The sequence below is a fragment of the Hydra vulgaris genome, chromosome 08 (genome assembly GCF_038396675.1).
Source record: "Hydra vulgaris chromosome 08, alternate assembly HydraT2T_AEP".
NCBI classification, from domain to species: domain Eukaryota; kingdom Metazoa; phylum Cnidaria; class Hydrozoa; order Anthoathecata; family Hydridae; genus Hydra; species Hydra vulgaris.
This window is the reverse complement of record NC_088927.1, coordinates 24,981,237-25,053,325: the sequence shown is the minus strand read 5'-3', so window position 1 is coordinate 25,053,325 and position 72,089 is coordinate 24,981,237. Positions and strand designations below refer to the sequence as shown.

The 72,089-nt window shown below is 27.2% G+C and overlaps 1 protein-coding gene and 2 long non-coding RNA genes across 3 annotated transcripts; 1 reads left to right on the top strand and 2 right to left on the bottom strand.

The window, feature by feature from the left end:
• Positions 1-34,172: 34,172 nt before the first annotated feature.
• Positions 34,173-35,141, top strand: LOC136083156 (jerky protein homolog-like). The gene has a single exon (XM_065802562.1). It carries the CDS (start codon positions 34,173-34,175, stop codon positions 35,139-35,141), a length of 969 nt encoding a protein of 322 aa, XP_065658634.1.
• A 3,854-nt stretch (positions 35,142-38,995) lies between these two features.
• LOC136084247 (uncharacterized) lies at positions 38,996-41,866 on the bottom strand. The gene is made up of 4 exons (XR_010640423.1): positions 41,768-41,866; positions 41,291-41,367; positions 40,370-41,084; positions 38,996-40,278 (listed from the first exon to the last, which is right to left on the bottom strand). It is a non-coding gene; the product is annotated as an uncharacterized LOC136084247 (long non-coding RNA).
• A 685-nt stretch (positions 41,867-42,551) lies between these two features.
• Positions 42,552-43,778, bottom strand: LOC136084246 (uncharacterized). The gene is made up of 4 exons (XR_010640422.1): positions 43,655-43,778; positions 43,186-43,579; positions 42,925-43,005; positions 42,552-42,731 (listed from the first exon to the last, which is right to left on the bottom strand). It is a non-coding gene; the product is annotated as an uncharacterized LOC136084246 (long non-coding RNA).
• Between the last annotated feature and the right edge of the window lie 28,311 nt (positions 43,779-72,089).

Sequence of the window (72,089 nt, the reverse complement as noted above, 5' to 3'; positions counted from 1 at the left end):
AGAACTATTTTTGTACACCTAGTTGATGCTAAGTACACCTAGTTGACTCTAAGTAAGTTTAGTTGACGCTAAGTACATCTAGTTGATACTAAGTACACCTAGTTAATGCTAAGTACACCTAGTTGACTCTAAGTACGTTTAGTTGACGCTAAATACATCTAGTTGATACTAAGTACACCTAGTTAATGCTAGATTTACATTCCATTCTTTTACGAGAAAAAATTTTACTTTATGATTTAACTGAAAGAGACTTAAATGCTAATGTAACTGCAAAAATTGATTTGAATCAACTTCTAAAGATATCAATAGAATGGGCATCTAATATACAATTTCGCCTCACTAAAGTTATATGCCCATTATATGATATGTGAGGAAAATTTAATATTTAAAATTAATGTTACATATAATAAAAGACAATAAGTATTTTTAAAAAATAGTTATAAAAACACACAAACATATATCAAATAGAAATTCTATCATTTAAAAACCAAGGATCCTTTATTTTATTCTTAAACATATATAAACAGGGGTACATTAAAAATAAGTTACATTTACATACATTTTTTAAGTGATTTTGGTTTGGAAAGGAAGCGTAAAACACAAAATCAAACAAATTTTTATAACGGCAAAGCTAACTAATTTCTGTATTAAAAATAGATTCTCGCGTGAAAAGAATTGGCTGCAAGTTATTAAAAACATTAAACGCATGTAAAATTTAATAAATACATGTAAATAAATAAAATTAATTGATAAATAAAAATTAAATTCCATCCAGAATTGCTAAATTATTAATAACGCTACACAGTTTATAGTGGGTTCTTAAGACTGATTTGCAATGGTTACCCGAAAATATATTACCATACTAGCTTACCGCTCAACCTTCATATCATCAAAGACAATCTCAGGAGATGCCATTTTTTTGAAGCACAACCATCTATCTGCAATCGATTTTTTTAAATGTCTAAAACTCCACGTTGCGCACGTTTAAAAGCAACTTTTTAAAAATATAAAGATCAAAAGCTTCTACAATATAGGTTTCATCTTTACAAATCTGAAATGTTTTCTTTTGTACATGAGATGGTGATAGTGAGAATCGTTTTATATGTGAGATAGTTGGTAGCGAAAAGATATTATCTTTTCTCACTGTCGTGCTAAACGCTCGTATCAGTTAGGCTCAGTACTTTCCGATCGTATATACTTAGGAACAACCCAAGAAATACTTAACAAAATACTTTTAAATTTTTTAATTATGAAATTGATTGCATCATTTTAAGTTTTTATTCAGTATATACAGGTTTCAGAGGGCGCTTAATAAGTAATTGAATTTTTTTGAGAGTAGTTGCTAATTATGGCCTGAATCTTCTTTCTAGTGATCTTTTTCGATGCTGCTATCCATTTTTGCTTAAGCTGTTTGTCATCTTTCTCTAACTTGTTGCTTTTCAACAAGATTATGCAATTGCCCAGTAACTCTTGATAACGCGCTTTGGAGGGTTTGCATCTTTTAGGGCAATTTCAATGCCATTTTGGATGTATCACTCCACTGTAGAGTCATGGGTCGTTGCCAAATCCAGCCAAAAAATAAACTACTATATTTTTTAATTAGTTCTGAAGACATTCAGTGATGTACAATCTCAGTGATGTACAAATCAATGTACAATCGATGTACAAATCAATGTACAAATCGATGTACAATCGGAAGTCAAAGTTTTTCGAATGACAAATAGAGTCAAATTTTGAATTTCGTCTAGATGCACTCTTAAGGCTACATGAGCAAATTGCTTTCCACACAAGAATCTTTGGAGCAAACTTTTCAGTCTGAATATACCTAAATTTGTTGCTGACATAAACACCTTTTGAATGATAACCATATTGATGGCCGAATAACTGTGATAAATCCTTTTAGCAGTACGTTTTGTCGTCCTCAATAATGCATAAATTTTCTTAATTAAAAAGTTTGACAAGATTCCTTGCACGGCGAATTGCTTTTAATTCTCCATCAGTTGATTGTTTCGGAGTTTTTTCTTAGTGTAAGCCTTCAAACCCTTGCTCTTAAGTGGTTTTTTGACTAGGAAAGAACGACAGCGTTCAAACTTTTTGGCGAGATTTTTTTGGGATTGGCATAGATTTCTTGTTATTGGCAAGATGATCGAATTCACTTTGTTTTTGTCAGCAAAACCATTTCTCTTTCCACCGCCTGTTTTTCTTTCAATAGTTTTTTGATAGTTACAGATATAGAAATTGGAAGATTTATTGAAGCTACTGACCAAGAAGAGTCTCGCAGAAACATTGGAAAGCGTTTTAAACAACAAAACTCAACTATTAGCAGCTTGTTGAAGAAATATTAACACACTTGAAAACTGTAGATTTGCTGGATCAAGAAAAAAGGATGAAAATTTAAAAAAAAGAAGACGACTACATTCCTAACGCTGTCAAAAAAGATCATACAATCACATGTTCAGAGATAAAACTAGATTTGAACCGTACAAGTATCTCAAAGTAGACAATATCTCGTCGAATAAAAGCATCTGATGAATTTTTTTCTGGAAAGCAAATTATATTTAATGTTTTTTTTTCATTTGCTGTTCATATAAATAAGAAACTATAATTACAAAGAAATGTTTGCATAAAAAATGGGGCTTTATAAAAATCAGACAGGAGCTCAAAGAAGATTAGGATGACTAAAGTTGCCACAATCTTTTCATAGAGCCCCTATGTGGGCTTTACAAGTATAAAAGAATATAAGATTGTTAAAAAAACTATTCCAATATAGTAAGAAAAATAAAAGCTCTCATAGATATCTTCATTAAATCAAGAAAGTAAATTTCAATATTATTCTAGCGGTATTCATTTAAATATACTGACAAATTCTTTTAAACATAAAAAAAAGAGACAATAAAACAAATAAAAATAAAAAAATGTTCATTTTGAGAAAAAAAATTAAACAATTATTTATCTAAATTAAAATTTTTATTATTAGAAATCTAAAGGAGTTAAAGAATTCAACGATTTTACCTTATTTAAACTGTTTCCTTTTTAATTATTGTTCTATCGTTTTGGTCCACGGTATGCTATTCCGTATTCAGAATACTGGCTACTTATACTTGGCAATTTAAAAGTATTCCATTGGTTTATTAAAATGAAATAGTTTTTATTCACATTTTTTGTAAATTTATCATTAAAGTTTTTTAGAATCAAGCTGTTATTATATTTATACATAAAAATTAAGTGTAAATATTGATTTTATATATTCATCATTTGCATGTCTTTCATTAATAGTTTTGCATGTTCATGTTTTTTTTTTTGTTATATTTTAGTCTGCATGCATGTTTTCGTAGAGAAAAATTTTTTTTTTAATGTTTGTGAAATCTGATGTTGCACAAATAGATTACAGTGGTGCATTGAGCACAAAGATTAGACATGTGAACGAGTGGTCAAAATTATTTCGAGCGAAAAGTCTTTTTTTTGTTTTATAATGGTTCATCTCACTGTTGGAAGTTAATAGGGGAAAAATTCAACCCCCAAACACGAAAGGCAACCCTTGAAAGTAACAAAAAGATTTTGGTTTGGGATTGTTTTAGTGCACATAAAGTTAAAAGACTTTATTGAATAAAAAATGGCACGTGGAACAGCACTTCATAGTTAACTTAAACAAAGTACAACAATTTTTTTTTTTTAATGAAGATTGCATTTTTCAACATAATAACAATATTAAAAATACAGCAAGGTTAAATAAAAGATATCTAGATTCTAAATTGGTACAAGTCATGTCTTGGCCAGCATAGTCTCTTTATTTAAACCTGATAGAAAACTTTCGGTGTATATTGGATAAATAATTGCACGATCGAAGGGTAACAAATGAAGATGATCTATTTCAAATTTTTCTTGTTTGCTTGGAATGTTTTGCCAAATGACTTGTTAAAAAGACTTAAGTTTCATAGTATAATCTCTCAGCGTTTAAAAATTATGGCCATATAAAATTTGTAACCCCCTCAAATTGAGGAGGTTCAAACTTTATATGGTCATAATTTTTGACCGCTAAAATATTATACTATGAAATTTAAAATTTATCGATGATGATAAATCTAGTTGAGAAAAGAACAAAATATGTTTTATCAACTTGTTGCTTTTACATTTCGGGCAAGAGGGGGCAAAATTTTTAGGGTTTTTTTGTTTCTTCTCTTTTGTTTTCTTTTGCATCCTTGTTTGACACAAGTATAAACATATAAATGTTTGGAATTTGCTCCATGTCTGAAAGTTAGCTGTCTCAAAGACCAAAAAATGCTCAATCCCCCCCCCCCTGCTCTCCCCCTTATCCCAAGCAAAAAAAAACTTCTATATATAAAAAAAACATCTTTACTAAAGCTAATATAAGAGTTAAAGTGATAATAAAATTGCATGCATCCTCAATTAGATATTAACTTATTTGCGACAACAAAATATTGACTTTTCTCAAGATTGACGACAACGTAGAAAAATTATTTTCCAAATCTATAGATTTGGAATCTTGTCAAACTTTTTAACCAAGAAGGTTTAACCAAGAAAATAAGAGAGCATCCTGTATGATTAGTCAAACAAATTGATGTTTTTTCAATCTTTTTATGCAAAGTGGAATATTTCTGACATTGTTCTAATGCTTTACCAACAAATGTGTGATAGCCGGGAGATTATGATAAATGTTTCTGAGGAAAAATTCAAGTTAAATAATCTTTTATGTTTGTGTCTAATAATTTACAATGAAGTGAAATCATAATTAAATAAAACAAATGTTATGGAGCTGAAAAATCATATTGAAATCATTGAAATCAAAAGTTTAAAATCATACTAAAAATCATATTGAAAATCATATTTAAGTAAATCATATGTTTTGAAAATCATATGTTTGGGGCTTTTCTTTTGCCTAATCTTATTTGTTTTATACTTTGCATTTCAAAAAAGTAAATTAAAATGGTTTCTTTGTTTTTAATCCTTTAAATAAGTGTTTTTACATTTCTTCAAGCCTTTTGAAACTTGATTTTTTATTTGGCATATGTGTATTATCTTTATTTTTCTCAAGTGTTTGGGACTACCCGACTTTCTGTGCTGACGCCACGCGCCAGGGAAATGTTCCTTAAATAGATTTTATTACTTGCACTGTCTTTTTTAATTCTTTTAAATAGTAACATAAAACAAACGTAGTGTTACAAATGTCATGTTAATATTATTTTAAACGTAGTGTTGCAAAGGTTGGTTGGTTATTTAGTAGTTTGGTTTCTTAAATGAAATTTAGTCATTCTAAAAAGGATTTCTAGAACAACTAAAAATGGTTAGGCTTTATAACTTTATTCAAGTTTTATTACGAGCAGTTTTTAATCAATAAATAATGTAACATTAGTTTTAAGTTTTAAAGTAAGATTAGAATTAAAATATTATTCTTACCATTCTTCATAACTATTAATGATTGAAAAATTACAATGAACCTTAGGCAACTACATGTTTTTTTACATAAGCTATATAATTTTATATAAAATTAAAATATCAAAATTTGAGATTATTGCATTAAAATATATTTTTAAAAATTTTAAGGATACTAGTGTTGCTATTGTACTATTCAAAATCGTAAAACGTCCAGAAGCCATCAAATTTAATGTTGGATTTGCCTCATAGTGGTTTAGGCAGTTTTGCAAACGAATTTATATAGCTTTATAAAAACGAGTAGTAATGCATCAAATTTTTATTATAGAGCTGTAGTATATGTGTATACAGTAGCGTGGCAAGAATAGGATGCGGCAAGCGGCCTCAAATTAAATCTCAAATATACACTAGAGGACCTGATGGAACTTAACATGGATATCTGTATCTAGATACCATCCTCGAGCTGTGTAAAAATTACCCAAACATCAGCTTCACAATGTTAGTACCAATAATATAATCATGTAAATTTTTTGTCACATATTCTCAATTGGCAAATTTGGAATTAACTACACTTTCAGAACGACGAACGAAAGACGATTTGATTCAGTATATTAAAATCTATAAGAACTTTAATGAAATCAAGTTCCTAAATCCAAATATAGCACCCACATTTTTTTCAAATTGTCCTGGAACTTGAAAAAAAAGTGGATGTTATATTTGGATAAAAAACAATTTCCACAACCCAGCCATATTAAGAGAAATTCAAATAACTCGCAAAGTCATAACTTCCTACCTAATAGGATTGCATCCCAATAGAATACCTTGACTTCTTCAGTTATTCCTCACATTCAGTGAACGAATTTAAAAACAAATGTGATTTTTTTTGTCGCTTCACTAGAATAAAGTCTTCTAAAGCAAGGTCTCGTTTGATGTTCAGCTCATAGAAGCTAACTAATTTTATTGTAGATTATTTATAATAAAAAATAAGAAGAAGAAAATCTAACAATCCTTAATAAATTTTTTTCTGGACAAGTTCTTTAAACTTTGAGAGGTTGTCATTTCTTAACCCGACATGATAATGACCGCTAGCCTTGACTTTTAACTATGACCTCTAATTTTTTTAATTTAAATAGTACTTCATTCTAGTTTTGAAAAATCATAAAAAGTTTTTACATTTTACAACTGTGTGCTGAAGGTGCAAAAAAAATTAGTGTTGAAAGAAGCTTCTTTAAAGAACAACCATTTTGTTATTTTTTACTTTGGAACCAGAATAGACGTCAGTTGGTTGATCAAGTGATGTTACAAGTTATTTTTACATACTGTTTAGTAACAGATAATTGGTCCTTTAGTTTTCTTATGAAATTACATTTAATTCATCTAATGCGTTTTAAAAATCTAAAAGCTAATTAAAAGCTTATAAAAAAGATGATTTGCGAGTTTTAAATAATTTAATTCGTTTGTAGATTCATAACAGTTAATTAGTTATGTAACTTAATGGACATACTAACAGGAACCATTTTACTCATTATTTCAATTATTACCATTGACTCATGTATTTCAAATTTTCAAGGGGTCTTGAAATATGTTTGAATCACAAAAGTTTTCGAATTATATGAGTTCAATCCTAAAAGTTAAATCCTGAAATTCGAACTACTGTATGCGTATATATATATATATATATATATATATATATATATATATATATATATATATATATGCATATATATATATATATATATATATATATATATATATATATATATATATATATATATATATATATATATACATATATATATATATATATATATATATATGTATATATATATATATATATATATATATATATATGTATATTAACGAATAGATAGCTAGATCAGTGGCGGATTTCGACTTTTTGGGACCTGGGGTTATTTTAAACCAGAAGACCCTTTTTCATAACATTGATCAAAGATTTTTTTTTTAGAGTTTCTTTAAAAAAAAATTTTTTATTTGAATTAGGGTTCCCAAAATTGCGGGGCCCCGGGCTATAGTCCCTTAGCCCACCCCTCCTTTAATTCAGCACTGAGATTGATAGATTTGGAATAACAACAACTTTTGTTTTTTAACCGTTTTTTTAAAAACATGAGATGATTTAGTAAACTGTCAAATGGGGTATTTTCTTCTTTCCCTCCATATAAATGGCTTTAACAAAAATACCGGACGTGGAGTTGTGTAGAATAATCCAAGAAGTCAATTCAAGAACACAAATCTTTCTAAAATATATGTAATCTAAACAAGCAGTTTGCAGGCAATGAATACTCTAAACAGCAATAATAATCTTTTTAATACTTTCTCAAACAATTTTTATTGACATCATTTGTGTTAATTGTGACACCATTAGTATTACTCAATATGTTAAAAATTATGTTTAATAGAAAAAATATTTTGACAATTAAATAGATAATTACATAGATATTTTTTGATTAGATAAGGATATCTTACAAACAGTAAATAATTAAATAAATTATCGATAGATCTAATCTTTCGTAAATATTTATAAACCTGATGTCTATTTTTATAAACCTGTATAATAAAGAATTAAGAATGTGCAAAAATGGAATCTTTTGTCATAAGCTGAAAATTATAAAACCAATTATCTGTTATGAAACAATTCGTATGTAACCATATGTGTACACAATTAGGTCAAATTTGTAAAAGAAAGTTCAATGCACTAGTTTCAAATTATATCTTATAGCATAAGTATAGTATATACTTACAAGAAATTATAAAATAAATAACACCGTAAACGTACAATAGTCGTAGCATATACGTACAATAAGTTAAAAAAAATTAAAAATGATTGTTAAACCATCCATCTTGGTTTTGTGTTCAGGTATAATTATTTTAAAAAACTAAATGGTATAATTGAAAGTGAGGAAAGTTTTATATTATAAATCTGTTTTTTATATTTATTTTTGTAAAGTTTACTTACATATTGTTATTATCAAATTTTTATTTATATCTTTGAACCAATCAATTTTTAAGTTTTAGGATTAAATTCTTTACCTACAACACAAAATCCTGTTGATTTAACTGAAGCAAGTTTGGACACTGCAGCAAATGATCTAGCAGACAATTTAAACTCAATTCCATCAAAACAGGGGCCTACACCTGTTGCACCGCCATGTATTTATTTTAACTTTGTATTTAATTTTTAATTTTTATCAATTTAACTTTTAATTTTTATCAATCATTTGTTGTGTTAAGAATTACTTTGTTTACAAATATGAAAGATGTAATTTTTTATACATTGAAAAGGTCCACAGAGTCTTTGCAGTAGAATGAATAATGGCAAATACGAAATAGTAGGGTATCCTCACGATTTTGTTCAATGTTCTAACGGGGTAGCTTTTTGTCAATCATGTTGGCCTCAGAGTTTGTTTTTTAGCCAAGCTTGTAACCAGTGCTTATACAAAAAAGAAGGTATCATTTTTTACTTAAAAAAACCTATGAAAATGAATGTTTATTCCACTAAATATTATTGCATATAACTTTAACAACAATATGTTACAAATATTTAAAATAAACAACATAATTAACCTAATTCAAAATTTTAAATCAAAAAAACTACATAACTTAAATTAAGATAAACTTCATCTTATTGTAGACTCTTGTTACACAAAAAAAGCGTGGAAACCTCAGTCTACTTACCCATGTCCAGATGCCTGCCCAAGTAAAGGACCTAACTTTTCAGGAAATATTGCCGACATCGTTTCAAACGGTGGTGCTGGAAATCCGTATCAATACATTGGTTGCTGGAAAGGCGTTACTCAAGGGTGTGTTGTTTGTCCAGCGGGTTTAAAGTTTAACGAACAATCGAACGCTTGTTTGTTTGATGGAATCTATCAAACTAAACCTAAATAAAGTTCTATTGTATTTTATAACATCATTTAAACTGTAGGTACCATATTGTATTTTGTAGCATCATTTAAACTGTAGGTATCATATGACCAATTAGACTTTGTAAATGTATAAAATGTTTTTTAAATTTCAATTAAATTTTTTCTGAATATTGTTGACTTTTTTTCTATGCACCCTACGAGCATTTGTTTTTAAAAGTTACAATTTATATGTCTTTTGAAGGTTTTTTAAATGTCTTTTAAACGTTCTTTACGTAAGAATATTTAGAAGACGTTTAAAAGGCATTTAAAATACATTTAGAACGTAAAATTTCAATATAAATACCCGATGGGCAAGCTCATACGAGATAAATTTTTATACTTTTTCAACAAGTTCAAAACTGATGAAAAAATAGCTTTTAAACTAAATTTTTATGCTTTTAAAAATAAATTAAAGGCCCTGTTATCTCCCCAATAATAGATAATAAATTATTTTCCGAGTTCTTGTTTTTTTTCCAAAGATTTTTGCAATTTTTAATTTGTGTAAAATTTCATAAGAAATCATGAAAATTTTATTTGCTACAATTAGTTGCAAAAATGTTATTTGGTGCAATTAGGTGCAAAAATTTAGTAAAGTTTAATATCAAGTAGTCACTTTCAAAAGCTTGAAACAAAATGTTAATTATTTTAGCAATCGAGACAATTGACAACGATCGAGATAATTGACACTATAAAAAAAACATGATTTTTTTATCAAGTGACTCATTTTTATCTTATCAAAATATGTTAGTAATTATGACAATTGACAAAAAGTATAACTTTTTTGAAGCCAAAATTCTTAATACTACGCCACCCCAGCGGACATTTGTATTTAAAAGTTACGGTCTAAATGTACTTCAAATGTCTTTTGAACGTCTAAACATTGTTACGGAAAGAACGTTTAAAAAACGTTTAGAAGACATTTATAACGTAACTTTTAAAAACAAATGCCCGTAGGGACCGCTGCTCTAAAATCATTATCTATCATTATCATTATTAACTTTAAAGTATTAGTAAATATTCGCTCATCAATTTAATACTTGGTATGGTGTATGAGTTTGCAAACAATTAGCTTAACGTGTCGGCATAGAAAAAATAATCTTTCTCAAATAATCTGGAGCCATAAGTTGAATCTTTTTCTGCTTGTTTTCTCGTAGATCATAAGAAGATTAAGTTGTAAGTTTAGATTGAGGTTAGGTGATTTACAAGACCAAGGCTCAATGACCTTAATCCCATTCTCTTGACAACTACTTACAATCTTGGTCTTCTGACAGGGTACTCCATCATACTGAAATTTATGGACATAAGTGATATTTATGAATATTTTGAGTTTTTCTTGAAGTAGGGTAGAGCGTAGCTAGTTGAGCATAGAGGCAAATTTGTTTATTTACAAAATTTAGCAATAAAAATATCTCAAAAACTAAACATTGTATGACAAAATATCTAATAGATGAAAGCTAGAGTATCAAATACTAACACAATGCGCAACAAAAGGATGCTGAACAATTGTCGAGTAAGATATACGAGCACACTTTTTATTTTGGACCTAAAAAGTGAAAAAAGAAATTAGTGCTATAAATTTTACCACTGCCATTACTTAAGTGTTGTTTTTTTTTACTCAAGTTATTTTTACTTATTTATCGGACTTACTATAATTGTTTGTTGTCTTTTTAAGTTCTTTTCTTCTTAAAATCTAACTAATGAGTCATCTAGTTGGGGTAAACTAAGCAGCTTCGAAAAAATCAAATAATTTAACAGTCGGATATCGGACATTATCCGACAAAAACCTCAGATTGTCCGATCAATTTACGAAATTATCGAACATTTTGACTGACGGTATTATGAATTCTACAAAATAAAAACTTTATTTGTTGATTTAAAGTTGAATAAATTTAAATTTAATGTAAACTATTAGACAAATTTATAAAAATTGTTGATAACGGAAGCATTTTATCCTAATTAAAGCGATGTCAATTAGTTGTGTTAGTTGGTGTTCATTAACAGCTTCTATTATTAATACTAAATTAAAAAATTATAGCTTAATCAATCAAGCGTAAAATGCACAAATAAAGAATGTCAATGAGCAAATTTACTTTGAAAAAGCGAAGTAAAAACTTTCTAAAAAAGATCTAAAAAATGTCGCATAAAAACATTCAAATGACACTTTAATTATGTATATGTTTTTTCAAGAATCGAGTAGCAGGGATATGGTTCTGTCTATTACTAATGATATTTATTTTTTATTAATTTATGTAAACTTTTGTTGTGTCATTTTTTTTCAAAAAATGAAGATTTTAAAAATGATTGAAAGAAGTATTATTATTGAAAAATGAAGCAAGTTGGTGCCGCTAACTTTTTTACATAATATATATTCTACTATAAAAAATAAAAAAATGTAAAAATAAATTACTTTTCGTAATAACTGTGGCAATAACAGTAAAATTTGTAAAAAGTAATGATAACTTAAAGTATTTTTATTCAACAATATCGGTGAATAAAAGTAATAATTAATTTGTAATATTGTTTATTTGAGCCTTTTACAAATTTTGGGCTAAAAAATTTGATTTTCGGTTCATTTATTTCATGTATTTATAGTTTTATCATAAACTATAAAAACAGTTTTTGATATAATTATCTATATAAAAAAAATACAGTCTAAAATTTTTTTAAATTTATTATTTCATATATACTAAAACTAAATATAAATCAGATTGTTAAAAAAAATTTAAGAAATAATCTATTAATGTAATAATAATTAAATTGATAACTAAAAATCTAACAACTCTTTATGAAACTGTTAGTTATTATTATTTAGATTTCAATGTTATTTCGAGATAAACTAAAATACGGCGCACGCATTTAACAACTACCAATAAAGATATCTACGAAAAGTTAACCATAAAACTAAATATTTTTATGCGATACTAATATAAGGTGATTTTAATTTTAGTTTACATGTTCGTTTGATCTGTGTTAATTTATGAAAAGGCGCACCTCTGAATGTAATTCAGTTGTCTTTTAAACGTTCCACGCTTACCAAAAAAAAAATATTTTGGTTCCAAAAAGGTCTAGAACGTAAACTGAACGTACATTGTACGTTTTTTGTTTATACAGTGTTTGCTGGGTAGGCGTAAGAAGTTTAAAAAACTCTTCAGCTACTGCCCAGCGAACATTATTAATACAGTATATAAAATGTATACATACATGTACAATATAAATAGAATTTATACAAATATCTAAGAGCTTTGACTTTTTACTTTTTTACAAGAATGTTTATTTTATAAATATAGTTGATTTCAATAAAAAAGACAGGGTATAACTATTTGTAAATATACTTTGACAAAATAATATTATTGTATCAAAATATATTTAAATAGTATAGTAGTATTAAAACAACTACAATAAAATAATGGCTAGCGGTAATTGCCGGTGTCACGAAATAAATATTCCCCATTACAGAATTTCCCTCGGCCGAAATATTCTTTCCGGGGGGAAAATTTATTTCGAAATAATATTTCCCCTCTCGTAATATCTGTTCCCCTACCTGCGAAATAAAGTTTCCTCCGTGATATTAGTTCCCCCTTAATACTTAATAATATACAAATTGACATAACTTGCGCAATTAAATGCGCATATAGATAGATCTAAATGCTAAATGCTACTTTTGGTTCAAATGCTAAATTAACAAAATCTACATAAAAAAACAAGGTTTCGCTTGAATCGAACGCATCTTTCATAATTTTTTTTGTTATATAAAGTTTTTTCAGGCAAATCTCTAATAAGTTGCTAACAAATTATACGTTTTATTGTTAAAAAAATAACTTCCTGCAAGTTTAGAACGTTTTTAAATGTTTTGAAAAGGTTGTTTGGAATTTTTGTTTGTATATTTATGATTATGTTATTCAAATCTATATAAGTTTTTTTGTTATGTTTAGTAAAATAATACTATAAATTGCAAATAATTTTTATGATATAACTTTCATTTCATATTTATTATAGTTATTTGCTTTCTGTAACGAACACGAATACTTGCTAACGTTTATAATTCAACTAGTTAAATAAAATTACAAATTACTTGCAAAAATAAGTTGTTTTTATTCGATATAATGATTTAGTTATTTTAAACAAGAATATGAAGAAAGTAAAGCTCGCAAATGTATCTCGGGAAAAATGAATATCCTTCTAATTATACGAAAGACGATAAAAGAAAACTTCGAAAGAAAGCAGAATCCTTCCGGTTGGTACATGGAGATTTATTTCATATCGGAAATGAAAAAAAACTACAACGTGTGGTAACTGGAGAAAATGAACGAAACCGTATAATACAAACTCTCCACAGCAACATAGTTGGAGGATGTCACTTTGGGCAAAACGCCACTATCAAAAAAGCAACTGATAGATATTGGTGGAAGTCGATTTCAAAAGACATACGAAAATTTGTAGCATCCTGCCCTGAATGTCAACGTGCGAATCCTAACAACAAACCATCACATGCGACGCTTCATCCAATCCCAGTACATGACATTTTTCACCGTTGGGGAATAGATCTAATTGGTCCGTTGAAAGAAACTAAGAGCGGAAAGAAATATATTGTAGTAGCAACAGAATACCTTACTAGATGGGCTGAAGTTGATTCCATAGCAGCAAAAGACGCGGAATCTGTTCATCGTTTCATTCTCCGTCTGGTATTCAGATTTGGAGCTTGCTACATTCTACTTCATGACCAAGGACGCGAGTTTTGTAACAAGCTCGTGGAAGACCTTTTATTGATATTAAATATGGAATCCGCCAAAACATCAGCATATCATCCTCAGACTAATGGACTGACAGAAAGGTGATAAATGGTTATACTTTTTTTTATCTTTGTACAGTTTTAATAGTAACTTTAAAATTAGTTTTTTGTTTAAAAAAGGAGCATTAATTATTTGCTTTAAATACAACAGTTAATAACTATAATTTATTTATTTAATCTGCACAATAGGTTTAACCAAACATTGATTACCCATTTAATGAAGCTCGTAAACAACGAAGCAAACGACTGGGATGAACTACTGGACCCGGTGGCTTTTGCATATTGAATAAATAAACAAGCTTCTACGAAATATTCTCCCTTTGAGATTATGTATGGAGTTAAAGCTCAGATTCCAATTGATTTAGAAAACCAGACAAGAGAAGTTTTTCAATGGGATACCAAAATCGATGAAGCCAAACAAGGATTACGAATGAAAGATTTCGCTGAAAAAATTGGTGCGAAAAGAAACGCAGCTAAAGAGAACATCGCAATGGCACAAAGTATTCAGAAGAAACGTTACGATATTAAACATTCAAGTCAAAAATTTGCAGTTGGTGACAAAGTTTTGAAATGCAACAGACGTAAAGACACACGAATGGGCGATAAGTTGGCCCAGAGATTTCACGGCCCTTACACGATAATAGAGGTTTTGGACAAAGGAGTTTATCGGTTGCAAGATAAAAAAAGAATATTGAAACAAACTGTTAACGGTATCAACTTAAAAAGATGGAGTGAACAACGGGATACAGCTATGTCAAATCAGTCTGATGCCTCCGATCAGAATAATGATGAAGTTATAGCAACAGAAACAATCGATAATCAACAAATGGTTACAAAATCTGAATACTGGATTTCAAAGTACAATCTGACCATTGGAGATAAACAGATCCTGTTTTCAAACGCATGGTTGAACGACAGAATTATTGATGCAGTCAATAAAATGGTTTCAACACATCTTGGTAACAAAAACATTCATTCAACTCTTCTAGTTCAGACACGATCTGGGTTCAAAGCAGTTACCTGTGAGTCCATCATCATTCTTCACGACGTCAACCATTGGGTGACAACTGCATGTATTGACAGAGAGGTTTTGTATTTAGATAGCCTTCATGGTTCTGTTTCAAACTATGTTAAAACTCAAATGAGACAACTGTATTTTAATTTTGTTAATACCGAGGGTTTTCTTCCAGTAACTGTGGTACCATGCGCACTACAACAGAATGCATCAGACTGTGGTGTTTATGCAGCTGTCTTTACATTTCAGTTGGTCATTTATGGAAAAGATGGTACGACGCAGACGTTTAAAACAAAATGATGCGTTCACATCTCATTAGCTGTTTGGAAACATCAATCATCAAACCTTTTCCGATAACCGTCTTACGTAAACGTGGAAAAAATAAAGCGATGCAAACTATTCACATTTAGAACAATTACTGAACAATATTTATAAGTTATTACTGTAAAATGCCGTAAAATACAGATAATACTGCTAAATGACGGTTTTATTTTATTTGGTTCTTTTTTTTTTAAATGAAATATGGAAGGCATGTGAAAATTTCGCCTTAAGCACCGCCATGCATATCGACGTTCTTGGTATAGGTTCTCGTATTTAACGTTATGGCATGTTACTTTATAATTAAAATAGCGTAACAATAATTATAATAATATAAATAAAAAAACAAACAAACCCTTTATCAAAAAAACCAAAGTTTTGCAACATTTTTAGCGGGGGAACATTTATTACGGGCGGGGATAAAACATTTTATCCTCCCGGAATGTTTATTCTAGAATAAACTTTCCGGGGGGAAGGTTTGTCCCGGTACAAACTTTCCGGGGGGAAAAAAATATGGGGGGAAAATTTGTTTCGCAATACCGGCATTGCCGGCAAATAATTCTGAGAATATTTGCCGGCAGCGCGAGTAAAGAAACAATTTAAATGTTATAAATACAGTGGTTCGATTTGTTTGATAGTTTTGGTGTTAGAAAAACAATTTAAATTATGTAAAGTAATATTTTTTTATTTCATTTACTTTTATAACTTTTTTTACGCCAGTGTTAAAAAAAAGGACTTTTTTTTTTAATTATAGACCGCCTGCCCAAACCAAAACCCTCAGTCAATCTATGAACACTCTATACAGGTCCAACCCTATCAAAGTCAGTCGGCGGTATATACTCTTCACTTTTCCAATCCCTATTCAAGTCAGTCTTTGTATTTAAACTTTGCTGCGCTTATTCTAGCCTCATACTCTGCGTCGCCTGCGGCTATATCAGTTGATGTATGTACACTTTGAGGCACATATTAAACTTAAATCTAATAAATGGTAAATAATAATAGATAAAAATGAATTATCACTAGCAATGGGTAATACTTAAAAAATAATTAATACTTAAAAAATTTAGTACTGTTTGAAATAAAACATAAATTTTGACGAAAAAAAATAAATAATCAGGCAGATTCGAACTCTGAACACCTTACGCAATATCAACTATCGTATCCATTGAGCTACGCAAATAATTACTTGCTATAAGTTTTTAAATTTATATTTTTAATTATCTTGCCGGCAATTAATCTCAAAATTATTTGCCGGCACTGCCGGCAATTGCCTTTCGTGTAAAATAATAATAATATCAAGTATTGTTTTATTGTAGTTGTTTTATTTAATAATGAATTTTTGGTCAAAACAACGCAAGAAAATAGCTCATGTGGATCATCTTACAAATAAATTAGTCAATGTTTTCATCACAGAATTAATATACTGACATTGTGCATGTCTTACCCCAATGTAAATAGTAATGGTTTCAAACAGGCCTTAATTCTTCAATTTGGTATATTGGCCGGTTTTAATTTTTAACACATATCTGATCTTTTTACTTTAAAGATACATGTTTTTTGTGTGCTGAGTAGTTAACAACTATTCTTTGCAACTGTTTTCTGTCGATCGGTCGATTCATTTTTATCTTTACGAGCTTGATATTTGTTTGAGTTGTGATTTTGGTCCATCCAATTCATATAACCTGATGTTTGTATTTAGGTTTGATTCTTAGGAGCTTTTTAATGAAATTCTGCAGTACTAATAGGTGAAGAAAGTACAACAACAGCAAAAAGAAAAACAGGAAACTGCTGTCTACATTAAGTGTATTTTAAATCAAGAAATTGTATTCAGTTTAAAAGATCTTCTTTACAATAAACATTGAAATATCTAATTTTTTATAGCATAATAATTATTTTTTTTAGTTTTAAAAAATACAGACAAAGAATTTATTCAAAGAAAATCTTCTTTTTTTCTGCAACTTTCGTATAAATGTTTATTTAGTTTAACAAATATTAGGTTATTGATCAGAAGGTTGATGAGTGAGGTGTTTCAGTGTTTTGAAGCTTTGTTGTTGAGTTCGTTGTTGTTGTTGTATCAAGCAGGAAATCTAAAGAAATTTTGTCTTTTTTCTTTTATAAACTATTTTCGTAAACCTTTTCATGAAAACTCAGTTAGTAAAACTCAGGAAGTAGGCTTATGGTTTAATAATATGCTTCTGATTACTATTATCTTTTTTCAGGTTTGGATTTTTTCTAATTCTGATGTGCACATAATATTTACGCTTATGCTCAAGGGTTACGCCACCTCAAGGGTTACGCCACCCCAAGGGTTACGTTCACCAGATCAAAAATGACAATGATTGTTTATCAAACATGTCATTTTTGAAAAAATAACATGTTTGATATTACAGTTAGTTAAAGATGACGGTCTGGTGTTTTACTTTAAATAAATGCAGGTGTCAGGTAATATGCATATTAATTTACTTTCATATTGTTTTTTTAAAGGTATTTCCACAGCTTTTTAAATAACTATGCTTTTTTATTTTTTTAAACTAGGAATAAATCTTAATATTATATTGGTTTTATTTACATTTTGTTGAATAAAGATACACTAAGGCCGCGGAGTTACTTGCTATCAACTTGCTATTTGATATAAGCCCTTCAAAAGGTGTCTTTAAAGACCGAAAAGGTTAGTTTATTATGTTTATTCTAGTATCTCTTAATTGGTTGAATTCTATATTAAATGTTTCTTTTTATAGTGAAAATAATTTTTAAAATAAAGTCTCTCTCTAAAGGCAATTTAAACATTAATTTATAGAGATTATACATAATGTTTTAGATAATAGTTTTATTATGACTGTAATATGTAAATTTTACTTGTAAATCTCAATCTTGAATTAATTTCTATTATTATTTTAGATTGTTCTTTATTCATATTTGTTAACCGGGTATTACGTTAAAACGCCAAGGCGTAGGCTAATTGATTTACCATAAGTATCTGAGCTAGTAATGTTATTTAATAAATTCGAAAAAATTTAAAATTTGTCATCTATGCATTGTTTTGGATGAGGTCATGTAATAAAAATAATAAATAATTTCGCTAAAGATAAGTGTCTATATTCAAAGGAAAGTAAAAAAAATAATATTAAGAAGGTTCATGCCTCAAAATTAAAGCACGAATTACAGAAGGTCCTATATCGAAACGCTGTCGCTCCAAAATTGGCTTGCCGCCAACTGACCGCTGTTGAAAATTTAGCGTTTTACCACCATCGATCCGCTGTTGAACCGCCTCACAGTGGGCCAGTAGGTGGACAAAATGGGAAAAATTTTAGTTGTCTAATCTTGAAAGCCTATTTAATTTTAGTATCTACATATATTAGGAGAAATCTATTGATAATTTATTTATATTAAATCCCTTAGTTACCAGGACTCTAAGCATTTGAATATTGAGATAAAATTAAAAAAAAAAAAAATTATAAATAAGTAATTAACGGTGACATCAACGTTGTGTTATGTTTCAATTACATCTACGTTTTTGAAACAAAAAATAAGTACATGTTATTCTAGAGTATTTAGAGATAAGAAAAACCAATGTGTGAAATAAATTTGTTGTAGCATGTTATCTCAGTTATACTTTGAAAATCACAGATTAAAAAAAAAAATTTCTTAAGAAACTTATTTTTTACCGCACAATAACTAATAATTACCACAATTTGCCATGTGTTGTCTTATATTTATTTGAGCTATATGATGCTTTAATCGAGTTTTAATTGATTGCTCGTCCCCTTAAATCCCCGTTCAGATTTTATGTATGTTTTAACTTGGTTGCTATGGTACTAAATTTTGCATAGCAACAACTCATTTTTACATTAACGTTGTTTTAACAGTATTTTACTTGCGCTAAATACACAATATTGGGGTATGTATTAAAATGAGATTCAGAATTCTTATGAGGTTAACTTTTTTTGGTTACTATGGATACCTTACTTTGCATAACATAGCAACAACATATTTTTGGTAGTTGTTAGTAATTTAATTACTAACACTGACAGTAATTTAATTACTTTTAATTTTAATTACTAACACTTGTAGTAACTTAATTACTAACAAGTATTAGTAGTCCAGGCGGCATATATATTATAACATTTTACTTTTAAATACAAAATACTTGTTACAATAATTATTTAGATATGAATTTGTTAAACTTAGACATTCATAATTTTCTCCAAAAAAACAATCTTAGTATTTCAAAACAAAATATTACTGAAGATATATCAAAATTTATTCAGCCAAAATTTGCTGATTTTAAAGACGTTGATTTTAGCATGCTGTTCAACGATTTGTTTACTTGTATAAAAAAAAGTGGAAATCTGCAAACTATACTGTGAAAAATTTTGAAAAGAAGTTTGTGAACTGGCTTAATGAATATTTAATTGTCAGAAAAAAAGACAATGAACCAACTGCAAGTAGACGTGGTCGAAAACCAGTTGCATTTGATAATAGTTCTAATAAAACTAAAAAACGGCGTGTATCTTGTTTAATTGAATCTCATTCATCCGATGAATTATTTTTTGCTGCTAATAAAAAATTTAGAGATGAATCTGTTGTTATTGCTGCCAAGAATGTTTTAAATATATCAAATACAGATAAAGCAACTAAATATTCAGCAGACGAAGCACTGGCTTTAATAATTGATGCAAGTCTGACAAAAGCTTCCTATCAATTGATTAGAAGCGGAGCCTTGGAGAAAGAATATAACATCTACCCCGCTTACAATGATGTCAGAGATGCAAAATTGAAATGTTATCCTGCAAACATAACAGTGGAGGACTATTCAGCTTCAGTTCCTTTAAAAGATTTAATGACTCATACTTTGCAAAGAATCTGTGCAGTTCAGGAACCTGTGCTAAGGCACTTGATATTGAACGACAAAGCAATAAAAACAATGACACTAACGTGTAAGGCTGGTTTTGATGGTGCTACTGGCCAAAGCATTTATAAACAAGTTTTATCAGAACCCGAAATTAACAGAGATTTAAAGCGTGAAGAATCATTATTTATTACTTGTCTTGTCCCATTGGATTTGACTGGATTTAACAACAGCAACGAAAAGGTGTCTATTTGGAGAAATCAAAAGTCGTCCTCCACAGCCTATTGTAGACCCATAAGATTTGCATACAAAATGGAATCCAAGGAATCTGTGATTGAAGAAGATCAGTACATTAAAAGTGAGATAGAAAGCTTGGGTATGATTTTATTAGAGGTTTGCGGATCTTCTATTGAAGTGAATTGTATTATTGAACTTACAATGATTGATGGGAAGGTTCAAACAATATTATATGAAAAAAATAACTCATACCAATGTTGTTCAGTGTGTGGTGTCTCTCCAAAAAATATGAATAGTCTTGATATCCTTAATATAGATTATACTAACAGAGAGTTCAAATATGGTCTTTCCAGTCTTCATGCATGGATTCGATTTTTTGAGATGTTATTGCACATTGCATATAAAAAAGAAACAAGAAAGTGGCAAGCAAGATCTAAAGAACACAAAGAAAAGGCATCTGTGGCTAAACAAAAGATTCAGACTGATTTTATGAACAAAATGGGACTTGTTGTTGATTTCCCTAAAAGTGGTGGTTCTGGAACAAGTAATGATGGCAATACCTCAAGGCGTGTTTTTGCAGCATATGAACAAACAGCTGAAATTCTGGGTATTGACCAAAACCTTATATTCAGATTTTACATTATCTTGGTAACGCTCTCTTCAGGATATGAAATAGACTGCTTAAAGTTCAAGGATTATTGTTTTGACACTTTTAGACTATATGTGTCCCTTTATCCATGGTATTACATGGCTCAATCAGTTCACAAAGTATTGATACATGGACATGACATAATTAAAAGCCTTACATTACCCATCGGACTTATGTCAGAGGAAGCTCAAGAGGCTAGAAATAAAGACTTTAAATCTTATCGCGAAAATTTCAGCCGAAAAACATCCAGAAAAGCAACAAATACTGATCTTATCAATAGACTCCTAGTTTCCAGTGATCCTGTTATTTCATCATTGCGTAAATCAACATCACACCAAACAAATCATAAAGCATTTCCTTCAGATGTTTTACAATTACTTAAACAATCTTCAAACGATATTATTGTTTTATAATTTTTTGATGTAATTTAAAATTGATAACGTTTTCTTGCACTATTTTTTTCTTTTATTATTCCTAAAACATTATTTACCTAAATACTCAATTTTTATTCAATATAGGTGGGTCAAAAATCCGATAAGATATTCAAATATCAATTTACCACTTTGTAACTAAGGAAAGTATCCGGTAACTAAGCAATTTAAGTATCCATAACAACTAAATTTAAAAAATTATCACTTTTGTAAGAAGTGTGATCTTATATTGGTACTCATGCCAAATTTAGTGAATATAGCACTTATAAAATATCTGCAGATAACAAAAGTAGGTTGTTGCTAAGCAAAATAAAGGTATCCATAGCAACGAAATAAAAAAATATTACCTTCATAAAAAGCGCAGACATCATATTAGTACTCATACTAGTTTTAGTGAATATAGCTCTAATATTAAATTAGTTATGAATTTTGTCCAGTTAAAGTGCATTCTGGCCCAATGTGCGCCTGAAGCTTGCTGCTAACGGTCCGATGTAAATATTTTCGAAGTTGAAAATAGTTAAAACTGACTTTAGATGCTCCTTGTCTTCTCAAAGATTAGAACATTTATTAAGAATAAGTGAATCTGTTCTACCTGGAGAAAAGTATAACGTAACGGCAGGAATTGAAAAATGGGACTTACACAAACGTTTTCGTCCAACACAACAATGTCGCAAACAGTTTAAAAGAAATATAGAAAAGAAAGTAAGATAAACTCGTTATGCGGTGTTATATATATATATATATATATATATATATATATATATATATATATATATATATATATATATATATATATATATATATATATATATATATATATATATATATATATATATATATATATATATATATATATATATATATATATATATATATATATATATATATATATATATATATATATATATATATATATATATATATATATATATATATATATATATATATATTTAACAATATATATAACAATTAAAATGGGGTAGTGGTGTAGTGATAAAGCGCTCACTTCATAAGCGAGAGGTTCCGAGTTCGCTATATATATATATATATCGAGGTTGGCGCTATATATATATATATATATATATATATATATATATATATATATATATATATATTATATATATATATATATATATATATAGCGCCAAAAAGGTATGTATTCGGCTTCACGCAATTGTGCATTTTTTTTAGATTGTCACAGAATCTAAAAAAATACAATATTGAATTTGAATTATTTTATTAAAAATAAAAAATAAAAATCTTCCATGAAATATTCTAAATAATAAGGAAAGATAGTCAGATACCCCGTAGCTTCAACTTCATTAGACTAACATTAAATAAGCTGAATAACATGACACAGATTTCGATTGCACAATTCGCTTCCGTAAAACCCAGACTTGCCCGTAGCTAGTTTAGTAAACCCATCTACAAAACTTTTCTACTTTTAACATTTAAAGACCTGTCCTTATCCTGTGTTCCTTTTAACTAAACAAATATGAATGTATGGCAATACTTTAAAAAAATAGTTCGTTTATAAAAAGTTTGATTGGACACTGTCCGACCCAAACAAGTTTTGATCGGACATTTTGTCCGGGACTTTATGAAAATTTAAATTGAGCCTTGAGAACGGTCAGAAAAATCTGATATGCATTGTTATCATTCATTGGAAAAACTGATTCATATTTGCTTTTACGAATTGCTTTCAAATATTCTGGTGCTGATATATTTGACTGAGCTTCTCATTTGCCATGAACTTGTAAAAGTGGACAATCATTGTGAAACATCATAAATCTAAATCTGACGGACGAATACTACACAAGAGTTTGGTAGTAACAATAATGACATGAACGGTCTTGGTCGGAAAACTAGTTTGAAAACCAAACTTTTGCTCTCTGACTCGTAAGCCTTTTTTTCGAGCACATATATGTTTGACTTGCCTATGATAATGAAAAAGTGTTTTACTCGAAATTCGTCACAACTATTTAAAACCACTTCACTCTCTCTCTATTCACACCACAACCTAGTAAGATAAAAATGCGTTTCTAATTTCTCATATTTTAATGCTTGTACTACTTATAAATAATGCCAAGAATGCTTAATTATGCTTCAGCTATGCTCTTACTTTTTAAATTTAAGTTATGTTGATAACATAAGTTATGCTGATAACATAAGTTATGTTGATAACATAAGTTATGCTCTTTCAGCCTTTTTTAAGTTGCGTTTAAAAGTAAAATGTAAAACCACTAATTTAAATGTAAAAATATACATATGACAAAAAAACAAACTGGAAGCCCTAAAAGCAATAAAACCCCCGGTCAAACTACAAAAATCAGTTTTTGAAGTTTTTAATTGTTTTGATTAACATACTTTTAATCCGCTCAGTTATATTATTTTATATATTGAAAAGCTGGACATTTTAAACATTTTTATGCCTTTGCAATAGTGATATAGAGTTTCTAACAAACCCAAAACTGCAGTAGAATATATGTTTAAAATGCTGGAGACCCCTGCAGGGATATCATTTTTTAGGGGCCAGGCGAAATTGTACTCATTCGCCCGGGTTTATCTGGCATTGGTGTTAGTAGACATAAACCATAAACCAATACTTTGATTGACTGTAATGACACTCCATATAATAATTTTAGCGCAATGCCTTATACTTAAGAAATTGTCTTCAACAATTAAAGTTATTATTATTATTATTTTATTTTATTTTGCCGTTTAACAAATTTGACAGTTTCCATAAATTTACAATTAAGTTAATGGCCGGAGCAAGAAGAAGGCATAATTTGCCTTATCGCCAAGCATCGTGTTACAATTTATAATTTTTACAAAGTTGCTTCAAGAGTATATAACATAAAAGAAAAATTAAATGAATGTTTACAAAAGATATATAATAAATAAAGTAAAATATCGTTTAATACATAATATCATAAATAGATTGAGTAAAAGTAAGAGTTAATATATAAAACTTTATATATATTTTAAAGTAAAATATCATAACTAGATTAGGTAAAAGTAAAAGTGAATATATAATAACTTTATATATATAAATACGCACAAAAAATAAAATAAAAAGCGAGAAAATGTGATTTTTGATAATGATTATTGTCAAAAAATTTTAACCTTTTTTTTTTTTCTTTCGAATAATTACGAAAATATGAATAATTATTGTTTTTCAGTTTTTAAATTATATATCTGATCTATTTTTAAAAGAAAGACTTATAATAATATAAATCAAAATCTGCGTTAAAAAAAAACTGTTTTGAATCAGTTTTAAACTGATGAAGAGATTTTTTTTTTCCGGAAACAATGTTTGGAAATCTTTTCCACAAAAGTGGTCCGCGATTTTGAATTGAATAAGAAACTTGTTTAGAATAAGATTTTGGTACAACAAAGTTGTTAGCGGAAAATCTTGTAGCATATTTATGGTGTATTACTTTAAAATAAGTTTCAAATATTTTGGAGGACAGTCCATATTTTGTTTTATACATGAACAGTAGAACAAGATGGATATTAAGTTTGAAAATATTCAGGGCACCAATTACACGTAAAAGAGGTTCACAAGGAACCGCTCTACCAGATCCAAATATGATTCTAACAGCATGTTTTTGCTTGCTATAAAGTTTTTTTAGCTTAGTGTAATTAGTACTTGCCCACATGATGTTGCTGTAAGTTAAGTAACTATGTATAAAGGAAAAATATAAACTTTTTAAGGACTTAAAATTTAAAAGTGGCTTAACTCTATAGATCATGCCAATGCTTTTTGAAATTTTTTTTTCTATAGAATTTATATGCACTTTCCAAGATAGCTTTTCATCAAAGTTCACACCTAAAAAATTTACAGATATTTGCCTTTTGATGTTAGTTTTATTCATCAAAAGATTGGGAAGAATAAATGGTATTTCTTTTTAAATAAATATGTAAATACATATGTATTTAAAAATATGTAAATATGTAAAAAAAAAAAGAAATAATGGTATATTAGTTATATACTACTATACACATGAAGACCTTAATAAAGTTTTCAATTAAATTATAGAAATTCATTTTTACAATCATTGTAAATCATTGAACATTAGCTTTACGACTAATGGTTTTAAAAAAGTTTTACGGTTAAGATATATAAAGATAAATTAAGCATGTAGAGCGTAGAGATGCAAACGATTGGCTACCAGCATGTACACAGTAAAAAAATACGCGTTGTATTTTTAAAAAACATAGGGTTAGATTTCGTGTTTTTTAACGGGTAATTACCGTTACAAAACATGAAATCTAGCGTTATGTTACTGTTATTAAACGTTATGTTTGAAAACCTTAGATAACGGGTAATTACTCCTTTTGTTTAATAACTTTAATAACTTTTAATGTTAAAAAAGAAAATTTTATTAACTATAGAATATATTTTTGTTATCCATTACATAAACGCATTAAATACAGTGCCGGCTGGTGGCGTGTGCGAAGTGTGCAATGCGCACAGGCGGCAAATTTCTAGGGGCAGCATATTTTAACATAATTGTAAATTAATAGTCACAAAAAAATATATATCGTTTTAACAGTATTTGATCAATATTTTCATATGTTTAAAACTACATCAGTATTTTTATATTTAATTTTTGGAAACATTTTTTTATAAAAGTGTTTATAAAGAAAATTCCAGATTTCTTGTTTGCTTTCTCAGCATACTTTATTCAGTGACGGATACAGGAATTTTTGGTGTTGGGGGAGGGGGAATGTTTAAATATTTTTGTATTTTGTATCACATTTGCGTCTCCTAAAAATAAAAAGTCCTCCATTCCTAAGATATTTTAGGACCTTTAGAATCTGGTGGTGGTGGTAGAGGGGGTATGATGACATACCCCCTCCCAATGGATCCGTCACTGATATGTATTAATAGAATTTGCTTGTTCTTTGTAATTGGAGGGTTTTCATTGTTATGATCATAATAACTTTATTATAGTTATTATAGTATTATAATTATGTTTTCGCCATTTTTTTAAATCTTTATTTAAGTAAGTTTTACAATAATTAGGAAAGTATATAAAGTTGTCTAATGTGATTTTAATTACAAATATTACTTAGCGCAAATAAATTTTATATAATTTTTGTTATCAGCTATGAGTAAAGATATATTGAGAGATAATTCTAATTTATTGGAAGAAATTTTAACCGACAATGATGAAAAGAATATTTCTGGTGAAGATTTGATGACTGAACTTTGTTTGTTGTCACGATAAACTGGCGCAAAAAATCCACTTGATTTTCTAGCATTCAAATTCACACATGATCTTGAAAAAAGTAATGCGATAAAAATATTCCCCAATATTTTTATCGCATTGAGAATTTAGCTAACAGTTCGACTTGACAGCCACTGTCAAGGTGAAAGATCTTTTTCCAAAATAAAGTTGAAAGATCTTTTTCCAAACTAAATTTTTGATGATATAAGAAATTCAAATTTCATTATAAAAAAACTGTAAATAAATTATATTTAAGGCAATTTTCAACAAAATCAGAGGTATTTTGGGGCAAGAGGTATAAAGGGCAAATTTGAAAAAATCTAAAAACAATATTTCTTGATAAATTTCGGATTAAACTCAAAAACTTTTTGGTTAAAGCTTCATTACATTATTTTCATTCATTTCTACTAAAAGAATGAAAAAATAATTAAAATATCAAAAACGGGACACAATACTTAGAAAAATTCACAAATTTATACATAATAAAAAACAGGTGTTAGGTTATAAAAACTGATAAAACTATTCTTAGTTGATCATTTTAGTACACCTAAAATCTTAATGATTAAGGAACATAGACTAAAAATTTCAGCCAAAAAGTTTTTCTTAATCTCGAGATATCATGTTTTGAATTCCAAAAAAGAGTAAAATTAAAAGTTATGAAAACAATGACCAAAGTTTTCCGATAAATAGAAATTATTAGCAAAAAAATGAAACTGACCAATAAAAAGTTTAAGTATGGTAATATTAATTAGTATTTTATGTAAAATGTACATATTTTCGGATAGAATTATAAATTTTGATTCAAATGGTATATTAAAAGAAAATTAGAACTTTTTTTTAAAATTGAGTATTTTTTCTAAATGAGCCACCTAAGCGTTGATATTTTATCAATTTATCGAATTTTCGATTAAAATTAGCCGTTTTTTCTTAAGTCTCACTGTTATCTTTAAAACCTTGCTAATATGTCACCTTGTCTAGTTGGGGTAAGTTAAGCACCTTTGAAAAAAATAAATAAAACTAAATTTTTGAACACAAAGAAACAACTTTGATAAGAAATAATTTAGCGATACATTATTTATATCTACAGTCCCTGGCCACAATATTATGATCACCTCAGTTTTTCCACATATTTTGTTTTCAAAGTTATTTTAAAGTAATTGTAAGGGGAGTATATTATTATTACTAACTTATTATACAATACTGACATCTATCAAATAAAATAGAAAAGAAAATTTCTTTATAATCATGACCAATGTTCACATTGGTTAGGTGTGTTTTAAGTCAGCAATGTGAATTTTTGTCAATTTTTAAAAAACGTGGTTTGTCACATACATTTTTTTAATATTTTAACAGTTTTTTTTGAGTGAAAAGTGTTTTATCATTTTTAATACATTTTATAAAGTTACTATAAATAGCAAGAACTAATTTATAGTACCATTTTATTAACATTTTTAGTGTAATTAGTTGTAATTGAAAACTTTAATAAAAAATAAACATGGGTAAAGGTAAGAACATAAGTCCAACAAAATTTCAGAAGTATAAGTACATTTACAACATTCAGAGCGTTTACAACGGGAAATTGCTAAAATGTGTAAAGTTTCGCAACCTTTTACAAGTTTCGGAGCGCACAATGTGGAGACGCCTGGCTGAAGTTGGTTTAAAATCACACAAACCGGCTAAAAAACCAAGGCTAACTCCAGCAATGATACAAAAGAGATTGTAATGGGCAAAAAATCATATGTATATGATTTGGAGATTGGGAACGTGCAATCTATTGGAGATTGGGAACGTGTAAATTTTTCAATTTTGATTGAAATGTTGTTAAAAAAGTGTTTAAATGTTGACATTACTTAATTACAACCACACATTGTTAATTTTTTCAGGTGTGTTTTTCAGACGAATCAACTTTTGAGATCTTGTTGGAACAAGCCACCTTTGTCCGGAGAAGACCAAAGGAAAAATATCATTTAGATTGCATTTTACAAACTATTAAACATCCAACTAAAGTTATGGTGTGGTCAGTTATCAGTGGTAAAGTCACAGGAAGGCTATATATTGTCAATGGGATGATGAACCACATACAGTATCAAGATGTATGTGGTTCATCATCCCAGGTTATGGAGAGGCAACTTATCCCCTAAATACAGGAATGGTTTCCAAATAACAATACTTTTACGTTTATGCATGATAGTGGTCCATGCCATAAAGCTAAAAGGATCACAAACTTTCTTAAAACAAAAAATATCCCTGTTTTAGATTGGCCAGAGAACTCTCCTGACCTGAATCCGATTGAGAATTAGTGGAGCATTCTCAAGAAGGAAATATCTTCCGAGGTTTCAACAAATAAAAGGGATTTGATTGAAAAATTACTCTATCATTGGCACCACAATGAAAAAATAAGACAGCATTTAACAGTATTTAAAGTATGCCAGAACGAATAGCTTAAGTCATTTCATTGAAAGGAGGAATGACAAAATATTAATACTTTTTTATGACTTGCAATCAAAAAGATTGTTTGTTAAAATGTGTGTATATTGATTTCGAAATATTATTTTATTATTAAGGAAACATGTTTTATCAATAAAATATAACTAATATTGCAATTGTACTTTTTTTATGGTTTTTACAAACCCTTGAAGTTAAAAATACACAAAAATTGTAGGTGATCATAATATTATGGCCAGGGACTATATTTTAAAAATTAATAATTTTTAAATTGGGCTTCAAAGTTCAAAACAGTTGTTTTTGTGACACTTACTATTAGATTTTTTCTCTTCTCTTGCTTACGTCATTAAAATGTATAAAATAAAAAGTTTATAAATTATACAGGAAAATTACGCTTACAGACGCTATTCAAATGGAATTTTTACATTTGCGTAATTTTAAATGACATATTTTTTTTGCATATATATTTATATATTTGTATATAAATTTTCTATACTTCCTTATAAAGATGTTCTGAGAGACTTTTTGTCGCCATTACCTCGGCTTTAACGACTGCCAAAAGTTCTGTGTCAAACACGCTCAAGTAGCCAAAAATTTTTTTTGCTTTGTTTTGTTTTCAAGGAACTCCAAGAAGACTTATCAGTCTTATGACTGAGCACCACGGAGGAGCATTTAAATAGGGTGTTCGCTCCTCCTTTCTTACCAATGTTGCTTATTGGGCTAGGGCCTTAGTCGAACCACAAACCTCTTCTAAGCCAGAACTCGCCATGGCTGCTAAAGATAATAAAATTAAATTATTTAGATGTCGGCTTGAATTAAGTTTTTTCAAAACTTTTACAAAATATAAACCTTTTTTAAACGATATGCAACAGAATTGAACATGAAAAACGCGCTTTAGTTTCAAGCCAAATTATATACTATGGATATTTTTTTTTTATTTATTTAAATTCTAGTGATATATTTTTACTAAAAATAAAATTTTACTTCCCCTTATTAAGTTCAACAATAATATATAAAATGTAGTTGATATAAAATCCATATAATCACACTATAAACATAGTCATATTATTAACTACCAAATAAGATTACTTTAAAAGCCTACTTTTACCTAATTGGAGTATAGTATTAAGGTGTCTGAGTATGCTTTTTTTTTCAATGAAATTTGGCAGGTAGTAAGAAAAAAGGTTATTAAAGGTGAGAAAATATATTAGAAAAATGAACCACCATTCCTTTGATATATACTTGATGTCCAAAAAACAAACAAATTTTCAACAATAATCAAATTCATAATAAATAAAATTTTACATCAAAAAATATATGCAAAATTAAAGTTCCATAACTCAAGTATTCAAAAAATATCTATGTTGATACATATTTCTAAAAAATAACAGAGCAAAACAAGTTCATACCATGCAACTTTTCAACAAACTTGAAAAAGCATATCACAGAATTTGGCCGAAAAAGCGGTCCCGTAAAATCCGGATTTACGCGTACCTATACATACATATATATATATATATATATATATATATATATATATATATATATATATATATATATATATATATATATATATATATATATATATATATATATATATATATATATATATATATATATATATATATATATATATATATATATATATATATATATATATATATATATATATATGTATATATATATATATATATATATATAGATATATATATATATATATATATATATATATATATATATATATATATATATATATATATATATATATATATATATATATATATATATATAGATATATATATATTTTATTATATATATATATATATATATATATATATATATATATATATATATATATATATATATATATATATATATATATATATATATATATATATATATATATATATATATATATGTTATAATATAACAATTTATATGTAAGCATTTTGTGTTTGAGAGTGACTCAATCTATAAATGTAGGTATAGCTTATATGGTATTATTTTTAGCACTTCCCTAAACTACTTCTATGCTCTTATTGTTATTGACAATAATCTATCGATACATTAATTTTCGAATCATATATGATGTTTTTCTTTGTCTTTACTTACTTGTTTTTTCATTTCAGATTTATCATATGATGGATTTATGCGATAAAGAAGAACAGAGTATTGTAAATTTTTATGAATTTTTTAAAAACATCTGTTAATAATTAGTCCAGTCAACGGCCTAACTTCAATGTTGTAAATGTCATTTTTAAATATTTTGAGATGAAAATTTTTTCTTAGTCTCTGAGGAGAAGTGATGTTGTTCTTTGTTTAACGATATTATAACGATATTATACGATAATTTTAAACGATATACGATATAAACTTATTAAACGATAATATAAGTATATTATTCTTAATAAATAAATATTTGTTTGTTCTTGGTTTTTTACATATTTGTTTTCAGATTCTTAAGTACTAGGCAACTTAACTAAGCAAGTTTTGTTTTATTTTTTGATGCAATTGGAAAGAACTGAAGTGTTTTTTAGTCACTTCGCACGTTATAACTGGTACTGATTTGAGTAAGTTTCCTATTTTTTTATTTATTTTATATTAGATTTATTTTATATTAGATATATATTTTATGTATTTAATATGGAAAACTGAGTGTAATTTGTTGACACGAAAGTGATCAACAAATTACAGTCAGTAATTTGTTGATCACTTACTTAAATAATTTTGCGCATTGTAGTATAGATTCTTTGTTAATTTTATAAATAATTGATGTAAATAAATATTGTTTAATATTTTTGATAAACGACACATGTATATAAACATAAAAAGATATGGATTTCAATAAATCTTAAGTTTAAATATAGGCTTTGATTAGAAAAGATCACAATTTGTAAGGTTCTTTTACATTTTTTTATTATTCAGTTGTTACAATAGTTATATTACTATTAATATGTTTAATGACAATAGTGAAATTAAAGTAGATAATATTAGGCTCAAAGAAGTTATGACTGTAAATGCTAATAGGCAACTTGAAAATAGTTGTTGTCAGGTGAAAGAGATAGATCTAGGCAAGATGAAGTTAATCGTTGTTGAAATGTAAGAAATGCTGCTCAGCGAGCGGAAAACTTACATGCCAAAATTCAGTGTCAAGCAGTGTTAATGTCTGTTAATTTGATTTTACTTTAGACATTATGAAGACATTATGTTAATGTCTGTTAATTTGATTTTACTTTAGACATTATGAAGACATTGTGTTAATGTCTGTTAATTTGATTTTACTTTAGACATTATGAAGACATTATGTTAATGTCTGTTAATTTGATTTTACTTTAGACAATTTTTTTAGACAATTTAGAACAAAGCAAAGTATGGATTTTTACTATTTATAGTGACAATTAAAACAATTAATATAAATTATTAATTATCAAATTTTAATGATTTTAAACTTTTTCATATTTTCAAACATAATTTTGTTCTTCTTTTTTTTTTAGTTGCCTTTGTCATCACTTGATCAGTTTGCTTACTGTTGAAACATGGTTTTAATTTTGTAAATTTGATATGATGTGAAATTTACTCTATTAAGCATTAGTCAACAGTTAGAGAGAAGCTGGAGCTTAATTAAGAAATTCTGGAAATTAAATCAAGGTAAAAATAATTTTGTTTACAGGTAACGTAATAAAACCAGTTACTACTATTTATTGCGTGTTTTTTTACTTTTTTTAACATGCTGCTTTGGAAACACTTTCTTTCTCTCCCTCTCTCTCTTAGATGAGAGGGAGAATTAATAAAACTTATGTAATTACTGAGCTTTTATGTATTTCTTAATACTACAATTGATAATGACCATTTATAAGAAATATTTTACGAGTTGCTTGCTATTTTATGGCATAATTGTTCAAATTGTTTAACTATAATTGTCCCTCAATTGTTTAAATATTGTAATAAATAAAATCTTTTTAGTCCAAGTATTTTACTTGATAAAATATTTTGTTAAATCGTGGCGTTATTTGCCAGTGTAATTACATTGTGTTGTCTAGCCTTTTTATAATCTTTTCTTTTTTAATTACTCTGAAGACAGTAATGTGTGCTTACAAATATTTAATGCTATGCGCTATTGTTACTGTGTTTTGTGTGATAGACCTAGGCTATTATAGCTATTTTTTTATTCTATATATTTTCTGCTATATTATTATCCTAATTCTACTAACAATAAAATCCAAGTAATACTTTTTAAATTAAAAATTGTAGTTTTTTTTTTCATTAATTTTTTAGGTATTTGCGGGTTTTACTTGAATTTCTGTTTCTGGTATGTGTGTTGTGATTTTAAAAATATATATATATTATATTAATATATTATATTATATATATATATATATATATATATATATATATATATATATATATATATATATATATATATATATATATATATATATATATACATATATATATATAACATCTATATTTTATTGAAAAAAAATATATATAAACAGAGGATCTATGAAAAGACTGCGGTGACGTTTTGTCATCTTCATCTTCCTTAAGGCCCTGTCTGTTTAATTCTTTATATTTTATAAAGATCATTGTAAAAATGAAAAGTTTATATCTTATAATGTATGTATAAAAAAAATACAAAAAAAAACAAACGATAAGAATCGTTTGTTTTTTTTTGTAGGCAATGGCTCACAAACTTTCGTCGTCGTTGAGGCTTTAAATCGATGCATTTCTTTGGAGAAGGAGCTGAAGTTGACAAAGATGATCCTGTTCTTCTTTAGCAACTTGAAGTCCTTTACTCAGTTATTAAAATGTACAGACCCAAAAATGTATATAATATGGACGAAAACTGGACTTTTTTTTTCGTTTGCTGCCTAGATATTCTCTGTTAATGCCTACTGAAAGCTTAGTAACTACAAGAGGTAAAAAAAAATCTAAAGAAAGAGTGACTTTAGCTGTTTGCTCCAACACAACAGGATCTCACAAAATACCCTGTTCTATGATTGGAAAAGCTGCACGACCTGCTTGTATAGTCGATAGAACATGGCCTATACCGTATTTTTGTCAGAAAAATGCATGGATGGATGTCTCTATATGTTGGAAATGGTTCAATAAAGTCTTTTATCCTGAAGTTAAACACAAAACTGGCTTGTCTGTTCTTTTATTATTAGACAATGCACATGGACATTTTGAGGCGTTAGAGCGAAATCTTGTAAAAGTTGTTTTCTTCCCTCCAAATTGCACAAGTTGGAAGCAACCATGTGATATGGGGATTATTGCGGCTCTCAAGAAGCGATATAAGTATCTATATCTCTCTGACATATTGTCATATTACAGCCTCGATGTAAATACAAAGGAATGCCTAAAAGAAAGCAGTCTTTTGTGCAAAAGAGGTGCAGCAGGAGTTGAATACGGGAAGCCTGCACATCTTGAAGCTGCTAAGTATGTCGATTTGGCTTGGAAATCAATTCAACCTTCATCTCTCAAAAATTGCTTCGACAAGGCAGAATTATTTCAGATTTCCAGTCCCATTAACACTGAACTATGCTCTGAGGAGGCTGACTTCGCATCTTTTAATATGCTCTTGATGCTGAACGAATTTGAAGGAATAGGGAATATAATCAGTTCGGAAGATATCAGCAATTTTGAATCAATTGAGTGTGAAGATTCTCCAACGTATATTGAAGCAATCAAGGAAGATGTTGAAGATTGTTTGTCTCTCGAAGAAAATAATGATAATGCAATTGCTATGGATAACTATTCTGATGAAGAAGAAGCTAATAATGATGAGATAGACGATGGTACACACTTCTTAGGTATTAAATTTATACATTTATCTCTGATCGATATTGGCATGTAATTAACATGTCAAAAAGCTAAAGCAATTTTAAAAGACGACAACGATAAATTAATGAATAGCTACGAACAACTATCATCAAACATACGGTCAGTAATTATGAAAATGAAACGAGAAAAGCTGCAGAATGCATATCAGCCTACAACTCATGACTTTTTCCGTCATGTATAATATATTTCTTAATAAAGATTTTTTTATATAGTTAATAATTTAGTTTGCTAAATTTTTTCTTATCTTTTTCTTATCTGCGCACTCCTAGTTAATTGCGTACCGCAGTGCCTGTTTCAATTTGCGCAATTAAGCGAGAGACTACTGTAAATGATTTTGCACAAATGGGTTTGTAAGCTATAAATTTTTTTAAGTTCTGATGGTTGAAAATATATGGGTAAGTAACCATAATATATTTAAATGTGTTAAATGTGTTGGTACATGATTTTTACTTTTATAGGAGTTTGACCAAAATAATTGTCTGCTGCTCACAACAGTTCTTTAATTTTGTTTTAAAAATAATAAATAATATTTTTTTTATAAATACTTTCTTTTATAAACCATAAGTAAACAGCTTTTTTTTCGCTGGCCACCTTTTAAAACAAAAATATTAAGATAAAGGTTTAAAAAAGTATAAAGTATCGATAAATAAATAATTTTGAAATAAAAACCACACAGAGACAAGACTGGAAAAAATTTGAAGTATCCAAATACTGAACGTTTATGAAAAAAAGAACCTTATTACCTTCCTTTACCCTTTATATAAGTACGTTGAATTCCGCGTTTTACGAAACCGATGTTTGTGCTAAAATTCTGTGCGATGCCATTTTGTTATTGCCAGAGAGGAAGGAACATATTTTTTTATTATTGGTTTGTTGGTATAGTTTGATTGGTATAGTTGGTTGTTACTCTCAGAAAAAGTATTCCACGTTTTAAATATAACCTGATCTTCTTTTTGAATAGTTGAAAGATCTATCCATTTATGATCTTCTGCAAACTTTTCTGCATTTTTTTTTCCAAGTTTTTCCGTTTGCAAAGTATATTTGATTTCAAATCTGTTAACTGAAGTTCAAGTTGTGTTACAATGTTTTTTTGAAACGGTTTAAAATTTGTTTCTTTGCTATTTACAATAAATGAATGTGTCAAATTTTACAGAGCAAAATTTTTGCTTTCTGAACTCTGTAACAGTTGCTATTGTTAAAGTCCGGGTATTCGAAAGCTTTTGATGATAAAAACTGTTTTAATTGATACAGAGACCAAACCGTTTAAAACACCCCCCTGTGTAAACAACAGACATTTTTATACAACAACAGATAAGAAAATCTTTAATTAACTTCATTAAATAATTAACAAAATTCGCAAAGATTTAATGCTTTTAATTATTTTTACTACCAAGTCCTTTTTGTCGTCTTCCTTTTACAACTGGAATCTTGAAGAGAAATGTTTGGCAAAATTAAAGTGTTGTTCAAAAAATTAGCCAGGTCACGGTTTAACGTAGTTAGATTAATTTCCATTTGTAATCTGCTACTGTCTAATCTAATACTGTTTTCACACAGATTCTATTTTATGTTTTAAGCATTACATTCAAAATTAACAGTTTTTAAATAGAGTGTTGACATTTTTGCGTGCAAGTTTTTAATCAAACACTTTTACAGTACTACGCCTGTGTTTGAGCAATTTAAATCATTACGTACTTTACTTTATTACGTACTTTATTTTTACTCTATGCAACTTCAAATCATGATTTTATCGCATAAAAAAAAAAATTTCAATATAATGAATTAAACTTTTCAAACTGTTAAATAAACAGTTTCAATAAAGTATATTATTTTTAATATATATAATTCAGACATTAAAAAAGCCACACGATTCGGATGAAAGAGCCGCAGATTGCTGACCCGTGGTATATATGAATAATACAAAGTTGTAAAGTAGTGATATACGGTTTTTATATTTTCCATTAAATCTAATCATTTTAATAAAGATAAAAATATTTACACTAATGAGCCATTTTTGATAATCGGCAGTGTTAAACCATCGCGCCAACATCCACCCCTAAACCAAAAAAACACCTCTCATATTTGGCAGCAATCTGAAAGCAAATTATAAGAGTTTCTTGTATATAAAAATTACAAATTTTATCAAAACGAGCTTTTTAAAACTTGAAAGATATAACAATTTACATCAAGAAAAACTAAAATTTGACCGCAGTTATCAACAAATCTATGTTTCAAAAATTTGTTACTTAAAACTTCATAACTTTATGTAGAATTGTTAGATTTTCATAACTTATTCACCTTTAAAATACTGTATTAGAACTCTTTTCCAATAATATTTAACAATCTAGTAATTATTCAAATTAAAAACTTTATGTAGCATGCTTTATAATTAAATTATAACGAAAACTTGAGCATTTTTTTTTTTTTCAACAAATTTTTTTAAGAAAGGAATAAACGAAAAAAAAAGAATTTTCTTTTAGGAGACTTTATTATGAACTGTTTTCTCTATAACACCTGCTTCAAATTTCTGACTTTTTCAAGCAAGAGCTGTACTCTTGATCAATCGCCCTACTAAAGTGACCTAGCGACTCTGCTAGATAGAATAGAGCTCGATCGAATTGCTAAGAAAATTGGAAAATAATCAGATATATTTGTTTTTAGAATTCCTTTTTGAGTATAATCGTTTAAGATATATGTTGTGATGATGTCCTTAAAACAAACAACCCTGACTGAAAAAATATACAAAGACTACAAATATTTGTTTGAAAAAGTTCAGAAAAAGTTTTAAAAAAATTACTTTTTAAAATCCTTGATAAAGTTAAAAACAAACTCCCAAAGCACTTGGGAAATAATATAAGAAATCACTGGAAAACAAAAGTGTTCAAACTCTTTACTCCAGTTGATAACAAAAGCATATATGACCCTAATATTATAGATCAAGAATTTAGCAAATTCTTTATCAAAATTGGTCCGAAACTTGCTAAAAAGATTTACCAAACACCACACGGTGCATAGGAACATACTCTAAGACCTTGCAACACATCCCCAGAAATTTTTTTTTGATATTATTAGAAAATATTTCCTAATTCAAAAAATGTACACGACAACTTTTTTTAGTGGGGGCCTGGGGAGAAATCACATATTTTAGGCAAGTGCCCAGGAATTTTGTTGTTCACGATAGGTAACTAAGAGGCATGGGGCATACTCAAATTTCTAGTATGTTGATACTGGTGTCGAATGAGGATGATTTGCAAAAAATTAGGGTAATTGGAGCTAATTTAATCTTAATAATTTTAATCTAGTAGTTTTAATCTAGTTTAATATAAAACAAGCCAAAAATTGAAAAGTGTTTTAAGGAACCATACCCTGGGGTGGGCTATTAGAGGTCGAAAAGGGTTTGCCACAATTATTTATTACGGTAAAAAAAAAGTTCTGGTCTTTATGGTTAGATTATGATTAATATTTTACATTTCAAAGTCATACTAAACGTTTGTTTATAGGAGATTTAATATTTTATTTTTTACAAACTACATTCCTGCAAATAGAAAGCTACTTTAAAAAGGCTTGTAGTTGTAAGCAACAACCGCGTTTTTTAGCGCCTCTATATAGTTTGGGCTGTGCTCTCCAACTTTTCTTATTTGCCAAAACTGATTGAAATCCTGATGAATAGATTCGAGAACTTGTTCGGTCCAGTAACCTAAGCCTATAAAATAGTAGAAGTACAAAAGAAATGCAGGTTTATTTAATAAATATCTGTCGTAAATTATGCAAATTTTACAATTCAACATTTGAAATAGAGTATTTAATTACTAAGATTATAAATTACTTTTTATCAAATTTAAAAGTTATTTATTATACCGAAGACTCCACCTTTCATGTCGATAAATTCGATAACATGTTGCTCAACTATGTGTACCTTCAAAGGAATTGTAGCCCTTAGATTTCTATAGCTCGTAGAGAACTCCTCTAAATCTTTAACATATGTGGAGCTTAATGACTTTCAAAAACAACCATTTTTTCAAAATCTCTAAGTACCTATAAATCTCTAAGTATATTTGGCAGCGGAAACTCCAAGACTAGACTCTTGAAAAAACAGTTTAAAGCTGTCTATGTTTTTGAGCAATTTATTACAAGTATTGCTTTCCAAACGATGCTGCCCTTGGTAGGACACTCGCAGATGTTTATCTTTGACAGATATTGGTTAACAAACTGTAACCCACACTCCTTGTTTTCAAATAAATTTTTTTCAATCCCTTTTAAAATTTTGTCTACAACACCTAGCAGTATATGTAGATTAGGTATATTTACAAGTTCTTGTATTTTTTTGTTTTTGTCGACAGTTAATAAAGGGGGATTAACAACATTTGTGTACTTTTTTGCTTTTTTTAAATTTGCACCATCAGCCATTCATTGGTCGTACAATCTACACAAAGACTCTAGAGTATAATGATCAGCTTTTTGAAAGTCAGGAGATGACGTCATGCAATACGGACAAGGGTGCTTTGATGTTACAGTTTGTTTTCCAACCATTTGAAGCAAAACCTTTAGATCTTCAGATACTGTGTAATCTAAGGATCAAATGTTTAACTTATCCAAAATTAAACGCATTTTATGGTATTTTTTGTTCAATGAAGACAAAATGGTCAATATAATAGTTTTGTTGACGCTTGAATCTTTAAAAACTTTGCACGCATATCCGTCACACTTGCTCAGTTTCTCTGGAATTCTATTATTTTTTAACTCTGGTTTTAGGGTTATTGACAGTGTAACTTTAAGGAATCCCTGCGCTCCATTTACACCTAATTTGATATCAACATCATTTGACTTCTGTGATGGAGTACCATTGTGACAAGCTCTTCGACGTCATTGCAATACACAATAGAAGTATCTTTTTCTACCAACTATACATTCATTAAAAATCAAAATGAATGATGCAAATTGCAATCTAACTATAAAAAATTTTTTCTTTTGGTAATAGTTTACTTACCTCTTCGCTTTCATTTAATTCTGATAGCAATGGGAGTTTATCACAATTAAATAATTTTCCAATCATTTCGTTGTTCTCAATTAGTTTAGTATTGAAACCAGATTCCACACTTTTCCGTCCTGCCTCACTTCTCAGAAATCGTGCAACTTCAATCATGTTGCGATTACTTAGAAATCATAATGAAGTTATTATAGATATTGGCTTTAAACTCATAACAAATTTATTTTTAAAAGTATTTTTAAGCAACAAAAACTTACCAGGAATGTAGTTTTAATCGAAGTCTGTTCAATTTATCTAAAGAAAAGAAAGGTTTCTTAACCTCAGTCTTTCCGAAAGAGATAGTAAGTTGCTTCGGACCAAAAGTTTTCAAAGCTAAGGTGTTCCCTGAGTTATTTGTGCTGAAATCTTTGATAGTGCTGCACAGAACTTATTCTTGCGTTGTTGCCCTGTGTTAAAGCCGATGTCGGGCCGAGCTCGGCTGCCGACATCGTTTTTGTCCGTACGGATCGATGTCGGTCCGACATCGGCTAGCCCCCCAAACTATCGCGATGCATAGGCTGACCGATATTAAGCCGACGCGATACCGCTTATATCATCGGCTGGCCGATCTCGCCCCGACGCGATTCAGTAAGGAAACGAAGGATGGCGGTCTAATGTCAGCAGCTGATCTAGGCCCGAGGATTAAAAAAAGCCACAAATGCTCGACCAGACGATGAACTATCGTAAACAAATCTTTACACAAAAACATAAATCGGAATAATATCAAAATCAGTTTAATGTAAGAGTTAATATATCATGTAAGATAACTACGGAAAAAAGGATAAACTAACTGAAGTATATTTAAAGCACAAATATAAAATAAAATTATATATTCTATTTAAATAAATAAATCTGGATCAGTTGAATCATCAAATAAATTTGATCGGGTGAACTTCCAACATTTTTTGTTTACTGACAATTCACAGTGTGCATCTAAAAAATTAAATTTTCACATATCAATAATATATGTAAATGTATTATTGATATGTGTTATAGTAAAATAATATAATTCACAAAGTAGATTTCAACTTAGAAACGTAGAAATCAACGTAGTTTCTACTTTCGATTTCAGAGAACAAAGCAATTATTTATATTTCTAATAAAAAAATTAATACATTTCTAATTAATTAAAAAGTTACTTGGGATTTTTGGATCAGGATGTGCACCGTTCAAAATATATCTTTGGCATTGTTTAATTTATTGCATTCAACAGCCCCTATAAAAATTAAATATATATATATATATATATTTATATATATATATATATATATATATATATATATATATAGATATATATATATATAGATATATATATATATATACATATATATATATTACAAACTATATATGCATTACCAATTTTATTACTTATGGAAAAAATACAAGCTTTTAAAGTGCATTATCACATTCAAAACACCTAAATAAGTTGACTTTATGCAGCTTTAATGGCTAAATGCACCCATCAAGAATTTATAGAAAACATTGGAAATATTATTACCAAGGATTCTTAAATACAAATACATAAATACATAGGGATATTGTTATATATAGGATTTTAAAAAATAATAATGATTTCAAATAAACAATTGAAACAACATTTCACAAAATAATTATACCTTTAGGATCTTTAGAAATTCGCCTTGCAACCCTGCCTCTTCTCTTTTATTCAAATCCCAAAGTTTTTTTACATCTAAATTAATAACTATTTATAAATAAAAAATTAGCATATAACCTATTATAAAAAAAAAAATTTAAAAACATTACTTTAGCAAAAATTGTTTTACTTAGAAATATAATACTTAAAATTGTTTTGAATTATCACGTTCAAAAGCACCTAAATAAATTGACCTAATGCATCCTTAATTGCTAAATGCACCCATCAAGAATTTACATAAAATATTGGAAATATTCATACCAAGGATTCCTACATAACTACATAGGGACATTGTTATATAAAGCATTTTAAAAAATAGTAATGACTTCGAATAACAATTAAAACAACATTTCACAAAATACTTATACCTTTAGGATCTTTAGAATTTCGCCTTGCAGTCCTGTCTCTTCCCTTTTATATTTCAATTCCTAAACTTAGGTATTTTTATTAATAACTATTTATAAATAAAAAATTAACATATTACCTATTATAAAAAATAATTTAAAAATATTATTACTTTAGTAATATAAAATATTATTACTTAAGTATGAATTTTTCCATCGTTTTCTGTTATAAAAATCAATTTTAAAACTTATTACTTAAGTAATAACATTTTGAAATTGTTTTTTATAATAGGTAATGTTAATTTTTTATTTATAAATAGTGACATAAGTAAGCAACTGAAATCAGTTAGTCAAAAATTGGTTTGTAAGTTGAAAGTTAAACTTAAGTTAAATTTCGATGTATAAACGTTACCATGTAAGATACGAAAAAAGGATTAGGCAATTAAAATATACACATATAAATCAAAATTAAATATATTTTTAAAATAAATTAATTTGAATCTGTTGAATCATCAAATAAATTAGATTGGCTAAACATCCGATGTTTTCTGGGCATTGGTCTTCGTAATTCATGTGCAGCATCTAAAAAATAGCATAAAATTAAATTTTGACATATGAATCATAGAGTAGTTAGGTTACTGATGAACAACTTTTATTAAAGGTGACATAGTTATTGATGGTGCAATTAATGAAGCGTATGCACCTCCAGCCGATATAGATTTCTAGCCGGAAGAGTATACCTTATTATATTTTTACTAATTAAATAAAAAGTTACTTTGGCATTTTGGATCAGGATGTGCACTGTCACAATCATTTGTATCCATAGCATTATTAAATTTCTTGTATTCAACAGCCCCTATAAAAATTTATATATATATATTATATATATAAATATATATATTATATATATATATATATATATATACACATATATATATATATATATATATATATATATATATATATATATATATATAAATAGTGAGAGAGTGAGAGAGAGAGAGAGAGATGTATCACAAATTAAATAAAAAGTTACTTTGGCATTTTGGATCAGAATGTGCACTATCATAAGCATTTGCATCCTTGGCATTGCTTAACACCTGTTAAATGCAATTACTATTTGCTTGTGCTTTTTTTGGACCAACTGAAACTGATGCGGACACTTTGCCTTTCAAAGGTTTACAAAAATTTGAAATGTTAGGAGGTGAAATTTGTGATTGGTTTTTATCAACATGTTGTTTAGAAGAAACTGGGGTAGATATATGCATTGGAACTAATGGTGGAGAACAAATCGGCGATAGTGGCTCACTTTTTTAACATTCAGCGGTTAAAGAAACAGTGCTGTAAAAGCATTCCAAAGAGTCCAAGAGTCAGTTCCACTGGTTAGGTTTTCCAACGGCTGCAAAGGTGTGCGTTTATTAGGACGAACTCTAAATAAATTATTAACAGAATTTATTATTAAATTTTTTTAAAAATAAATTTAAAAAATCAGATTTTATAAATACCTGAACTTTATGTACTTCATTAATCACTGTGCACCAAACTTTTTAACTTTAACTACATGTCTGCATTATCAATATACTTAGATTTATTTTGACAACAATTCTTCATATTAATAGTATTAATAAAATCAAGATTATTATTAACACTTTCATTTTAATCATTAAAATTTAAGAGTGTTATAAATAATCTTGATTTATATACCATCAAATTAATGGTATATAAACTTTGATTTAAGCATCTATTTATAAATAAAGAAAAAAAAAATTATTACTTATAAATACTAACTGATATTATCAAATAAAATTATTTTACAAAGTAAAAGTATCAACTTTTCTATGCATTAAAAAATTTCGTTACTTCAGAATTTCACCATTCAGAACTTCGCCATTCATTGAGGTACTTTCACTCCATTTTCTTTTTTTTAACGGATTTTCTTTTTCCTTATTTATATCGTTTTTATCTTCTTCGTTGGGTTTATTCTCCTTCTCTTGATTATAATTATTATGGTGAGATTTGAGATAATAATGATTTTTCAAATTTTGCGCTTTGACATTGGGAAAGGATTGAAAACTAACAATTTTTTTATTAATGCTCATGTCTTTATAATCAAAGTCCAATTTACCTTGAGCGTCTACTGGAATAAATACTCTTTGGATATTGATAATTAAATCATTTATAACAATAAAAACACAATAACTTGATATGAAAAATTAAAGACAAATTTATCTATAAATAACATCTTAAGTTTGACTCCTGATCAGCAATGTCATTGCTTATAGTTAACGACATAAAAACTGCATTAACATCAGTTAAGTTCTTTTTAAAATATGTCACAACACAGCAGGTATCAGTAAGGGAATGTCAAGTAAAGCCTACAAATACCTTAAAAAAGAAATGCAAAAAAAATTACAATTTTTAATACAAAAGTATTATTTGCATTTTATTGTTAGTAGAATTAGGATAATATTACAGAAAATATAAATAATTAAAAAAATAGCTATAACAGCCTAGTTCTATCAACACAAAACACAGTAACAATAGCGCATAGCATAAGATATTTGTAAGCACACATTACTGTGTCTCCAGAATAATTAAAAAAGAAAATATTATGTAAAGGATAGACAATACAACGTAAAAATAACACCACAACTTAATAAGATATTTTATTAACTAAAATACTTGAACTAAAAGGATTTCATTTGCTACAATATTTGAACAATCAAGGGACAATTTTAGTTATTAATTTGTTATCAATTATATCAGAAAATAGCAACCAACTTGTAAGATATTTCTTATAAATGGTCATTATCAATTGTTATATTAAGAAATATGTAATAAGTTTTATTAATTCTCCCTCTAATCTAAGAGAAAGAGAGAAAGAAAATGTTTTCGAAGCAGAATGTTAAAAAAAGTAAAAAAACACACAATAGATAATAGTAACTGGTTTATTATGTTACCAGAAAACAAAATTATTTTTACCTTGATTAAAAGATCCCAGCATTTGATTAAAACTTTCAGCATTTCTTAATTAAGTTCTGGCTTCTCTCTGACTGTTGACTAATGATTAATAGAGTAAACTTAACATCATATTAAATTTACAAAATTAAAACCATGTTTCAACAGTAAGCAAATTAATCAAGTAATGACAAAGACAACTTCCAACTCTAATTAGTGGTTGCTTGCAGCCTTGTTGGAAGCGAAGATGTTTAAAAAAAAAACTATAAAAAAAAGAACAATTATGTTTGAAATTATAAAGAAAAATTAAAACCATTTATTTTATTAACTGTTTGTTTATAAATTGTTGTTATAAACTGTTATTAATCTAAATATTATTATAAATATATTATAAATCACTCAATATATTACTATAAATATATAAATAATATTACTATAAATAGAAAAATTCATACATTGCTTTGTTCTCAAATGTCTAAAGTAAAATGGAATTAACAGACATTAACATTGCTTGACACTGAATTCTCGCAAGTAAGTTATCTGCTTGCTGAGCAGCATTTCTTGCATTTCAACAACGATTAATTTTATCCTATCTAGATCTATCTCTTTTATTTGACAACAGCTATTTTTATGTTGCCTATTACCATTTACACTAATAACATCGAGTCGAATATTATCCATTTCAATTTCACTACTATCATTAAACATATTTTTTTTTTTTTTTTTTTGTTATTCACCTCCTCAAGGCCGATAAAGCCACTACAGATGAGGAGGCTACTTAATAGTGGTTATAACCCTCTCTCAACTCTATAACTCCGAAACACGAACCTTGACAAACAAGGCAGCTGCGCGGAGAAACAAGTTGAGCGCGGTACTACCAGGGACGTGATGGGGATCGAACTCGGAACCTCTCGCTTATGAAGCGAGCGCTTTACCACAACACCACTACCGCTATTACTAATAACATTACTATTACATACTACATAACATACTACCATATTACCAATAACATTTCTATTGTTACAACTGAATAATAAATAAACATAAAACAATCATAAAAATTGCAATCTTTTCTAATCAAAGACTATATTTCAACTTAAAATTTATTATAAACCGTAGGATCTAAATTAGCTGACATTCTCAATAAAACTTTTAAATGACTTTTTGGGTAAATAACCTCCCTGGAAGCAGGTGAACCATCTCCAACAAGTACAACAGCAACTTCACTAACTATAGTTTGCAACTGAAACATTAAATTATGTAAGCAAAGTTGATTGCGATGTTATTACTTTCTAAAATTAACTGCTGCAAGTGGGTCAGAGATATACAGTTGATAATGTTGGTGGAATATCTTGATCTGGTCTAAGATTACCTACACAATAAAAAACTTGACACACATTTTAAAACATGGCGGCCTATGATTTATAAGTTAAACCACATTATCAGTAAATAAAGCAAAATAAAGACAGGCATAATAAATTCTAATATATTTTTAAAAATTGATATTGAGATATATACATAACTTCCTAAAAATCTTGCAGAAATAGTGAAATGGAAGCAAAACTACCCTTCTATTATGACAACATAAAAAATGTGTTTCATCAAGAAAATTTTAAGCACAGCAATGCTGACAGATCTGACTCATTTCTCCTTAATAATTATAATCTAGAATAGTATCACTTCTTGCTATACAACATATTCTGATTGTCTAGGAGCATTTCATACATTTTGAGAATGATTAATCTCGCCTAGGCTATCTCTTTCATTTATGTGATAATTACTTTCAACTCATCTAACCATGTTCTAATTAGGTTTAAATTAATTTCTTCTTACCAAGCAGCATTTCTTATATTTTGACAACAATTAATATCAGCTTGCCTAGTTCTAATCATTTCACTAAATTATCAATTATTTTTAAGTTGATAGTATTTCTTTTAACAACTTATTTAAGCCTAATGTCAACCATCCAAAAAAAAGAGAAAAGAAATTAAATAAAAATATCAAAATATTAATAGTCTAAAGTTAAACATATCTACAAAAAGATAAATAATATAATAAAGATAGATAATATCTACAAAAAGATATTATTTGGTAACAAAAACAAATACACAATGTTAAACCTTACTTGGTTTCTCATCTATAAAACAATTTTATTTAACTATTTAAAAGAAAAAAAATTAAAGTGCCTAATGTTAAGCAATGTATTTAAAAAAAAGAATCAAATGCAATTACTTCAGAATATATATGATATAAAAACCTCTACAATTTAACTCATTAGCTTAACCATTGGATCAAAAATTATTAAACAAAAATTAAAACAATTTATTACAATTATTATTCAAAATAAAAACCTCTAACAATTTAATTTAGGATTTATTAATATCCATATCTTTTTGGCAATTTCAGTTAGTATATTTTTATCTAAAGTAAAAAAAAAGATAACACCATTTAAGAACAAATTTAAAAATCTAAATATTTATTCAGATACCTTAAAAAGAAGGATAACACAACATTCTTTTAATAACTTCCAATATAATTTTTCTTATTTTCTACTGCTTTTCTCTATTTTCTATTTTATCATTTTCTATACCTTATTTTTTAATCTAAAAGAAAATATACATATAGATACAGAGAAATATACTGAAATATATGCATTATAAATTTATGTAAATACGCTTACATGTCCACAAATAACAGTCTTATTTTATTTAAAGAAAAGGAACAGGCTATAGAAATTAGAAAAATACAAACAACCAACAACAAACAAACATTTATTTTTAATTTTATAGTAAAATTAAACAATGAACAACATCAATTCCTGTTGAAACTAAAAATTTATCAGCTCTAATTCACTTGCAGACCTTGCTTGAAAGACCGCGTGGAGTACTGATCCGCGTGTAGAAAAGCAGTAGAAAACTACTACTATTAAATTAGCGTATTAATATTTAGATGCTGCCATTTTTAAAATTTAAAAGAAACATTTTCGGTTTTTTATTTGTATTTTTTTGTATTACTGAAATAAAAAACAGAACCAAATCGGCTGAACGTCGGCTGAACTTCGGCTGAAAGTCTGTTAGGCTATTCGTCGGCGAACAGACATATAACCGACGTTCAGCCGATATTGTTTTGTTGAAAACAGTGTAGCCGATGTTGAACCGATGCTACTAGCTCGGCCCGAGCTAGGCCCGACGTCGGCCTTAACACAGGGTGGGGATGTTGATTTCATAATGGCAGTCAAATTCTTTTGACTTTCTAATTTTGTACAGGGATGTGAAATTCCTTGTCCCACTTGGGCATAGCAATCTTGACAAATTAGTTTTTCTGCAGGTTTATTTGAAACATCTTCAGCGCCTTGATAAACAAGTTTTCCCGACACACATTCAACCATAGGAACCAATATTTTTTCCATTTTTGATTTGCGTCTATTTTCACAAATAAAACTTTCCCATTTTCTCCCTCTAATAACACTGGTATTCAGGTCTAAATTTTAGAGCGTATGTAATTATAATAACTAAATATAATAACTAAAATAGCAACTATAATAACTAAAATAGAGAAACTAAATTTTAACTGAAGTAAATTAAACATCAATATAGTTATAATTACCTTCATAACACGGCCGTTGAAGTAAGGATCACTCCCTGCAAGCCTTTTTCTACATTTTGAGCAAAGCATGGTAGGAAGGTCAGGGTTATCCGCTGAATAACCTTTCCAGAATATAGTTTTAATAAGGTTTGAGTAGTCATTTTTTTTTTTATTTAGATTTAAATAAGTTGTTTCAACATTATTTATTGGTCTTAAATCCTTGCCTTTCCTGAAGCAGCAAAACATGCAAAAAATTTTAACAAAATCACTATGTTCTTTTGCATGTTTAGGCATTTTAAACGAATGCTTCAAATAAAAACTTCTAATATGGATTGATAATATTGGCATGATATATTGGTTATATCAATCAAATTTCAATATAATAGCTATAAACATGCTTTCAGTTCGTATATCAACGCGTGCAAGGAGTTATTATGCAATTGTTAACAATTAGCAACTGCTAGCTTTTACTAATTATTAATAATTAAAGGTTGCTTTGCTTTGTTTTTATTTCAATAAAAATGTAAATAGAAAGTAATGAAAATTACTTATCCGTCTGAAAATTTCAATGTTAAACAAACATTTTTTTTTTAAAATAGATAAATCTATCACAAAAATTTCAGGAAATCTAAACACAGGGGCATAGGCATGATTTTGTGGTGTTTGAAACGATCCCCCGAATCCCCCTAAGAGTATGGTTCCTAAAAACACTTTTCAATTTTTGACTTGTTTTATTAAAAAAATTTTTTGTTCTATCATAAACTAGATCAAAATTCATCGACAGATTTCAAATTACATCAAAAAAATAAATTTTTGTTTTAAAGTTGCGACAATTTAAAGTTATTTCAGGGGGTAATTTCAAGCTTTGCATGGTTATAAATCTTAAACAAAAAGAAATTTTTTGATGAAATTTGAAATCTGTCGATAAATTTTGATCTAGTTTATGATAGAACAAAAAAAATTTTTACGATTAAAGGAGACGTAGTTTTAGGAAGGGGGCAGTTAGGGATTGTGGCGGGGTTAGTTTAGCTCCAGTTACCAAAATTTTTTGCAAGTCATCCTCATTCGACACCAGAATCAACATACTAGAAATTTGAGTATGCCCCATGCCTCTTCGTTACCTATCTTGAAAAACAAAATTTCTGGGGACTCCCTTAAAAATGTGATTTCTCCCCAGGCCCCCACTAAAAAAAGTTGTCGTGTACATTTTTATTGAATTAGGAAATGTTTTCTAATAATATCAAAAAAAATTTTCTGGGGATGTGTTGCAAGGTCTTAGAGTATGTTCCTATACACCGTGACCAAAGCCTTCTTTAAAAATTCTTAGTACGTACTTGCATTTATTCTTATACGTAATTGCATTTATTCTTATGAGTTATTTTTTGATTTATCCTTTGAAGAGTTTAAAAAAGCCTAAATCTCTTTAAAAAAACAAAACAGTAGGAGGTGATAAAATTAATGGAAACATAATTATAGATTCTTATGAACAGTTAAATATTTTTTTATTTAAAGTGTTTAAAGCATCTATTGATCAAGGAGTTTTTCCTGATTGATTAGAAATTGCCAAAATTATTCCAATTTTTAAAGGAGGTGACAGAGCTAATATTAGTAATTACCACCCTATTTTAGAAAAAAGTACCGTAAATCATGGCTATTGGGAAAAATATACGTTAAGATTACTTGTTTTATAGTAAATTACAATAGCAAAAAGCAGTTAATTTGGATAGAACTAAGTTCTGGCTAAACTTTTGTTCCAGATTTGACAAATTATACCTTATAATTAAGAAGTGTAGTCATTTTTTGTCGCCTTTTTAAATAACCGCAACATCGGGTCAATTTGGAAAATCAATATTTTTAAATAAATTAACAAAGAATGATAATAAATTTTGTCAATATGAAGTTCTTTTTACGAATATTTACGATATAATTATACTCATATAATTCTAGTTAATATAACAAAAACAAACAAATATCCTAATAAAAACAAGGTATATTTAAAACAACCAAAAAAGTGTGATAATTAAAGGTTTAGTTTAAAATTGAAATGTTTTATTCTTTTTTTTAAAAAAATCCTTATCTTCTTAATCAAACAAATTTATAAAACGTCACCACTTTCAATTAGATGAGCTTGTTTAACTATCATAACTTTTCTAATAAAACCACTGTGTCCTTTTTTTGGGAAAATAAATTTTATATCTTTTCGACTATGGTTTTGCTTAAAAAAAAAAAATTGTCCCAATAAATGGAGCATTCAAAATCTTCAATAATAACTATAGAGTGCGCACTGTTAGAAAATTTTAGGGTGTATCATTGATGAAAACATCCGAAAAAATCCTTTTGAGGGGTGATAGTACATACCAATGTGATATCATTCCAAGTATTTTTAAAACCCAGGATTGGCGTCCTTGAGAGAAATTTGCATTTAAATATTTGCTTAAAACAGAAAAAAATTGAATCATCATTGCTTAAAAAAAAAATGAATTAAACAACCAAATACTGCATTTCTTAAGGTTTATTTTGAAACAGATAAGCATTAAAATAGCACTTGATAAAAATTGAGTGTTTTTTGTTATTTGCCACAGCCCTACGGCTTAAAATTTGTCAAAATTGTTATTGTTTTCTGTTACGGTTAAACTTGAATTTTTTGTGTTTTTAGTTATTTTATAAAAAATTTAAGTGAAGAAATTAAAGTTTTGAAATGCCAAACAAAGCAAAATCTCACACTGAGTGCCAATACTATGTATGCATTCTTTGCATGTCAAAAAGTGACCGATCACTGACACCCTTTCTGATAAGCAGACTGACAAAACATTCACCAGAACCTTTGGACTTAAATGATGATAGACTTCCTCATGGGATGTACACAAACTGTCGTTTCCATCTTCAAAAAAATTGATGAAGGAAAGGCTACAAAGCCTTTTCCTAACCTCTATGACTTTTCTTCCATCTTTGTAAAACAACCCACACAAAATTCACCTTATTGCAACTGCATCGTTTGCAAAATTGCAAAAACCAATGGAAAAACACCATTACCAATGACCAGCAATGTTGTCCCAGAGAGAAGCCCTCCCACAGTTTATAAGAGATGTTCACATTGTCTGACAATTGTACCCCTGCAACAAGACGGGTCAACCTACTAAGGCTAGCAAAAGAAGACACCAAAGGTGCAGAGGTTGTGGCTTCTTCTGTGTTGAAAACAAATGATTCATCACCCAATGGGACTGTGCAACTTAGCCAAGCAAGTGGAGGTCTATTTGATTAATTTTGAAATTATTATTTTCTTGTTTATGCCTTAAAAAACCAATATTCATAAATCCACCATTTGATTTTTAAAAAATATTTAATTTTGTTTTAGGAAAAGCAGTACCAACTCAACTTTTCAAGGTACCACTTCCTGCTGAAAGCTTGGTGAAAGTTCAGCTTAATACATGGTTATCCAATAATCGCATGAAACAACTTGCTTTAACACTAAACTTCATTAGCCCTCAAAGAGTTGTTGAGCCTTACTTTGCTAGAAAATTTTCAGAACAAGGAAAGTTGCTCAATGACTACTTCACTGTTTCAAAAGTAAATTTTTCCAATTGTGATACAATCAGAGAAGTTGTACATTGCAAGGATGTTGCCAGCCTACTGCAGTTTGTGTTATCTGCACAAAATGTTTCTGATCAGCATCTTGTTAAGATTGGAATTGATGAAGATGGAGACTTTCCTAAGATGAGCCTGGGTGTTCTAGAGACAACTCCAGAACCAACATGTCCAGTCTTAAAATCACCAAAGCTTTGCAGCTCTTCCTTCAAAGACTCTGGAGTGAAAAAACAGCTTTTAATTGCCATCTCTGAAGGAATGCCAGAAACATATGAAAACATACAAAACCTTTTGAAACTGACACAGTCAAACTCAATTCACTTTGTTTTGTCTTGTGACATGAAAGTTGCAAATATCATCTGTGAAATTAAATCCCATGCCAGTAAACATCCATGTTGTTGGTGTGATCCTGATTCTTCAAAACTTGGACTATGTGGTTCTTTGAGAACATTTAGAGGCATTAAAAAAACTTACCAAGAATTCATTGCTCATGGAAATGATGTGAAAAAAGCTAAACAATTTGTAAAAAACAATGTTCTATAAAGTTTTTCAACAAGAATATGGGTTTTAATTATGACTATTATAGGAAAACATTGAAATGCAAATTTCTCTCACGGACGCCAATCCTGGATTTTAAAAATACTTGGAATGATATCACATTAGTATGTACTATCACCCCGTAATAAGATTTTTTGGGTGTTTTCATCAATGATGCACCCTAAAATTTTCTAACAGTGTGCGAGTTTAGGTAATGATTTTTTACAATAAAAATTTCACCAATGCAATATATTTTAGCTTCTTTAAATGTTTCTAACTTTTCTGAGCTTTTATAAAGACTTTTAGGTTATTGAATGATGATAGGTTATTGAATGATGATAGTCTTGCTTATTTATTTGGGAATGCAAAAATTTCTTCAGCTATCTCTCCTTTAATGTCTATAATAATATTGGATATATTGAGTTCCACTATTTGGCTGTTAGCATTTGATTGTGGTAATCTTGACCTTAGACGGTCTTTGCTCAAAAAATATACGCCACACTTTTTGAAACCAGAAATCATGATTTATTTGGAGATGCTGTCTTTTTTTCGATTAACTGAGATAAAAAATGTGAAAAAGCAGATTTTGTTTTCTTCCATTATGTTTTTTCGACTCAGTAAGTATTAATCTCTAATAATGATTTAATTGAGCAGAAAAAAGCAACATCTAATGGTTGTAGTAAATGAGTAGTTTTAGCATAGTGGTGATGAGTAGTTTTAGCTGGAAAACAGATGAATGTGATATCATACTCCTCACATGCATTTAGCACTTTTTTAGAAAATTGTGATGATAAATTGTCACCAATAATAGTTTTATTTCCTTCTTTGTTTTGTATTTATGGAATAGCTATTTTGAAAAACCAATTTTAAATGCAAAAAGTAGCATCTCATTCACTTTTACTTCTGTTATAAAGAGTTTTATCACCTCCCACCAAGTATTCCACAAATTTTCTAATTTATAAACAATATAAATAGGTAAAATAGTACAATTAGCAGTTCCAGCAAACAATAAACTTGTTGAGGTTTTTAGAAGTGCTTAAAATTTTTTCTAATTACTTTTTGCTTTGTTTAAAAAATATTTTGTCTCATCATAGTTGATAATGCAGTCAGGTGAAATATTTACCATACTTTACTTTGCACGAAAAAATCATTTATCATAACTGTCTTTATTATAACTGTTGTATGTTTTGCCATTCCTGACACATCTATTGCTTCTTTTGTATATATATATATATATATATATATATATATATATATATATATATATATATATATATATATATATATATATATATATATATATTTTTTTTTTTTTAGTCAGGTCAGGTTACCCTGCTACTGATAACATGTAACCCAGCACAACCTACTTCATGTCCTGCTGCCTTGTAGGATATAACTTTTTAGGCAAAGGCTAGGAGAAGTCAACTCCAACTTAAAACACCTCCTGTCTTGGAGCTTATGGTTGAGTAAAGGCTAGAGATGGTGTCTTGATACAAATATTCATCTTGGGCAGATGTTGAATGCATCCGGCTTCTGTCTTGTAGAAGGCCTCTTAAGCAAAGACTTAAGGGGGAAACAAACTCTATTTGTTGACCAGCCTTGCACCCCTTCCACATCTATTACGCTGGCGCAGATGTATTTATTATACATTGTTTCCAGTTTAGGATGTTAAATGCTTGACCTTCTTGACTCAATGCATAGGTTTTTCTTGTGTCTCTGTTTTTATGAATAGGCAACTTATTCTATTATCTACTAATGAGGGTGCAGCTCTAAAACTCAGTTTTATGATTCTAAAGCCGGCTGGTAGTCAGGTTTCCCGAACTCTTTGGTAGCTCTTATAGAGGCTGATTCCATTAACAGCTGAAAAATATCAGAGTACTAACAGCGCAATGTTGTGTATGAATGTTGTCCCTGTTTGTACTTTTAGTGAGCATAATCAATAGGGTGTTTAAAAAAAAACTTTTTTTTCAATATCAAGTTGTAGTAGTGCGGAAAAGTTGTGTAACCAGGCAATGATTAATTATGCAAATTTTTGTGAAAAAATTTTGATGTCTTCAGTTGCCGCGGAATTTTGATAAAAAAAAACAATTTTTTTATTTTTCTCGAGTTTTTTGACAACAAAAGTGCGCAAATCCCTTACACATATCAAAGTTGTAATAGAGTGGAAAAATGACACAAAGGTTCATTTATTAATAGGGCAAAATTTCGGGAAAAAATTGTGATGTCTTTGGTTGCCGCCAGGGGAGCTAATTTTTAACAAAAACACATTTTTTTTTTAATTTTTTATCAAAATTGCAAAATATGTTGCGAGAAGAGGCATGCATAATTCCATTATGTCAAAGTTGTAATAGAGTGAAAAAATTACACAACGAGTCATTTATTAATAGGATTTAATTTCAACAAAAAATTTTGATGTCTTCTGTTGCCGCCAGGGGGGCTAATTTTTAACAAAAAACACTTTTTTTCAAAAATTTGAAATAGCAAAATACCTATGTAGCAAGAAGATGCGTGCTTAACTGCATAACTTTTGTAAGAGTTGTAGTAGAGTGGAAAAATGCCACAACGAGTCTTTTTAAATAATAATAGGATAAAATTTTAAGAAATCATATAGCACGTAAAATTTTCAGTAAAATTTTAAACCGTGACACTTGTCTAACGTCAACAATTTATTAGTTATTACGTCACCCAATTACGTCATTTTCTAAAAGTTTTGGTAAATTATTCTTCTGAAAAATAAAAAACAATAATACTTTAACATTTGATGATTTAATTTTGCTGTAACACAATTAGTTAAAATATAAAGTAAATTTAGAAAAAAAAAATAAAAAAACATATCTAAATTATTAACTGCTACAAAGCCCTCAATGAAAACAAGGAGAAATGTGACATGTCCTATATTTGGAAAACCGACCGAGTTAGGGACAAATGTCCCTAACTCTGATGATACAGTTATTTTGAAAACTGACTCCGATTCAGATACTGATTGTTTAGATGCCACTAAAAGCTGTAAATGAAAACTGAACAGCAAATGTGAAACTAAACAAATGTGATCACCACTGCCATCTTTGGCACTAGCCTGTGATAGAGTTGGCGTTTCAAGTAGAGGTGCTGCAATTATAGCATGTGCAATGCTTGAAGATATGAACATAATATCGGAAGAGGACCAATCAAAAGTAGTTGATAAAAACAAAATACAACGAGAACGAAAAAAAAACAGAATTCAAATGCAACATTTACACCAAGAAGGCATACAAATATTAGAAGGATTGTATTTTGATGGAAAAAAGGATACCATCTTAGTTATTGATACAAACAAAGGGAAAAATGTACGAAAATCTATCAAAGAAGAACATATTGTTTTAGTACAAGAACCGGGATCAAAGTATCTGGGGCACGTAGTACCTACATCTGGACATGGCCACAGTGTACAGTCAAGTATTTGCGAATTCTTAAATCAAAACAAGATCGATACATCCAAAATAGTTGCTGTGGGATGTGACGGAACAGTTGTAAATACCGGAACAGTAAATGGTGTTATTGCTTTATTTGAATCAGAACTAAAAAGGCCTGTGCAGTGGCTTGATTGTCAAATACACGGTAATGAACTCCCCCTTCGACATCTAGTTCAAAAACTAGATAGACCAACGTCAGGCCTTAGTGGATGAACTTTGGAAGAGAAATTCAATTTTATGAAACGTTGCCAATAGTTGATTTTGTTCCAATTAGTATTACTTTGCCAGAACTTGAAAGAAATTCTCTTAGTTCAGACCAAAAATACTTACTTGATATCTGCACAGCTGTATCTACAGTTTATTGTCTGCCAGATCTGGCTCTAAGAAATCCTGTAAAACTGAACCACGCCAGATGAGTGACCACAGCAAATAGAATACTGCGTTATTATGTTGGATGTAGCGAACCTTCCAACAAACTGCAACAGATCGTAGAGTTTGTCATAAAAGTGTACTGCCAAATGTGGTTCACCATAAAATCTAAACCATCGTGCACAGAAGGTGCAAGACACTTGTGGCAAACAATTCATTTATTAAGGTATGCTAGTAGTGAAATAAAAGCAATTGTCTATCCCATAATCCAAAGAAATGGATTTTTTGCAAACCAAGAGAACTTGCTTCTTTCAATGATATCGGATTCTCGCCCACATGTCAGAAAATTGGGACTACTGCGAATAATGAAAGCAAGATCTTTAATAAAAGCCAACATTCGACAGTTTTCTATACCCGAATTCAATTTTGAAGCAACAGATTACATAGAGTTAATTGATTGGCAAAAATGCAAACTCACTGAACCTGATTACAACTTGCATCTCAGATGAATGTCTTACAGAAATGGTAACAAATGGCCATGTCCCAGAAGTCCAACGTTTTCCATGTCATACTCAAGGAGTAGAAAGATGCATCAAACTCGTTACTGAGACTTCTATTGAAGTGTGTGGTGATAGCAGAGATAGATACATTCGAGCAAGACTTGCTTCACGACAAATAATGCCTTCATTCAACACTAAAAGTCAATTTCAGACAAATAAAATTGTGTTTGATGCTTAAACAATGAACAATATTGTCATATTTTGTTCAGTTACCAGTGCTTAAAACTTAAATTTTTAAGTGTTTTGTTGAAAGCTTTTTTCTTTTTCTTCTTTTAATTGTTTAACTGTTTTAATTATTTAATTTCTTATGATAATAAGTGAGTGTTATAACTTTAAAAAAAACAACAATAATTGATAAAACAAATATTAAAAAGTGCAAAAAATAGTTTGGGCTATTAAATAGTGTGCTGAGTACTGCAATGCTTTTGATCTTTAAAGATCTTTAACAAATTTACAAATAAATAAAGTAACAAAAATTAAAAACTGAAAACATTATTGTTTTTTGCTGTAAAATTGACATTATTAATATTAAATTTGTAATTATTTAGTAATTTTAGCTCATTTTTCACTTTATTACAAGTCTGATATATGCATGAGACCTGTAACATATTTTGCTATTTTTTACTAAAATTGGTGAATAATATAATATTTTGTAAAAAATAGCCCTCTGGAGGCAACTGAAGACATTTTTTTCTTCAAATTGTTCCAAAATTATATCTTATAAATGATTTAAATGACACAATGTGTTTTGTGTTATTTTTCCACTCTATTACAAATTTGATATTATGTAAGGGATTTACACTGTAGACTTTTTGAGAAAAATTTTGAGAAAAATTTGTTTTTTATTACATATCAGCCCCCAGGTGGCAACTGAAGACATCAAATGTTTTTGTTAAAATTTTTCCCAATTAATAAATGACTCATTGTGTCATTTTCCCACTCTATTACAACTTTTCCCACTCTATTACAACTTTTCCCACTCTATTACAACTTTGACATATGAAAATATGCATGCCTCTTATCGCAACATATTTTGCAATTTTAATTAAAACAATTGAAAAATGTGTTTTTGTTCAAAATTAGCTTCCCTGGCGGCAACTAAAGACATCACTATTTTTTCTTGTAATTTTGCCCTATTAATAAATGACTCTGTGTCATTTTTCCACTCTATTACAACTTTGATATGTGTAAGGGATTTGCGCACTTTTGTTGTCAAAAAACTCGAGAAAAATAAAAAAATTGTTCTTTTTGTCAAAATTCCGCCCCCTGGCGGCAACTGAAGACTAATTATGAAAATTTTTTCACAAAAATTATTAATCATAATTAATCATTGCCTGGTTACACAACTTTTACGCACTATTACGACTTGATATTGAAAAAAAAGTTTTTTTGATACACCCTAATAGTCAAGGCCATTTTAGGAGCTATTTGTTACGGCTAAGGGTTTATTAATAGCAATGAGGCAATTGTTTGGGCTATTAAATAGTGTACTGAGTACTGCAATGCTTTTGATCTTTAAAGATCTTAAACAAATTTAAAAATGAATAAAGTAACAAAAACTATAAAACACAAAATCGTCATCGTCATCATCAAGTTCTCTAAACCTATCATTAACTAATATTCGTGGTCTTCGAGGTAACTTCTGTTATTCTTATATCTTGCAAATTTCACCAGACCTATATGCTCTTTGTGAGACTAATTTGAGTTCAGTGGTCTCATCTTGTGATCTTAGAGTTAATGGTTATCTTCCTTTAATTCGTAAAGACTTCAATAGCCATATGCTTTGCCTGGGCATATGCATTCGTAAGAATTCATTCATTTGTCGGGAAACTAGGTTTGAATCCACAGACTATACATTTATGCGCTTTTGTTTAGCACCACTTCCCTCAATTGCCATTTACTTTGTTCTATATTGCTCTCCTACATCTCAAGACTGCACTCTTTTTGATGATATTTCTGATCAAATTGACCACGCCTTCTCTCTTTATCCATCAGCCAATATTGTCATTGTTGGTGACTTAAATTTTCATCACACTGAATGACTTGGCTCTTGTGTCAGTGACTCTGCAGGGGTTAAAGCCCACAACTTTTGCCTTTCTCAATCCCTAACTCAAATAGTCAACTTTCCAACTCGCTTTCCAGACAACCCGAATCATTCACCTTCTCTACTCGACTTATGTCTTGTTTCTGATCCTAATCAGTGCTCAGTTTCTCCACATTCACCCTTAGGTGTTTCTGATCACGGTTTGATCTTTCTAAAACTATTATCTCATTCTTCTTTATCATCAGAATACCCCTATCATCGTACCTCTTACAACTAACTTAAAGCTGACTTAGACTCTTTCCGTGATTTTCTTTGTGATGGCCTTTGGATAGAAATCTTTCGTCTTCCTGCTTACAAATATGCTTATAACATAACTTTTGGATTCAGACTAGCATGGAACCTTTTATTCCCTTTTGACGATTCCAGGTCAAGCCTCACTCTTCTCCATGGTTTTCTTATGCTGCTACAATTTCCAATCAAAACCTTCCATATCTATCAGCAAAACAATTCTTCAGAAAACAGACGTCTGTTTATTACTGCTAGAAACCATTCTAAAAAGATTTCGTCTAACACCAAAGCCCACTATTCTCAGGTCATGAAGTCTTGTATTTCATCACAAAAATTAGGCTCTCGAGACTTCTGGAGAATCTTTATTAGTATCAATTATAAGGGCAAACCTGTTAAAAGTATCGTTCCTTTTAAGTGTGGTTTTGAACGATTAAAGCATTATAATCAAACGTGGGCCGCACCAACGCCATCCCATATAGAGGAGTGGTACATTTATGGCTAACATATGCTTCCCACAAGTGGGCCACATGAAACTCACGCATAAAAATAAGTGTGGTGTTCGCTCTCATTTAGTGTGGTCTTAATAGTATAAACATTGTAGCTAGATATGGGCCGCACCAACGCCATCCCATGTAGGAGAGTGGTAAATATATGGTTGACATGCAATTACCATATATGGCCCACATTAAAATTTCTTGTCGATTTGTTTGTCTCATATATTTTTAAATATTCTTCTAATAATCTTTATTCTTGTCTTGACAACTGTCAAAATATTTTTTGTTCGTAAAATAATTCTCTGTTCTGATGTACTTCATTTTTTCCTCAGGCGTTCACTGCTCGTGTGTGACCATTCGGCGAATTCATATGTCAAAACTTTTAAATAAATATAATTGTCGGATTGTTATATATTTTTAATAAATTGTCTTTAAAATATTACTGCTTCTTTATTTATTGCTCAGAAATACAGTTAGTCAAGTAATTTTTTCAAATTTTTTCAAAACATGGTTGTTTTACTCGCAGGTTTTAACCCAATACGGATAAAAACAGCCCCTATTGCTATTTTCATTTTCACAACAAACAAGTAGTTTAATAAAATATTGCAAACATAACTACCTAATCTAAAGAATATTCATATAAACTACCTAATCTAAAGGATATTCATATAAACTACCTAATCTAAAGGATATTCATATAAACTACCTAATCTAAAGGATATTCATATAGCAACTTGGTCAAAGAAAAAAAAATAGTTATTTCTAAATATAGCTTCATACTTTCCAAATAGTCCCGCTATATAGTTATTTTTTATGCTGTGATTTTTTGAAGCCGCTGTTATTAAATGTCTAGATTAGAATTGAATTAATAAATGCGTAGATTAGAATTGAATTAATAAATGTCTAGATTAGAATTGAATTAATAAATGTCTAGATTAGAATTGAATTAATAAATGTGTAGATTAGAATTGAATTAATAAATGTCTAGATTAGAATTGAATTAATAAATGTGTAGATTAGAATTGAATTAATAAATGTCTAGATTAGAATTGAATTAATAAATGTCTAGATTAGAATTGAATTAATAAATGCGTAGATTAGAATTGAATTAATAAATGTCTAGATTAGAATTGAATTAATAAATGCGTAGATTAGAATTGAATTAATAAATGTCTAGATTAGAATTGAATTAATAAATGCGTAGATTAGAATTGAATTAATAAATGTCTAGATTAGAATTGAATTAATAAATGTCTAGATTAGAATTGAATTAATAAATGCGTAGATTACAATTGAATTAATAAATGTCTAGATTAGAATTGAATTAATAAATGTGTAGATTAGAATTGAATTAATAAATGTCTAGATTAGAATTGAATTAATAAATGCGTAGATTAGAATTGAATTAATAAATGTCTAGATTAGAATTGAATTAATAAATGCGTAGATTAGAATTGAATTAATAAATGTCTAGATTAGAATTGAATTAATAAATGTGTAGATTAGAATTGAATTAATAAATGTGTAGATTAGAATTGAATTAATAAATGTCTAGATTAGAATTGAATTAATAAATGTCTAGATTAGAATTGAATTAATAAATGTCTAGATTAGAATTGAATTAATAAATGTCTAGATTAGAATTGAATTAATAAATGTCTAGATTAGAATTGAATTAATAAATGTCTAGATTAGAATTGAATTAATAAATGCGTAGATTAGAATTGAATTAATAAATGTCTAGATTAGAATTGAATTAATAAATGTCTAGATTAGAATTGAATTAATAAATGTCTAGATTAGAATTGAATTAATAAATGCGTAGATTAGAATTGAATTAATAAATGTCTAGATTAGAATTGAATTAATAAATGTCTAGATTAGAATTGAATTAATAAATGCGTAGATTAGAATTGAATTAATAAATGTCTAGATTAGAATTGAATTAATAAATGTCTAGATTAGAATTGAATTAATAAATGTCTAGATTAGAATTGAATTAATAAATGCGTAGATTAGAATTGAATTAATAAATGTCAAGATTAGAATTGAATTAATAAATGTGTAGATTAGAATTGAATTAATAAATGTCTAGATTAGAATTGAATTAATAAATGTGTAAATTAGAATTGAATTAATAAATGTCTAGATTAGAATTGAATTAATAAATGTCTAGATTAGAATTGAATTAATAAATGTCTAGATAAGAATTGAATTAATAAATGTCTAGATTAGAATTGAATTAATAAATGCGTAGATTAGAATTGAATTAATAAATGTCTAGATTAGAATTGAATTAATAAATGTCTAGATTAGAACTGAATTAATAAATGCGTAGATTAGAATTGAATTAATAAATGTCTAGATTAGAATTGAATTAATAAATGTCTAGATTAGAATTGAATTAATAAATGTCTAGATTAGAATTGAATTAATAAATGCGTAGATTAGAATTGAATTAATAAATGTCTAGATTAGAATTGAATTAATAAATGTGTAGATTAGAATTGAATTAATAAATGTCTAGATTAGAATTGAATTAATAAATGCGTAGATTAGAATTGAATTAATAAATGTGTAGATTAGAATTGAATTAATAAATGTCTAGATTAGAATTGAATTAATAAATGTCTAGATTAGAATTGAATTAATAAATGTCTAGATTAGAATTGAATTAATAAATGTCTAGATTAGAATTGAATTAATAAATGTGTAGATTAGAATTGAATTAATAAATGTGTAGATTAGAATTGAATTAATAAATGTCTAGATTAGAATTGAATATATAAATGCGTAGATTAGAATTGAATTAATAAATGTGTAGATTAGAATTGAATTAATAAATGTCTAGATTAGAATTGAATTAATAAATGTCTAGATTAGAATTGAATTAATAAATGTCTAGATTAGAATTGAATTAATAAATGCGTAGATTAGAATTGAATTAATAAATGTCTAGATTAGAATTGAATTAATAAATGTCTAGATTAGAATTGAATTAATAAATGTCTAGATTAGAATTGAATTAATAAATGCGTAGATTAGAATTGAATTAATAAATGTGTAGATTAGAATTGAATTAATAAATGTCTAGATTAGAATTGAATTAATAAATGTGTAGATTAGAATTGAATTAATAAATGTCTAGATTAGAATTGAATTAATAAATGTCTAGATTAGAATTGAATTAATAAATGTCTAGATTAGAATTGAATTAATAAATGCGTAGATTAGAATTGAATTAATAAATGTCTAGATTAGAATTGAATTAATAAATGTCTAGATTAGAATTGAATTAATAAATGCGTAGATTAGAATTGAATTAATAAATGTCTAGATTAGAATTGAATTAATAAATGCGTAGATTAGAATTGAATTAATAAATGTCTAGATTAGAATTGAATTAATAAATGTGTAGATTAGAATTGAATTAATAAATGTCTAGATTAGAATTGAATTAATAAATGCGTAGATTAGAATTGAATTAATAAATGTCTAGATTAGAATTGAATTAATAAATGCGTAGATTAGAATTGAATTAATAAATGTCTAGATTAGAATTGAATTAATAAATGTGTAGATTAGAATTGAATTAATAAATGTGTAGATTAGAATTGAATTAATAAATGTCTAGATTAGAATTGAATTAATAAATGTCTAGATTAGAATTGAATTAATAAATGTCTAGATTAGAATTGAATTAATAAATGTCTAGATTAGAATTGAATTAATAAATGTCTAGATTAGAATTGAATTAATAAATGTCTAGATTAGAATTGAATTAATAAATGCGTAGATTAGAATTGAATTAATAAATGTCTAGATTAGAATTGAATTAATAAATGTCTAGATTAGAATTGAATTAATAAATGTCTAGATTAGAATTGAATTAATAAATGCGTAGATTAGAATTGAATTAATAAATGTCTAGATTAGAATTGAATTAATAAATGTCTAGATTAGAATTGAATTAATAAATGCGTAGATTAGAATTGAATTAATAAATGTCTAGATTAGAATTGAATTAATAAATGTCTAGATTAGAATTGAATTAATAAATGTCTAGATTAGAATTGAATTAATAAATGCGTAGATTAGAATTGAATTAATAAATGTCAAGATTAGAATTGAATTAATAAATGTGTAGATTAGAATTGAATTAATAAATGTCTAGATTAGAATTGAATTAATAAATGTGTAGATTAGAATTGAATTAATAAATGTCTAGATTAGAATTGAATTAATAAATGTCTAGATTAGAATTGAATTAATAAATGTCTAGATTAGAATTGAATTAATAAATGTCTAGATTAGAATTGAATTAATAAATGCGTAGATTATAATTGAATTAATAAATGTCTAGATTAGAATTGAATTAATAAATGTCTAGATTAGAATTGAATTAATAAATGCGTAGATTAGAATTGAATTAATAAATGTCTAGATTAGAATTGAATTAATAAATGTGTAGATTAGAATTGAATTAATAAATGTCTAGATTGGAATTGAATTAATAAATGCGTAGATTAGAATTGAATTAATAAATGTCTAGATTAGAATTGAATTAATAAATGTGTAGATTAGAATTGAATTAATAAATGTCTAGATTAGAATTGAATTAATAAATGCGTAGATTAGAATTGAATTAATAAATGTGTAGATTAGAATTGAATTAATAAATGTCTAGATTAGAATTGAATTAATAAATGTCTAGATTAGAATTGAATTATTAAATGTCTAGATTAGAATTGAATTAATAAATGTCTAGATTAGAATTGAATTAATAAATGTGTAGATTAGAATTGAATTAATAAATGTGTAGATTAGAATTGAATTAATAAATGTCTAGATTAGAATTGAATTAATAAATGCGTAGATTAGAATTGAATTAATAAATGTGTAGATTAGAATTGAATTAATAAATGTCTAGATTAGAATTGAATTAATAAATGTCTAGATTAGAATTGAATTAATAAATGTCTAGATTAGAATTGAATTAATAAATGTCTAGATTAGAATTGAATTAATAAATGTCTAGATTAGAATTGAATTAATAAATGTCTAGATTAGAATTGAATTAATAAATGCGTAGATTAGAATTGAATTAATAAATGTCTAGATTAGAATTGAATTAATAAATGTCTAGATTAGAATTGAATTAATAAATGCGTAGATTAGAATTGAATTAATAAATGTCTAGATTAGAATTGAATTAATAAATGCGTAGATTAGAATTGAATTAATAAATGTCTAGATTAGAATTGAATTAATAAATGTGTAGATTAGAATTGAATTAATAAATGTCTAGATTAGAATTGAATTAATAAATGCGTAGATTAGAATTGAATTAATAAATGTCTAGATTAGAATTGAATTAATAAATGCGTAGATTAGAATTGAATTAATAAATGTCTAGATTAGAATTGAATTAATAAATGTGTAGATTAGAATTGAATTAATAAATGTGTAGATTAGAATTGAATTAATAAATGTCTAGATTAGAATTGAATTAATAAATGTCTAGATTAGAATTGAATTAATAAATGTCTAGATTAGAATTGAATTAATAAATGTCTAGATTAGAATTGAATTAATAAATGTCTAGATTAGAATTGAATTAATAAATGTCTAGATTAGAATTGAATTAATAAATGCGTAGATTAGAATTGAATTAATAAATGTCTAGATTAGAATTGAATTAATAAATGTCTAGATTAGAATTGAATTAATAAATGTCTAGATTAGAATTGAATTAATAAATGCGTAGATTAGAATTGAATTAATAAATGTCTAGATTAGAATTGAATTAATAAATGTCTAGATTAGAATTGAATTAATAAATGCGTAGATTAGAATTGAATTAATAAATGTCTAGATTAGAATTGAATTAATAAATGTCTAGATTAGAATTGAATTAATAAATGTCTAGATTAGAATTGAATTAATAAATGCGTAGATTAGAATTGAATTAATAAATGTCAAGATTAGAATTGAATTAATAAATGTGTAGATTAGAATTGAATTAATAAATGTCTAGATTAGAATTGAATTAATAAATGTGTAGATTAGAATTGAATTAATAAATGTCTAGATTAGAATTGAATTAATAAATGTCTAGATTAGAATTGAATTAATAAATGTCTAGATTAGAATTGAATTAATAAATGTCTAGATTAGAATTGAATTAATAAATGCGTAGATTATAATTGAATTAATAAATGTCTAGATTAGAATTGAATTAATAAATGTCTAGATTAGAATTGAATTAATAAATGCGTAGATTAGAATTGAATTAATAAATGTCTAGATTAGAATTGAATTAATAAATGTGTAGATTAGAATTGAATTAATAAATGTCTAGATTAGAATTGAATTAATAAATGCGTAGATTAGAATTGAATTAATAAATGTCTAGATTAGAATTGAATTAATAAATGTGTAGATTAGAATTGAATTAATAAATGTCTAGATTAGAATTGAATTAATAAATGCGTAGATTAGAATTGAATTAATAAATGTGTAGATTAGAATTGAATTAATAAATGTCTAGATTAGAATTGAATTAATAAATGTCTAGATTAGAATTGAATTAATAAATGTCTAGATTAGAATTGAATTAATAAATGTCTAGATTAGAATTGAATTAATAAATGTGTAGATTAGAATTGAATTAATAAATGTGTAGATTAGAATTGAATTAATAAATGTCTAGATTAGAATTGAATTAATAAATGCGTAGATTAGAATTGAATTAATAAATGTGTAGATTAGAATTGAATTAATAAATGTCTAGATTAGAATTGAATTAATAAATGTCTAGATTAGAATTGAATTAATAAATGTCTAGATTAGAATTGAATTAAAAAATGCGTAGATTAGAATTGAATTAATAAATGTCTAGATTAGAATTGAATTAATAAATGTCTAGATTAGAATTGAATTAATAAATGTCTAGATTAGAATTGAATTAATAAATGCGTAGATTAGAATTGAATTAATAAATGTGTAGATTAGAATTGAATTAATAAATGTCTAGATTAGAATTGAATTAATAAATGTGTAGATTAGAATTGAATTAATAAATGTCTAGATTAGAATTGAATTAATAAATGTCTAGATTAGAATTGAATTAATAAATGTCTAGATTAGAATTGAATTAATGAATGCGTAGATTAGAATTGAATTAATAAATGTCTAGATTAGAATTGATTTAATAAATGTCTAGATTAGAATTGAATTAATAAATGCGTAGATTAGAATTGAATTAATAAATGTCTAGATTAGAATTGAATTAATAAATGTGTAGATTAGAATTGAATTAATAAATGTCTAGATTAGAATTGAATTAATAAATGTGTAGATTAGAATTGAATTAATAAATGTGTAGATTAGAATTGAATTAATAAATGTCTAGATTAGAATTGAATTAATAAATGTCTAGATTAGAATTGAATTAATAAATGTCTAGATTAGAATTGAATTAATAAATGCGTAGATTAGAATTGAATTAATAAATGTCTAGATTAGAATTGAATTAATAAATGTCTAGATTAGAATTGAATTAATAAATGCGTAGATTAGAATTGAATTAATAAATGTCCTGATTAGAATTGAATTAATAAATGTGTAGATTAGAATTGAATTAATAAATGTCTAGATTAGAATTGAATTAATAAATGCGTAGATTAGAATTGAATTAATAAATGTCAAGATTAGAATTGAATTAATAAATGTGTAGATTAGAATTGAATTAATAAATGTCTAGATTAGAATTGAATTAATAAATGTGTAGATTAGAATTGAATTAATAAATGTCTAGATTAGAATTGAATTAATAAATGTGTAGATTAGAATTGAATTAATAAATGTCTAGATTAGAATTGAATTAATAAATGTCTAGATTAGAATTGAATTAATAAATGTCTAGATTAGAATTGAATTAATAAATGCGTAGATTAGAATTGAATTAATAAATGTCTAGATTAGAATTGAATTAATAAATGTCTAGATTAGAATTGAATTAATAAATGCGTAGATTAGAATTGAATTAATAAATGTCTAGATTAGAATTGAATTAATAAATGTGTAGATTAGAATTGAATTAATAAATGTCTAGATTAGAATTGAATTAATAAATGTGTAGATTAGAATTGAATTAATAAATGTCTAGATTAGAATTGAATTAATAAATGCGTAGATTAGAATTGAATTAATAAATGTCTAGATTAGAATTGAATTAATAAATGCGTAGATTAGAATTGAATTAATAAATGTCTAGATTAGAATTGAATTAATAAATGTCTAGATTAGAATTGAATTAATAAATGTCTAGATTAGAATTGAATTAATAAATGCGTAGATTAGAATTGAATTAATAAATGTCTAGATTAGAATTGAATTAATAAATGTGTAGATTAGAATTGAATTAATAAATGTCTAGATTAGAATTGAATTAATAAATGCGTAGATTAGAATTGAATTAATAAATGTCAAGATTAGAATTGAATTAATAAATGTGTAGATTAGAATTGAATTAATAAATGTCTAGATTAGAATTGAATTAATAAATGTGTAGATTAGAATTGAATTAATAAATGTCTAGATTAGAATTGAATTAATAAATGTCTAGATTAGAATTGAATTAATAAATGTCTAGATTAGAATTGAATTAATAAATGCGTAGATTAGAATTGAATTAATAAATGTCTAGATTAGAATTGAATTAATAAATGTGTAGATTAGAATTGAATTAATAAATGTCTAGATTAGAATTGAATTAATAAATGCGTAGATTAGAATTGAATTAATAAATGTCTAGATTAGAATTGAATTAATAAATGTCTAGATTAGAATTGAATTAATAAATGTCTAGATTAGAATTGAATTAATAAATGTCTAGATTAGAATTGAATTAATAAATGCGTAGATTAGAATTGAATTAATAAATGTCTAGATTAGAATTGAATTAATAAATGTCTAGATTAGAAATGAATTAATAAATGTCTAGATTAGAATTGAATTAATAAATGCGTAGATTAGAATTGAATTAATAAATGTCTAGATTAGAATTGAATTAATAAATGCGTAGATTAGAATTGAATTAATAAATGTCTAGATTAGAATTGAATTAATAAATGCGTAGATTAGAATTGAATTAATAAATGTCTAGATTAGAATTGAATTAATAAATGTGTAGATTAGAATTGAATTAATAAATGTCTAGATTAGAATTGAATTAATAAATGCGTAGATTAGAATTGAATTAATAAATGTCTAGATTAGAATTGAATTAATAAATGTGTAGATTAGAATTGAATTAATAAATGTCTAGATTAGAATTGAATTAATAAATGTCTAGATTAGAATTGAATTAATAAATGTCTAGATTAGAATTGAATTAATAAATGTCTAGATTAGAATTGAATTAATAAATGTGTAGATTAGAATTGAGTTAATAAATGTCTAGATTAGAATTGAATTAATAAATGTCTAGATTAGAATTGAATTAATAAATGTCTAGATTAGAATTGAATTAATAAATGCGTAGATTAGAATTGAATTAATAAATGTCTAGATTAGAATTGAATTAATAAATGTCTAGATTAGAATTGAATTAATAAATGCGTAGATTAGAATTGAATTAATAAATGTCCTGATTAGAATTGAATTAATAAATGTGTAGATTAGAATTGAATTAATAAATGTCTAGATTAGAATTGAATTAATAAATGCGTAGATTAGAATTGAATTAATAAATGTCAAGATTAGAATTGAATTAATAAATGTGTAGATTAGAATTGAATTAATAAATGTCTAGATTAGAATTGAATTAATAAATGTGTAGATTAGAATTGAATTAATAAATGTCTAGATTAGAATTGAATTAATAAATGTCTAGATTAGAATTGAATTAATAAATGCGTAGATTAGAATTGAATTAATAAATGTCTAGATTAGAATTGAATTAATAAATGTCTAGATTAGAATTGAATTAATAAATGTGTAGATTAGAATTGAATTAATAAATGTCTAGATTAGAATTGAATTAATAAATGTGTAGATTAGAATTGAATTAATAAATGTCTAGATTAGAATTGAATTAATAAATGTCTAGATTAGAATTGAATTAATAAATGCGTAGATTAGAATTGAATTAATAAATGTCTAGATTAGAATTGAATTAATAAATGCGTAGATTAGAATTGAATTAATAAATGTCTAGATTAGAATTGAATTAATAAATGCGTAGATTAGAATTGAATTAATAAATGTCTAGATTAGAATTGAATTAATAAATGTCTAGATTAGAATTGAATTAATAAATGCGTAGATTACAATTGAATTAATAAATGTCTAGATTAGAATTGAATTACTAAATGTGTAGATTAGAATTGAATTAATAAATGTCTAGATTAGAATTGAATTAATAAATGCGTAGATTAGAATTGAATTAATAAATGTCTAGATTAGAATTGAATTAATAAATGCGTAGATTAGAATTGAATTAATAAATGTCTAGATTAGAATTGAATTAATAAATGTGTAGATTAGAATTGAATTAATAAATGTGTAGATTAGAATTGAATTAATAAATGTCTAGATTAGAATTGAATTAATAAATGTCTAGATTAGAATTGAATTAATAAATGTCTAGATTAGAATTGAATTAATAAATGTCTAGATTAGAATTGAATTAATAAATGTCTAGATTAGAATTGAATTAATAAATGTCTAGATTAGAATTGAATTAATAAATGCGTAGATTAGAATTGAATTAATAAATGTCTAGATTAGAATTGAATTAATAAATGTCTAGATTAGAATTGAATTAATAAATGTCTAGATTAGAATTGAATTAATAAATGCGTAAATTAGAATTGAATTAATAAATGTCTAGATTAGAATTGAATTAATAAATGTCTAGATTAGAATTGAATTAATAAATGCGTAGATTAGAAATGAATTAATAAATGTCTAGATTAGAATTGAATTAATAAATGTCTAGATTAGAATTGAATTAATAAATGTCTAGATTAGAATTGAATTAATAAATGCGTAGATTAGAATTGAATTAATAAATGTCTAGATTAGAATTGAATTAATAAATGTGTAGATTAGAATTGAATTAATAAATGTCTAGATTAGAATTGAATTAATAAATGTGTAGATTAGAATTGAATTAATAAATGTCTAGATTAGAATTGAATTAATAAATGTCTAGATTAGAATTGAATTAATAAATGTCTAGATTAGAATTGAATTAATAAATGTCTAGATTAGAATTGAATTAATAAATGCGTAGATTAGAATTGAATTAATAAATGTCTAGATTAGAATTGAATTAATAAATGTCTAGATTAGAATTGAATTAATAAATGCGTAGATTAGAATTGAATTAATAAATGTCTAGATTAGAATTGAATTAATAAATGTGTAGATTAGAATTGAATTAATAAATGTCTAGATTAAAATTGAATTAATAAATGCGTAGATTAGAATTGAATTAATAAATGTCTAGATTAGAATTGAATTAATAAATGTGTAGATTAGAATTGAATTAATAAATGTCTAGATTAGAATTGAATTAATAAATGCGTAGATTAGAATTGAATTAATAAATGTGTAGATTAGAATTGAATTAATAAATGTCTAGATTAGAATTGAATTAATAAATGTCTAGATTAGAATTGAATTATTAAATGTCTAGATTAGAATTGAATTAATAAATGTCTAGATTAGAATTGAATTAATAAATGTGTAGATTAGAATTGAATTAATAAATGTGTAGATTAGAATTGAATTAATAAATGTCTAGATTAGAATTGAATTAATAAATGCGTAGATTAGAATTGAATTAATAAATGTGTAGATTAGAATTGAATTAATAAATGTCTAGATTAGAATTGAATTAATAAATGTCTAGATTAGAATTGAATTAATAAATGTCTAGATTAGAATTGAATTAATAAATGCGTAGATTAGAATTGAATTAATAAATGTCTAGATTAGAATTGAATTAATAAATGTCTAGATTAGAATTGAATTAATAAATGTCTAGATTAGAATTG

Coding starts and splice junctions, on each gene's coding strand:
- LOC136083156 (XM_065802562.1), top strand. CDS start 34,173: ATGCCTACTGAAAGCTTAGTAACTACAAGAGGTAAAAAAAAATCTAAA.